Raw genomic sequence first — 72,089 nt, 5'->3', positions numbered from 1 at the left:
TATCTTGCTCTGAGATCTGTTGCCACTGAGTGGAAGACCATGTGGAGGAGTTGGTATCTTGCTCTGAGATCTGTTGCCACTGAGTGGAAGACCATGTGGAGGAGTTGGTATCTTGCTCTGAGATCTGTTGCCACTGAGTGGACGACTATGTGGAGGAGTTGGTATCTTGCTCTGAGATCTGTTGCCACTGAGTGGAAGACCATGTGGAGGAGTTGGTATCTTGCTCTGAGATCTGTTGCCACTGAGTGGAAGACCATGTGGAGGAGTTGGTATCTTGCTCTGAGATCTGTTGCCACTGAGTGGAAGACCATGTGGAGGAGTTGGTATCTTGCTCTGAGATCTGTTGCCACTGAGTGGAAGACCATGTGGAGGAGTTGGTATCTTGCTCTGAGATCTGTTGCCACTGAGTGGACGACTATGTGGAGGAGTTGGTATCTTGCTCTGAGATCTGTTGCCACTGAGTGGAAGACTATGTGGAGGAGTTGGTATCTTGCTCTGAGATCTGTTGCCACTGAGTGGACGACTATGTGGAGGAGTTGGTATCTTGCTCTGAGATCTGTTGCCACTGAGTGGAAGACTATGTGGAGGAGTTGGTATCTTGCTCTGAGATCTGTTGCCACTGAGTGGACGACTATGTGGAGGAGTTGGTATCTTGCTCTGAGATCTGTTGCCACTGAGTGGAAGACCATGTGGAGGAGTTGGTATCTTGCTCTGAGATCTGTTGCCACTGAGTGGAAGACTATGTGGAGGAGTTGGTATCTTGCTCTGAGATCTGTTGCCACTGAGTGGACGACTATGTGGAGGAGTTGGTATCTTGCTCTGAGATCTGTTGCCACTGAGTGGAAGACCATGTGGAGGAGTTGGTATCTTGCTCTGAGATCTGTTGCCACTGAGTGGACGACTATGTGGAGGAGTTGGTATCTTGCTCTGAGATCTGTTGCCACTGAGTGGACGACTATGTGGAGGAGTTGGTATCTTGCTCTGAGATCTGTTGCCACTGAGTGGAAGACCATGTGGAGGAGTTGGTATCTTGCTCTGAGATCTGTTGCCACTGAGTGGAAGACCATGTGGAGGAAATGGTATCTTGCTCTGAGATCTGTTGCCACTGAGTGGAAGACCATGTGGAGGAGTTGGCATCACCCCTATAACTTGTTCCATGTTAGTTTTGTCTTCCTTTTCTACCTTCACAATTGTTACCTTTTCCATAGATGTGTTTCTCTTCATCTTCAGTTTGATAGAGCTATGGTCTTCTTTGCCCTTGGTTTCCACTGTGACTACTTCAGTAGCATTGGTTAGAGTTATCTCCATGATTGTGTCCAGAAACGTAGTCTTTTGTCCGTTATCAGTCGCCATAACTGAGCTTGTTGGATGAGAAACGATGTCATCAGAAACAGACGGCTGTGGCTTTTCCGATGTGTTGTCAACTGAGTTCATATCACATCGGGAGTTCATATCAAATGGGGATGCAGAGCATCTCTTTGAGAACCTCTCTGCTTCATCCCTGTGGCTGCTAGATTGGCAGGATGTTCCTATCGGGACAGCTTGCCTATCCGGACCCAAAGGCCTTTCCATATCATTTGTGGCATCTGTGAAGAAAAGACATGAAAAATAGAACATATTTCAGTCAACTCTGCATCTGCATTAAGGCATAAAATAATGTGAAAGTAATTGATTATAACAATTCAAAACCTTATATTCTCATACCTTCAGAAGTATGACTGGACTTGCTGGGACACATCTCATCCCTTGAAAGTTCTGGCTGATGAAGTGACTGAACTGTAGGCCTACACACATGAGTTGGAGGAAGGGGTAGAGAGAGAGAGTGTGATTCATTCAAAAACATAAAACTGTGCTTGGTCCAAAAGCATATATCTAGCAGAGATCAGGGTTCCCACACCTTGTTAAACATAACATTCAATTACTTTTTAAGGACTTTCCAGGCCCATTTCTCTCAAATTCAAGGACCCAACCAAACCCCTTGAGACATGGATCAAGGTGAATTACTGTTACAACACTGTGTTACAACACTGATAATTGTATAGTGAAAACTAGCAGCTTTACAGAAGCTCACAGACAAAGATGACAAACAGAGAGAGGCTTGAATGTGTGAACATGTCTCAACTGTGCTGTGCTACAGTGATGGCAGACCACACGCAGACAGCGGAATGTATCCCATTAATAAACAGAAATGAGATCAAGGTAATATTCGCACTAATACAATCAACAATACTTATAGAAATAGTGACCCACAACATCTGCTGCAGTTAATTTATGGTTGATTTTAAATTCATAAATACAATTGATTTGAATGAGTAAAACATGTGAAGCTTTCAAACTGAAGCAATGAAATCCCCTTTCTTGCGCTTTTCAAAGTTCATCAAATGGACTAGACTAGAGCTAAGCTACATTAAGCTCATACGGTGAAGCAGCCTAAGTAACCAAATTTGAACACAGTCGTCCTGATGGCAAAAACGAGGAAAATTAGATAACATTTAAAGAGAATGTCATAAATTATCAATTGAATTTGCATTCAAATACAGCAGTGTCAATGTCAATAGTCAGGAATTCCAGTAGTCCCTCATCCCCCCACCCCATCTCTCCCCTGGGAAATCCCTCCCCCCCACTCACATAGTTTTCCCCAAACAAAGCAGCCATTAAAAAGCCTTTAGTGAGGCCATTCACTGACAGTCATTCCTATAACCCATAAGGAACGCGTTTAGGGTGCAGATCATTGTGCCTGTGTGTGCGCGCGCGCGTGTGCGTCTATGTGTAGGCCTACCTATGTAAGGCCTACTGTAGGCCTAGACTTTGGCGTACCCTGCATGAGAAGCTTGTCAAATCTAAAATAATCCTATAAAGATGATAATCCTATTCTTTATTCTTCTAAAGGTTTCTCCATGGAGATACAAGAAGGTGCCTCTCCAAAAGTATCATCAATATTTACTAATGTAAAGGGAATCAAAATAGCTTCAATTTCTATCCTTGCATAAAATACATAAATTCAAGCACATTCAATGACCTATGTCTATTTTCAAAAACATTCAAGGCCTTGGGATTTTTTTTAATCAAATTCACAAACTTTCAAGGATTTCAAGGACCTGTGGGAACACAGAGATGTTTACTCACCTTTCCATCTGCATATTGTCATCCTTACGGTCGACAGATTGTCTCTTGTAGTAATCAGACCGCCCATGTAGATCCTTTAGGAAATAATCACAAAGACTTTAGACTCTGGTTCTGTTGTCTGCATTTTCTGACATTTTCAAACTCAGAGAGACTTGACAGACAACTCAAACATGCCACAGAAAAAAGTATATGTTGATACATATTGAGGCATACTCACAAGATCAGGACGAGAGAAAAGGTGAATAATCCTGCCCAAGTGCTGCAGCAGCTGAGTGTTGCTCAGCTGAGTGTTGCTATGCAGGTATTTCAGAACACGGAGCTGTGAGAGAACACATCTGGCCATCTCTGAGCGCAGAGTATTTTCTTGCATCTGCAGGTCGCCCATCTCCAGCTCCCTTCTAATCTCCTCCTGGGTCGGCACGGCAACAGCCTCGTTTTTGGCCTTAGACACATTGAAGGCGGTGCCTGGTGTAGACAAGAAGAAAGACCACAGAATTATTTCACGTTTTGTCTTCTTGCAATCAATCAACAATGTATGAAAAGCATACAGCTATTCTTTGTAGTACAACACAGTTAAAGAATGCAAACCACAACCTCTGCTTTTTCAATCAATTGTGCAGAGTGTTATGCTGTATGGGAGCAGTGCATGGTATAGCTGTCTGTCTGTGCAGCTTAAAACTAGACTAGGCAGGTTAATCTGAATATGCTCAAAAATTGTAGGACAAACACTTGAAACAAACTTCCAAGAAGCACACACAAGAAGAATGTTGTCTCTAGCAGGTAGCATAATGTGACCCAACTCACATTCTGTTTAATGAATTTGAGCTGTTGTCCTCAAACAGAAGATTCAGAGTCCCACAGGCTCGCTTAAACAGACTGAGAAACTATTTTGTGCCCCAGTCTGTCAAACTGTTCAATCAGGTTAGAGGCTCTAGGTCTAAGGACTAAGGAAGCACTGCAGCCACTTTTCTTGTCTCTTGTTTGTTTTTTGTCATCAATTACGTGTATTGAAGTTCCACAGTATGTAGCACTTTGATGATGGTGATGGTGTTGTCGTTTGTATTGTACACCTGTATGTATTTATGAGAAACAAGTGTCTTAGGGATGCAAGACACATTTTGGACTCTGTCTGACAATAAAGTGATATCTTATCTTATCATAATAATGTGTAACTGAATCGAATGGGACACTCACGCTGCTTGGAGGCCTTTGAGCTTGAGGGCAACATATATTTCTTCTTTTTCCCAGCTAACAACATAGTCAGACTGGATTATTCGTGATCGTGTGGGTGGGCAGAACTGAAAGAAAACATAGACGTTACGTTAGACAGAGGTGCTTGTCTGATTGGGTTAGCTAAATTGAAACTTCAATGCATTGATAAGCCGAAAACACGTTTGAATACAGTGTACTGTAGCTTACTTACTATTAACAGGAGAACGACGTCAAAATTCTGCTGTAAAAAAAAGAGAAGCACATAGGAAAATGCATTAATGTTAGCTAACGCTAATGCTAGCAACCGGAAGTAACGTTAACGTTACTTACGGTTAGCAGTAGCTAACGGTAGTAGCTGATATTGTTGACGTTTTAACACAATTTGAGGTCTTAATTATGTAATGTTAACGTTTCATAATATGTGTTAAGACCTTATTCGATTGACATCACTCACGTACGGGCACGCCCACCGCCGCCATACGCCATACGCTCGACACAGCGCTACACAGAGAGCAGCGTTTATAGGAAGCTAGCCGCCGTTAGCATTACCTGTATGTTCCAATTGTGTTGGGATGGTGACCTGCGTTACATGTGGCTGTAGTAATGACAGCAATAAAGTCCCCGTGGTTTGTTTCTATCTCTACCGTCCACAGACGTGAAGGGAGCGAGACTGAGGATACGTCAGCAGCACAGGAGATGTGTGGATAGGAGAGACAGGTGAAACTTTCTGACAGCTCCTCACAGCAAAGTCTGTTCACCTCGTTTTTTCTTTTGTATATTATTACAGGCATTAACGGCAGCATACAAACAACAACTCTGTGGTTTTATTGCCGTCATCACTATCGCTATTTTGCAATGGAACAGAAACGACAATAAGGCCGTTACTATAGTTGTCAGCTGCAGGACGGTATGTCAACAATATGGCGCTGTCCGGGGTTAGCGAATAATAGCAACAGTTTGGTTGCAGAGGTGCAGCGTGAACGCAAATCTGTCCCGGGCCGGAGGTTCCGTGTTGAAACTTACAGCGGTCCGAATTGTCTTGAGTGCGGGATAAAATGTAACCGACGCTACGTTATAAATGAACCCTTACCTGTGAGCTCCATTCAACAACTGATGAATCAATGTACCGCCGAATTGTCCATTTAAACAACAAAACCCCGCCCTTTCCGGTCGCAACTGACAGCCAAGCACCTTCTTCTTCTACTAGTCTTTTATGGCGGTTGGCAAACAACTTATGGTGCATTACCGCCACCTTCTGAAATAGAGTGTGGATCAGTATGGACTTCTAAAACACTACACTATCCTGCCTATATTCTTCCATTTAGTCCAGTTTCCTCTAAAAATGAAAATATATCCCTATACCCCACATTCCCTGAATTCAACTGCAATATTTATTTTAACTCCAGCTTGATACGATTGCTCTCCAATCTGTTGTTGAGGATCTGTCTTTCCTGTTGGTAGTATGGACAATCAATAGCCTACATGTTCTGTTTCCTGCCTATCGCAATATTCACACATACCAGTAAGTCAACAAGCATACATTCAACATCAGTACAGAGTATGCCACTTCGATAGAAATAAAATAAATAAAAAAACAGAACAAACGGGTATCATGTTAGAATAAACTCGGGCATTAATAAAAATATTTAAATCTTTACAAATATTCAGTTTTTAAGGCTTTGCTGTTCTTGAGACTACATAAAGTTTTAATGTAATGTCCGAATCCAATCACGGTGTCGGCGTGACGTAATCAGTGCGCGACAACCATTTGGATTGTTGTTTCATGTCGTGCATTCCTTTATAACTGGGGACTGGTAATCTTACGACTTCAAAGGTCATGAGCTGGGCGGTGACGTCATCAGAGCTGGTATGTCCCATTCCAAACTCGTAGGAGTCTCGTGCGTTCCTTTATCGCAAAAGAACTGGGATGTGGAGGCTAAATGACATCACATCCGTTTTGTTAGCATTCCATTTGCAGAAAAGTTGAGCTGGGAAGTTCACTGTTCACTGGTCAGATCCACTCGCTAGCCAGGCTAGCCATTGTTAGCAATAACAGTTGATAACAAGGCATTTCGTGGCATTCTGCGCATACAAACACTGCAGCCTCATGTCCACACAGATAGAAGTAGGCCGTGCTGTGTGTACAGCTGATTTAATTAGACACAAACAAGACAGAAGTGCTAAATAGCATTTATACGATTATAACTACTGTTGTTGCGCGGATCAGCCATCTTGGATTTTTGAGGTCGGGGCTGCGAGGCTCCTACGAGTTTGGAATGGGAAATACCAGCTCTAGTGACGTCACGTCCCAGCTCATGAACTTTGAACCGGTAAGATTACCAGTTCCCAGTTATAAAGGAATGCACATCAGCAGCCCCAACCTCAAAAATCCAAGATGGCTGCGCCGCGCAACAACAGTAGTAGTATAATCGTAGTAATGTTGTTTAGCACTTCTGTTTTGTTTGTGTCTCATTACATCAGCTGTACACACAGCACTGCCTAACATCTATCTGTGTGGACATGAGGCTGCAGTGTTTGTATGCGCAAATTGCCGCGAAATGCCATGTTGTCAATTTTATTGCTAACAATGGCTAACAATGGCTAGCGACTGGATCTGACCAATGAACAGTGAACTTCCCAGCTCAAGTTTTCTGCAAATGGAACGCTAACAAAACGGATGTGATGTCATTTAGCCTCCACATCCCAGTTATTTTGCGATAAAGGAACGCACCAGAATAAATCGTGGTCACGCTCGTCTTCAGGAGGACCCAGACCCCCAACACATTAAAGAGAAACAGGAGGAAGTTGGAACTCTGGACCAGTCAGGAGAGAGAGCAGCTTCAGGAGGACCCAGAGCCCCCACATGTTAAAGAGCAACATAATTAACTCTGGACCAGTCCGGAGGGAGAGCAGCTTCAAGGGCTGGAGGAGGCTGATATCACCAAGTTCCCATTTACTGCTGTTTCTGTGAAGAGTGAATATGAGGAAGAGAAACCTCAGTACTCACAGCTTCATCAAAGCCAAACTGAGGAGAACACAGAGGCAGAGCCTTTTAGCTTGGGTAAACCCAGCCTCCACCCCTCAATAGTGACTGAGAGCAGGTCATGTGGAGGCTGGGTTTACCTAGCCTGACTCCGCCAGATGGGGGCGGCATTGTTCCACAAATTCACAATCCATCTGGCAGCGTCAGGTTAGGGTTTACCCAGGCTAAGAGCCTTTAGCCAGCAGCTCAACTGAACAGATGAAAACAGAAGCTGGTGGAGAGGACTTAGCTATATCTTATATCCAGCTAGTAAATTCACAACCAACTGATGCCAAGACTTCAGACTCTTCTGAGACTGAAGACAGTGATGATGAATTGATGGAAACTAGTGAACCTCAGTCAGGTTTATACTCACAGAAAAACAGTGAAGTAACTAGGAAGAAACACTTTAGCTGCTCAGTGTGTGTTCAAATATTTGGTAATAAAGACACGAGTCCACAGAGGTGAGAAACCATTTAATTGCTCAGTCTGTGGTAAAGGTTTTGGTCATAAAGGAGACCTGAAGAAACACATGGTAGTCCACACAGGAGATAAACAATTTAATTGCTCAGTCTGTGGTAAAGGTTTTGGTCATAAAGCAAGCTTGAAGACACACAGGGGAGACACAATTTAATTGCTCAGTCTGTGGTAAAGGTTTTGGTTCTAAAATAGACTTGAATAGACACATGATAGTCCACACAGGAGATAAACAATTTAATTGTTCAGTCTGTGTTAAAGGTTTTGTCATCAAGGAAACCTGAAAAAACACATGATAGTCTACATAGGAGATAAACAATTTAATTGCTCAGTCTGTGGTAAAGGTTTTGGTCATAAAGCAAGCTTGAAGACACACATGATAATCCATACAGGATATAAACAATTGAATTGCTCAGTCCATGGTAAAGGTTTTGGTCAAAAAGAGTCCTTGAAAACACACAAGATAATCCACACAGGAGAGACATAATTTAATTGCTCAGTCTGTGGTAAAGGCTTTGGTCGTAAAGGAGACTTGAAAACACACATGATAGTCCACACAGGTGAGAAACAATTTAATTGCTCAGTCTGTGGTAAAGGTTTTGGTCATAAAGGAAACCTGAAGAAACACATGATAGTCCACACAAGACAAACAATTTAATTGCTCAGCCTGTGGTAAAGGTTTTGGTTCTAAAAGAGACTTGAATAGACACATGATAGTCCACACAGGTGAGAAAAAAAATTCATTGTTCAGTCTGTGGCAAAGGTTTCGGTCAAAAAGGGTCCTTGAAAACACACATGATAATCCACACAGGAGATAAACAATTGAATTGCTCCGTCTGTGGTAAAGGTTTTGGTCATAAAGCATGCTTGAAAATCCACATAGGAGAGTAACCATTTAATTCAGGGTTCCCACGGCCATGGAAAGAAAAGTCATGGAATTAGTAAAATCCGTGAAAGTTTAGGAAGTCATGAAATGTGTGTAATGAAATTGTTACAGTAATCTTCCCGTGGATAACCTTCTATAATGTAACATCACAGCAAATTTATTCTCTGTAGCTCTTGATGTAACGTAGCTCTAATATGTGTCGATTTTAGTGCTTCTTGTATTTTATATGATTTTTTTATGGAAAATTCCTGTTTTAGTTTAGCTTCTACAATGCAGTGACACTAAAGCACTGAAAACCCATATAAATAGCAGCTATGTCCGATTTGTCCTATAGGTAATCATACCAGTATTGATCCAGAGTCAGAGTCACTGCCTCACATTACATGGAAATTCTATTAATCGGTCCTGAAAAGTTTTGAAATTTGAATTTCTTTGAAAATGAGCATATGTGGGAACTCTGTTAATTGTTATCTGTGATGGAGGGGGAATTTGAGTGTTTATCTATGTATAATGTGATTGTTATTGTGCTTTGTTGTGCTGTCCTGTGTTTATTGTACAGGGTTCGTACAAAGTCTTGAAAGTTTGGAAAATCTTTTCATGTTTTCAAGGTTAGGAACATGCTTGAATTTGAATATGCTCCTTGAAAAGTGTTTGATTGTCATAATCTGGTGTTCCATCTACACAGTGAACAAAAAATCTTTTAATATCTGAAATGAGAGGATCCCCTCGTAATTGATATTGTCTCTAGTGTCTCACACAGGATGCAGAGTATAGACAGCTAGTGGACCAGAGCTGGATTGACTGACATGTTAATCTGGCCCTTTTCAGTTCAGAGTCCATATCAGGGACATGCAGCTGAACAATCAGATCTATACAATATATAAGATCAGAACAGTGTAGAAATAAACAGCCCACGCCATTAGTCAATGATATAATTCCTACAAATATAATTCCTACACTGGTAGATGTAGGAAGACAACTAGTGAAGGCATGAGGACTATACAATACTAAGTGTAGATATAAAATTCAGTGACTGCTCTCAAATTGAGTGCGTCACAACTAGAGAGAGAAGTGCTGGAGATCAGCGTCTCAACTGTCTAGTACAGTACTCTCCTCTCGGTCGTCACTTTGAAAAACGATCAGAAAACATTGGCACATTTTAAGCTCTGATTCTTCTCTCAATGATCTTTTTTCAGTTCCCCCTCATGTCGTTTACAAAAGACCCCCGAATTTGAGTAATTTACTTGTCAGGTCACACCTGCGACAACCTGTACCATCTCATTTTCTAAGTGACATTCCTGATGGTAATTACAAATGTGGCAGATGTGCCCAATGTAATTTCACATATAAATGCCACACTTTTAATCATCCTGTCACTGGCAAACGTTTTAAAATCAAAGGAATTATCAGCTGTTCCACCTCTAATATCATTTATATGATCAAGTGTATTTGTGGTTTAGCATACATAGGTAAGTCATCTAGACCTCAAGACTAGGATTTGTGAACACAGAAGCGATATTAGAACTCAGGATTTTAGAAACCCTGTAGCTGTTCACTTTTTCCAGGCCCAACACTATTTCTTCATTAAAATATATTGGTATTGAACATGTGAAGGTTCCGCCTAGAGGTGGCGACATTAACTCCCTCCTACTCAGGAGGGAGGCCTACTGGATCTCTACTCTAGACACAGTCAACAGGGGCATGAATGAGTCTTTTGACTTCAGAGCATTTTCATAGATCTTTTGTCCATCATGTGTGGAATGTGTACACTCAACCTATGTCCTCTTGTCTTGTACAGGTCAATTTGCCTACTTCCCCTGGAGCTCCGCTCCCTTTAAATACCCCCCCCCCCCCTTTTTTTTCAAATTTCAAATTATTCATTTTATATCTACACTTAGTATTGTATAGTCCTCGTGCCTTCACTAGTTGTCTTCCTACATCTACCAGTGTAGGAATTCTATTTGTAGGAATTATATCATTGACTAATAGAGTGGGCTGTTTATTTCTACACTGTTCTGATCTTATATATTGTATAGATCTGATTGTTCTTGGGTTTGTACTTCTGAATTGTGTATATGGTCAGCTTTTTGCACTCTGTACTTATATATATAGACAGATAATGTTTATATTGGTCTCTGTTTCTTGATTGGCATCAGTGTTTTCACCTGCCCTCGGTTCCCTCCACCAATGGGATCGAGTCTTTTGTTGTATATGAGTGTCCCTCCTACTTCCTGCTTCTATTCTGATGAAGATCCTTTGATCAAAACGTCAATAAACTGACCAGGAGCCTGTACATTTCAGTGTGCGGACTCTACTTATTTTTCTAGTTATTTGCTTTATTTGTCCAGCACCTGCCTTATTGTAGGCATGCTCTACCTTTTCTTCATGTCCCTGGTTGAGCCCCACATTACACGGGCTCAGACCCAAATGTAGTCAAACCTTGGCGACCCTGCTTGAAACCCATGCACACATTCACCACTAGAGAGCAATGTTGCATTGCATCGTGGAGAAACCTGCTGAGGTGCTAAGGTGAATCCATTTAGGCTATACAAACTAAATCAATCCAGACACTGGCAAAAACAATTGGTGCAGTGAATTGGAATTGGTTGGTTGCCCCTAAAATTGTGGCCTAACTGCTAGTTGACAAGACCACTGTAGCAGATGTGTTTTGGCATTGTAAGGTTTTTGATGATCAAAGAACGAAGAATGCCAGCACTCAATGAATGTCCTTTCAGGGGTTTTATTCCATCAAGACCAGTTACAACGAACGTTTCAGCCAGCAGGCCTTCTTCAGCGTTGAAGAAGGCCTGAGAGATGCTCACAAGTCATTTTTTGCAAGTCCAAGTCAAGTCTCAAGTCTCTTATGGATGAGCGTTTTATCATCTGCTGGATGCCATCCTGTCTGCTTAAAACACTGCAGAGCTAAAGCTAAGGGAATCAAAGCATGTACTGTATTATCCTTAAAGCTGAAATATACTTCTGCGTCTGCCTTGACTTGGAGCCTTGCCGGCGGCAGCTGGTCCTATACACTCAAACATCAGCTTGACGAGGGGTCGCAGGGGAGTCGGTCCCCAGCAAAATGAGTCAATTGTGTGATTTCACTAGGATTTCAATGACTAGAAGTTAGCCCATGGAGAGAATGTAGTGCATATACTTGGTAATAAGCTTTCACTCTCTCCTGTTATCTCCCCTATTATATTATACTCGCGCTGTTCGCGTCAGCTGGGTCAAGTCACATTTTCAAGGAGTTGCATGCAGGCTCACCGGCCGCGGCGCACCCCTCGGCGCATTCGGCGAGGGGTTTGACGCGGAAGCATATCAAGGCTTTTACTCCTTTATCTATTAGCATACAGTACCAACATTGATTAGTTGAAATGATTATTAGTAACCCTTGCCTTAATGCCAATACACACAAAAATAGATTGTTCACAAGTCCCAAATCTCAAGCCCCAAATCTCCCAAGTCTCAAGGCCAAGTCCCCATCTCTGCTCTATAGATATTAGGAAACAATGAGGGGTTTAATCTAGAATTAAAATCTACCATTTGGAAGAAGATAAAAGTGATCCAGTACCTACGATACTCTCTATAGATATTATGAAACAATAACACTAGATGGATATACAGTATTTTAGAAATACTGAATAATGATCCCCTTCACCCCAAAATAGAGTACTGCAGATCCCTGTACAGATTATTGTAGGCTTACCCAGAAGTCCCGGCACTTCCTGGTTCCTATGTGTAAAAGTCAATGGGATTTTTGTATGGGGATCTCGGTTAAAGACGACATGAAGTGACATCTCACGGTCTGTGATGACGTATCCGAGTGAAAACAAACATTACTTTGACTGGAACAGGGTGGAGAGGCGGGACATGGCGTGTGGATGATTTGGTTTGATGGTTCTGGGGACTAGAGTTGACATTGGCCAATCCTCCTCCTGGCCTCCTGGCGCTTGGGGGCAGAACAAGCCTGCACTGCTCCGCACAGTCTGCACTGCAAAATAATGTATTTTACCGGACAAATCTGAAACCTACCGGTCACGTTTCAATAAGTTAAGTTAAGTTAAGTTATCCTTTATTTATCCCCTTGGGGAAATTCATCCTCTGCATTTGACCCATCCTCTACTAGGAACCTTCCTAGAACTAGGAGCAGTGGGCAGCCACTGTGCAGTCTATGTACGGTACAAACAATATATACAATATAATGTGAATACGGCGCTGTTACTGGCTGGCTCACTGCGCGAGCCCCCAGGGCAGATAGGACCGGCTGTTTGCCTCCGGGCAGACTGCAGTTTCCAAGCCGAGGCAGAGTGCTGCCTGCTGCCTTGAAATGTCCAAGAGGCCGGGGTAAGAGCCCGTTACGTTAACGTTATTCCTGGAATGCAAGTTAACGAGCCACTTACATGTCTTTGCATTCTACATTAAATGAAGACATCACCATTTGTTTTATTTTGTATGTTACATACTTATAGAGAGCTAAAGTGGAACGCCACTTCCTGCTTCAGCACTGTACCAGACATTTTCATCCACAATTTATTTTCCCATAGACATTTCGTAAAATGCTTATAAAAATAGTTTTACTTGTTCAAACCAAACGGTACAGATATATTTAGAAACAGGAGAGACCGCATAACCTTTCACTCAGACCAAAACCTAAAAATGCGGGTTTAAAGAAAATATTTGTTCAATGTTTGTTTAAGTTTTGGTCCGAGTGACATGTTCTATGGTCTCTCCCGATTCTAAATATACCTGAACCGTTTGGTTTGACCAAGTAAAACTATTTTTATAGGCATTTTACGAAATGTCAATGGGAAAATAAATTGCGGAAGAAAATCTCTGGTACAGTGCTGAAGCAGAAAGTGACGTTCACTTTGCCTCTCTATTGGCCAAGTATGTTAACATTTATGGGCCAGAAAAGTCTGCCCAGGTTACAGGTACTAGGTGGCCATCTTGCCTGCTCAGAATTTTCTCCTCGAAATAAAGATTGATTGACAGATGTCATGTCATGGTATGATTGGTTGAAATGGGGTAGAAATTTGATAGTACTGACGTCAGCATACTATGGATTACAGTTATGAATGAAATCCTGAAAAAGGAACTTTTGATGTTAAAAAAAAAAGTGAAAAACTTTTTGCATACATTATTAAATAGATGCACTGCATACACAGGGCTGTGATCTAAAATAGAAAAGTCATTTTTCATTTCAGCTTGACTTTAAATGCATGAAATAAGTTCTGTGGTTAACAAAAGTTTATGAAACATAAGTTTGTGTTCAGCAAGATAATCTTCACAAATGAAGAACACTTTTATGACTTTTAAAGCGTTTCCTTTGAAAATCATAAAAAGTCCTTTTGTGAAGATGATCTCGTTAAACACAAAGGTTGTTGTTTCATAAACATTTGTTAACGACAGACCATTTAACCAAATCCCCATACAACAATCCTATTGACTTTTACACATAGGAACCAGAAGTGCGAACATCCATCTCCTAGCAGGGAATGAGAAAGAGCTGCAGATTATGTTAAATGTTGTTCATCTTTGGAGTAGGAAATGGAGATTATTAGTTAATAGAGAAAAAACTCAAATTGTACACATGTCCGGAAATCAGGTACAAGGAGAAGCATTTTTGATTTTCATGTTGGAGCTATGTCATTGGCATATATACCAGTTCATATAAATATCTGGGTTTTACTTTTGATGAATTTTCTACGTTTGAAGAGGGCGTCAGTGTGTTGGCCGACACTGCTGGTAGAGCCCTGGGTTCAGTAATAAGTAAAGTGAAAACTTGTAAAAATCTTGGTTATGCTACATTTTCAAAGCTTTATGATGCATGTGTGTCACCAGTTTTGTTTTATGCAGCTGGAGTTTGGGGAAGTAAGGAATTTTCCAAGGTGAATGCCATCCAAAACCGTGCAATCCGATGTTTTCTGGGCGTACATACATTTACACCTGTGTTGGCTTTTCAAGGGGATATGGGTTGGGAGCCTTGTTTGATCAAAAAAAAAGGTGAAATGTTGAGATTGTGGAACCGTCTATCTAATATGCCAGAGAGTAGAGTAGCAAAACAAGTGTTTAACTGGGATAAAGCACATAACTATCCATGGTGTAATGATATGAATGCTGTGTTCAGGGAAGCTGACCAGCAATTTATTTTCAGAAAGTTTACGTTGTAGTGTTCGCTATATTAAACATAGGCTATTTCTTGATTATAAAGAAAAATGGGCCAATGACATCTGGCTCAAACCAAAACTTAGAACATATGTTCAAATTAAAAATATGTTCACTCCAGAACCCTATGTTACTTTACCCCTGGATAGATCCAGAAGATCTTTATGTGCCCAGTTGAGAACGGGTACCCTCCCTTTGGCTATTGAGGTTGGCAGATTCAATTCTATTGCTGAGGAGGAGATACTTTGTACTGTATGTGAATTAGGTGTTGTGGAAGATGAATTTCATTTTGTGTTTCATTGTACGCTATATGAGGAACCAAGATTGTCTCTATTTCAGTTAATGCAAAATAAGAAACCGGAACTATTTTGGTCAGGAGATGATGCGAAGTTGGAATGGTTGTTCAGAGATGAAGTCTTCAGTTTGGCCAGGTTTATTGGGAGGGCTTGGAAACTCAGAATGGAGAAGCTGTTCATCTGAATATATAATTCTGTCTTGTTTATGTTTGAGCGTTTTGTAGCTTGTTTGTTGATTTGTTTGTATTGTTGAACTTGAATGATTTGTGTCTTGTAAGCCCAGACGGGCTGGGCACCTTGAATATGGTGCATGACACAGAAATAAAAATCTATCTATCTATCTATCCAGATCTTCTGGACTCATTCCTGAAGTACTCCATCGTGAAGACGTCTACTGCTGCATTGCAACGGCCAACTGCCTACTTTCACAGCATCTGAATCTTGTTTTTTTTAGGTGCCATATACTTCCCATTAACAGCACTGTTTATCAGAGTGGGTGGGGCCATCACAGTTACCATAAATTCCGGACTATAAGCCGCGGCTTTTTTCCCATTTTTTGGACTTTTTTGGCCCCTGCGGCTTATATAACGGTGCGGCTTATCTATGGATTTTTTCAGAAAAAAAAAAAAAAAAAAAAACGTAATTCTCTCTTCTTTAGCACTCTTTCTAACTATAAATCCACTTCTGTTTTAATTTCCTCTCTTGCCCTCTTTTCACCACACTGTATGACACTGTATGACACTGTGTGCACTGTAAAAAAGAAACACAGGTGGTGTTGTGTTATGTTGTTTTGTTGAAATGTTAATAAATGGGAGCTTCCTCAAACAGCCATCTCTTTCCCGACAATCCCCTCTGTGCATGAACCCTTACATATGGTAATTAAACATTAAAACACAATAATAAAAAAAAAAAAAAAAAAAACATTAAAACACCCGCAGCTTATAGTCCGGTGCGGCTTATATATGTAAAAAACAGTCAACTTTGCAGGTGCGGCTTATACACCGGTGCGGCTTATAGTCCGGAATTTACGGTAGTACAAAAGAAACAATGTGAAACTGTAATGGAGGATTTCAGGACCAAAGGTTAGTCAGTTAGTTTTGTAACCCATCCAATCTGAATCTCTATTTTCAGGAAAACCAGTGAGTCAACCAGTATGAATACCTCATAGCTCTGCCACCAGTTGGGCACGTTGGGCCTCAGCCTCTGGTCACGCACCACCTTCCCCATCTCTTCTCTGGAGGGGTCAGATCTTCCTCATCTCTTCTCTGGAGGGGTCAGAGGTTGAAGTAGGGCAGCTGGTATTCCTCGTGGATACCTGCAGCGCACAGCGGGGGAAGCCTGCTCAGTCACTGCTTTGACGCTTTGGTCCAGTGCTACGTTACGACCACATCAACAGTATTCAGGGTTCCCACCCTTTTTCACAGCCAAAATTCAAAAATTTCTCCATGACTTTTCAAGGATGCAGAATATAATTTCCATGACCATTCGCGACCATTAAGTCAGAGATGCAAACTCATGTAGAGTGAAAAAGGTGACAGATCTACCAGGGCAGACACAAAACCACAAAAAATCATTAATTTAAGGATCCTATGTTGGGATGAAAAAGGTGATGTTGACTAATTTGCATCCCTGATTAAGTACATGAAATGTACATTGTAGCACCATGCCCTTCACCCCAAAGTCCTTTTCCCTACAGCCACTGCAACGCCGACTAAGTGGCTGTACGCGATATACAAGCTATCAATCACAATACAACTGGACCCACCTCCGAGACAATGTTGTTATCCATGGTGTGGGTGCCCTGGCACTCCCAAATAGTGTGTACTTTCCAAAACCGAGCTGTTTTTCACATGCCAGTGCCAAAGTTTTTAGGTGCTCCACAGCGCCAGATCTATCGGTTCGGTGCTCAGTGGTTGGGAGGGTGTACTGCAGTTTACCATTATGAGCATCGGCTCCGCCATGTGAAAAAGTACTCGGTATTGGAAAGTATGCACTATTTGCGTACTTTCCAATACTGTCCAATATATTTTTTTAACGCCAAAATGTCTCTGGAAAGAGACATTGCTGTTGAGTTTTTCAAATGTATTTCTTTGGCACTTTGAGCACCACAAGCTGAGTGCCATCCAGTTCCATTGTATTGGAGAGAAGGCAGAAACTCTGCGGCCGATATCTCCAAAACTCAGGCAACTAACACAAAACTATATAGATGGATAAATAGCACTACAGGTGAGAGGGAATATATGTATTTTGGATTTTAGGGTGAGCTGTTCCTTTAAACTGCCCAGCCTCACACAGGATGATCATCTGCAGAGAGAGAGAAATGGAGAGAGAGAGAGAGAGAGAGAGAGAGTGTGTGTGAGAGAGAGATAGGGTGAGAGAGAGAGGAGAGAAGATATTTACCGTAATTTCCGCACTATAAGCCGCACCGGAGTATAAGCCGCAGCAGCAAAATTGCCTGTTTGTTACATATATAAGCCGCAACGGACTATAAGCCGCAGGTGTTTTAATGTTTTTTTTTTATTATTGTGTTTTAATGTTTAATTACCATATGTAAGGGTTCGTGCACAGAGGGGATTGTCATGGCTGTTTGAGGAAGCTCCCATTTATTAACATTTCAACAAAACAACATAACACAACACCACCTGTGTTTTTTTTTACAGTGCACACAGTGTCCGCGGTGTGGTGAAAAGAGGGCAAGAGAGGAAATTAAAACAGAAGTGGATTTATAGTTAGAAAGAGTGCTAAAAAAGAGAGAATTCTGTTTTTTTTTTTTTTTTTTTCCCCCAGAAAAAATCCATAGATAAGCCGCACCGTTATATAAGCCGCAGGGCCAAAAAACGGGGAAAAAGCCGCGGCTTATAGTCCGAAATTTACGGTATATATTTTTTCTTTGTGTGTGGTTGAATAATTAAAATTGAATTATTTGTATTGCTACTTTATTTTTTTCATTTTGGCGACAGATACTGAATGAATGAATAGCAATAAAGCTCATTTGAATGTGAGCTAAAGAGTCTCTGTCAGATTCAGCCTCATGTTGGCAGCTATGCTACAGCAGAGGAACAAGCTCAAAGCCACATGCCAAAAAAAACATCACGTTTGTGATGAGTGGTGTTGAAGCGGTGTCCATGTCAGGGTCAAAGGTCACGATCTCACCCCTCAAAGTACTGTCCCGGAGTGAAGGGGAAGGCGGCGAGCCGTGTCTCCTCCGGCCCCCAGCAGTCAGACAGGAAGGAGTTTCTGAGCAAGAGGCCGCTCTTCAGCCGCAGGTTCAGGTGCAGCGCGATGTCTCCACTGTTTAACACTGAGGTTCACAGACAAACTACACACACGGACACGCGCGCACACACACACACACACACACACACACACACACACACACACACACACACACACACACACACACACACACACGAGAAACACTGTTCAACAATGAGGTTCACACAGAAACTGACAACACACAGGAGAAATGTTTGACGCGGAGACCCGGGTCCAATTCCCAGCAGCGGTAATTCCGGCTTGGTCAGACAGACAGAATCGGTCGTGTCTGCGGGTGGGAAGCCGGATTAAGGGTATGTGTCCTGGTCGCTGCACTAGCGCCTCCACTGGTCAGTCAGGGCGCCTGTTTGGGGTGGAGGGGAATTGGGGGGGGGGGGGGGGTAGCGTGATCATCCCATGCGCTACATCCTGCTGGTGAAACTCGTCACATGTATCTGAGGAAGCATGTGCTAGTCTGCAACTCTCCCCGGATCGCCAGAGGATCAGGAAACTGTTTTTTAGCGACCTTCCTGCATAACCTGTATATTATATATTATATATATATGTCTATTATACCGGTCTATATTGTATTGTATTATTATACATTATATTATTATATATTGGTTGACTTGAATGAACAGCTAGTCATCCCAGCATATATAGTTAGCACCCGGCTACGTCCGGACTTGTTACTGTGGTCTGAGGTAGAGAAGAGAGTTTATTTTATCGAACTCACAGTCCCGTGGGAAGATCGAGTTGAGGAGGCTTATGAGCGCAAGAAAGCTAGGTATGCTGAAATGGCAGCAGAGGCAGAGCAGCGAGGTTGGAGGGCTCGAGTGCGGCCTGTAGAGGTGGGCTGCCGTGGTTTTGTGGCAAAGTCCGTTATTGCCTTACTAACTGAGTTGGGCATTCGGGGACGGAGCCTGAAACTTGCGGTTAGCAACATGTCTCAGGCAGCAGAACGAGCAAGTGAATGGCTGTGGATAAGGAGGAAACATGCTAGCTGGGGAGCTCGCTAAGGTCAGATTGATTGTTTGTTGTTGGTCATGATTAACGGTCCGCATCAACAGGGCTGAATCATTGACGGTGGTGGTGTAGTTAGGGATTGTTTGTTGTTGGTCATGATTAACGGTCCGCATCAACAGGGCTGAATCATTGACAGTGGTGGTGTAGTTAGGGTTTGTTTGTTGTTGGTCATGATTAACGGTCCGCATCAACAGGGATGAATCATTGACAGTGGTGGTGTAGTCAGGAATGTCATACCGAACCGACCTGGATAGCTAGGCTTAGATAGTGAGGTAATATGCAGTTGTGCGGTGGTAGCATGGAGGGGGGTGTTTCCAGGACGCTGGATTACACCGTTAAGCCTTCTTGAGGTGTCGTGGGCCTAACTTAACGAAACGTCGGTGAAGGAAGGTGCCCACTTGAAAACCCCAATGACATGCTTCATACTGCTGTTGGCTAGGGTAGGTAACTGGTGATTTGTGTCTTGTTTATTAGTTTGTTAGCCTGTTAGCTTGTTTTATTCTGGATTGGGCTTCTAAATGTGTTTTTCCTCGGATTTTGGCACAAGGGATAGTAACATCTTGTCCTGTGTATTAATTAATACTAAAGCTAGCTTAGGCTAGTGACTGTTGTGAATAGTGCAGCTGACAACTAGGGAAAGACCTAGTGACAGCATGGAAAGACAGCTGACAGGAGGGATTAGACCCCATCGGGGCTGCAATGGGTTAGCTGCTCATTGTGGCAGTAGCCAAGGCCAATAAGCCATTGGTTACACCCAAACTTGCTACGAAACAGAATTATGAAAAAACACCCCTAGAGTCTGCGAGAGCGGGGGCGGAAGATGACTCACCTATGGTTGACACGGTTATTGACTCTGGAACGGACTTGACTATGAGTAGGGAAAACATGTCAGTGGAAGCCACTAGTTCAGATGTAGATGGAAAGAAGCGTCAGGTTTGCTTGTGTGGCTGGCAGAAGGTAACAACTTTGAGGGGCCTTAGAATCCATCAAGGCAGGAAGAGGTGCTTGGTAGAGCGAACACAGGGACCCCGCATTGATAATTATTTCTTAAGAAGTTTATCAAGTCAGTCGGGTGAAGTCCAGCGACAGGAAGTAACCCACAGCTCGCAGGACATCAGCACCCCTGATGTTGAGGCAGGTCCTAGCACCGAGGAAAGCAGAGAGGCCAGCCAGCCAAAAAGGGAGAAGATTAGCGGTCAGAAGCCTAGAGTTAAGTGGCCAGGTGCAGCGGAAAGTAGGAAGTGGGAAGATATCAATAGTGATTTGGTTAGGATGTTAGAGAAGCTTAAAGGAACTGCTGAGAGTAAGTTGGAGAAAATGGGAGATTGCATTTATGATTATGGTAAGGAAAGGTTTGGCGTCTTTGAGAAAAGGAAGAAACTAGAGGGTGAGGTAGTTAAATCTAGGCGCCAACAAGAGATAGATAGACTTATCCAGGAAAGAAGACAGCTTAAGAGGCAGTGGAGAAAAGCTACAGAGGTTGAGAAGGAAGGCATTGATTGCTTGCAGTCAGATGTGAGGGATCGGTTGGCAGTTTTAAGAAGAGCAGAGAGCATTAGGAAAAATAGGAAAAAGAAAGAGAGAGCTAGAATAGCATTCTATAAGGATCCATTTAGATTTGTGAAGTCATTGTTTAGTAAGGAAAAGAATGGTAGCCTTATGGTACCTAAGCAGAAGCTTGAGGAATATTTGGAGGAGGTTCACAAAGATAGGGAAAGGTTTAGAGAGATGACAGTCCCAGCTGATATTCCACCTATTGGTGAAATAGAGAGCCAGTGTGATGATAGCCCACCAAGGTGGAAAGAAGTTCAAGAAGTAGTGAGACGTGCAAGGGCCTCTTCAGCCCCGGGTCCTAATGGAGTCCCCTACCGGCTGTATAAGAGTGCTCCAGATGTGTTGCAGTTTCTATGGAAGCTGATGAAGGTAGTCTGGAAGAAGCAGGTTATTCCTAAGGCGTGGCGTAGAGCAGGGGGAATCTTCATTCCTAAAGAAAGGGACTCGTTAGAGATAAGTCAGTTTAGACCTATCAGTCTACTTAATGTTGAAGGGAAGGTTTTCTTTAGTGTTGTGGCACAGAGGCTGTCTAGTTATCTAGAAAAGAATAGGCTAATAGATACTTCGGTGCAAAAGGCTGGAATTCCCGGCTTCTCCGGGTGCTTAGAGCACACCAGCATGATCTGGCACCAAATCCAGTCAGCTAGGCGTGAGAAGAGAGACCTGCATGTAGTATTCTTGGACCTGGCTAATGCTTTCGGGTCAGTGCCGCATAGTCTGTTATGGGAGGCCTTTGATTTCTTTAGAGTGCCAGGTAGTATTAAGAGCTTAGTTAAAGCCTACTTCTTAGATATTCAACTCTGCTTTACCACAGCAGAGTACACTACAGCTTGGCAGCAGCTGGAGATAGGCATTATGGCAGGGTGTACAATTTCCCCATTAGCTTTTACCATGGCAATGGAGATCATTATTAGGGCTTCAAAATGGGTAGTGGGTGGAGAAAGGCTGCAGGGAGGGCTGCGGCTCCCTCCAATTAGGGCATACATGGATGACATGACGACTATGACGTCAACCGCTCCATGTACTAGCAGATTGTTGGATAAGTTAAATAGTAATCTGCAGTGGGCTAGAATGAAAGTGAAGCCAAGTAAGTCCAGGAGTATTTCAATCATTAAAGGGAGGGTAGTAGGTAAGAAGTTTGTTATAAATGATGAGGTGGTGCCTACAGTGTTAGAGAAACCAGTCAAGAGTTTGGGAAGATGGTATGATGCAAGTCTCAGTGATAAGGGACAGTTTGAGGAGGTGAGGCAGGAAATGATTCAAGGTATTTCAAGTATAGACAAGTCAGGGCTCCCAGGAAAGTTAAAGTTGTGGTGTTTGCAGTTTGGATTGTTGCCTCGGTTGATGTGGCCACTGACAGTGTATGAGGTTCCCCTTTCAAAGGTAGAAAAGCTAGAAAGGATGATTAACTCATTCATTAGAAAATGGCTCGGAGTCCCATGCTGCCTAAGCAGTGTAGCCTTATATGGGAAAGGCATATTGGAATTGCCATTATCTAGCCTGACAGAGGAGTTCAAGTGTGCTAAGGTTAGACTGGAAATGACTCTGACTCAGTCAAAGGATCCAGTGGTTAGGAGTGTAGCGCCCACAGTTAAAACAGGGAGGAAGTGGAACCCAAAGGAGGCAGTACAGCAAGCACAGTCAGCTCTTAGACACAGGGATATCATAGGTCAGGTGCAGCATGGGCGTGGAGGCTTAGGGTTGTGCATAGGGAAACCTGTGTGGAACAAGGCATCAGTAATAGAAAAGAGGAAGATGGTAGTTGAAGAAGTACATAGGCAAGAGGAGGCAGTAAGATGTACTAAGGCAGTGTCGCAGGCAAAGCAAGGACAGTGGGTGAACTGGGAGAGTGTAGAGAAGAGAAAGTTGAAGTGGAGAGAGTTGTGGAGCATGGAGGCCAGCAGAATTAGATTTATTCTAGGGGCTACTTATGATGTGCTGCCATCTCCCCAGAACTTAAATCAGTGGTTGGGCGAGGATGGTGCCTGCCCGTTGTGTTCTAGTGTATGTACATTGAGGCATATACTGTCAGGGTGTAAGGTCAGTCTCTCCCAGGGGCGATACACCTGGCGTCACAACCAGGTGTTGAAATGTTTGGCAGCTGCAGTTGAGGAAAAGCGGCTAGAAGTAAATTCTCTAGTTGCTAGCAAAGAGACTAGACAGATCAAATTTGTACGTGAGGGAGAAAAGATTAGACCAATTAAGGTCAGGCACAAGTTAGGGCAGCTAAGTGTAGGTGGAGCCTGGGAAATGAGGGTTGACTTGAATGAACAGCTAGTCATCCCAGCATATATAGTTAGCACCCGGCTACGTCCGGACTTGTTACTGTGGTCTGAGGTAGAGAAGAGAGTTTATTTTATCGAACTCACAGTCCCGTGGGAAGATCGAGTTGAGGAGGCTTATGAGCGCAAGAAAGCTAGGTATGCTGAAATGGCAGCAGAGGCAGAGCAGCGAGGTTGGAGGGCTCGAGTGCGGCCTGTAGAGGTGGGCTGCCGTGGTTTTGTGGCAAAGTCCGTTATTGCCTTACTAACTGAGTTGGGCATTCGGGGACGGAGCCTGAAACTTGCGGTTAGCAACATGTCTCAGGCAGCAGAACGAGCAAGTGAATGGCTGTGGATAAGGAGGAAACATGCTAGCTGGGGAGCTCGCTAAGGTCAGATTGATTGTTTGTTGTTGGTCATGATTAACGGTCCGCATCAACAGGGCTGAATCATTGACGGTGGTGGTGTAGTTAGGGATTGTTTGTTGTTGGTCATGATTAACGGTCCGCATCAACAGGGCTGAATCATTGACAGTGGTGGTGTAGTTAGGGTTTGTTTGTTGTTGGTCATGATTAACGGTCCGCATCAACAGGGATGAATCATTGACAGTGGTGGTGTAGTCAGGAATGTCATACCGAACCGACCTGGATAGCTAGGCTTAGATAGTGAGGTAATATGCAGTTGTGCGGTGGTAGCATGGAGGGGGGTGTTTCCAGGACGCTGGATTACACCGTTAAGCCTTCTTGAGGTGTCGTGGGCCTAACTTAACGAAACGTCGGTGAAGGAAGGTGCCCACTTGAAAACCCCAATGACATGCTTTATACTGCTGTTGGCTAGGGTAGGTAACTGGTGATTTGTGTCTTGTTTATTAGTTTGTTAGCCTGTTAGCTTGTTTTATTCTGGATTGGGCTTCTAAATGTGTTTTTCCTCGGATTTTGGCACAAGGGATAGTAACATCTTGTCCTGTGTATTAATTAATATTCTCAATTGTGATATGTAATGTGATATAACGTGAGTGTTGATTTGCAGATATCTTTCTGTTTCACTTTTTTTAAACTTTGGTTCAAGGATGAACACATTTATGTATTGATATAGGTTTTATTCCTGCTTTAATTCCATTTTTATATTGTAATGCACTTTCAGCAGATGCCTGTCGCCACAGTGGACTCTTGACACAACAGGGACAACGATAGAAATGTCCTGGACCACATTTCGTAAAATGCGTATAAAAATAGTTTTACTGGTTCAAACCAAACGGTACAGATATATTTAGAAACAGGAGAGATCGCATAACATTTCACTGGGACCAAAACTTTAAAAAAAATGTGGGTTTAAAGAAAATATTTTTTTCTATGTTTTTTTTTAACTTTTGGGCCGAGTCAAATGTTCTATGGTCTCTCCTGATCATAGCGTTAGCTGAAGCGTTTGGTTCAACAAAGTAAAACTATTTTATAAGCATTTTACGAAATGTCTATGGGAAAATAAATGGCGGATGAAACTCCCTGGTACAGTGCTGAAGCAGGAAGTGACGTTCCACTTTGCCTCTCTATTTAGTTTGATTGCACATATTAAATTGGGACTTGATCACTGCTCTGTCAGATGTGTCGCTGCACTAATGTGACGATGACAGATTCCTCCACATTAGCAGCACTTGGTGACTGAAGTTATTCTTCATTATGTGTTCTGATTATTCACATGTAATTATCTACTGATTTCTATTCACATATTCCACTTCAAAGTGTGAGGAGTGCCTTCCCTGGGGGGCGCCAGCCAACTTCAGGGGAGGCTCAACGTGACGCGGAAAAATCAGAGAGAAGAAAATGCACAGCCATGTCCAGTGGAGGCCACTAAAACAGTCCAAAAGTAGCCTACGCGGGTTGTCTGCAGAGAGCCTGCGTGCACACCCTCTGATGATGGAATTTACGCGGATAATATTTTTTTTAAAGTACAAAAAGCAAAAGTAGATGTCTGGACATTGTAATTGGTTTGTGTCTTACCCAACCCATGCCAACGGCACACAGCAATTAATTTCACCGACATGCCAACAATGTAGTGACTTACTGGAAAGCCACTATTAGAAGTTTTCAATACAAAGCTGTGATTGAACAACGTTGACCAGCATGCAACGGGAAAAACTCACCAAGTCACCTGATGAAGAGGAGAGAATGGCCTGGAGGTGAACAAACAAGCACAGGGCCAGTTAGATAATCACCTAAACTGAAAAATATTCAGACAAAATTGAAAATCTCACCTACTCAGTCATACAAAATGAGGTAAAGCACAACATTACATTGATTTTGGCATTTAATGAGGATGTAATTTAAACAAGTGATCAAAATGACAACTGAATTTTACTCAGTATCTTCTATCTTATTATAAAAGGGAACAAGTGGGCAATGTTTATTTATTCTGTTTAAAGTTTTTGTCCCGCTGATGTTGTCGTAGGCCGTGTGTCCATCTAGCGTCTTTTTTCAGTTGTTTCCAATGAGGAGCGAGCGTATGCAGGCGCACACAGACGTCTAGAGAAAGTGCGCTGTGCCCAGCATCTATTTTCACAGCGCTTCCAGCTGAAAATATTTTTATTTTTCAGAAAGACGCTGGTGTCGGGTGCTCCTTTTCTGGCAACTAATCATATGGATAAACTATCACAACAGAGACAGAAAGGCTCAATTTTGGGAGCAGATTGGCCAGACACTTAATCTTTCTGGTGAGTGTTGAGCTAAATCACACTGTATGTGTGTTGTTTGCTAATGTTAGCTGTCAGCTATCAAGCTAGCTACCGCACTGAGCTAACATTACTTTCAGACTGCTTCCTTGCATATTGTGCGCCGAGATCAGCTCTCCCCAGCGTACTTCCAGCATTTAACGGTCAGAAAAAGAAGCTAGATGGACACACGGCCATAGGAGGCATTGTGACATCGCTGATGATGTTATCAGTGATGTCATAAGAGAAACATCATCTTATGACATCACTGATGATGTCATAGGCACTGATGTAAACTTAAGGGGCACACACACAATAGTATTTCAATAATGAGAGACTAGAGACAGGTAGAAGGTACAGATAAACCTTTGATAGTAATTAGATTTGGGGAATGGCTCCATGATATGATGACGGATCCTCCTGAGATGAGCGGAAGACGTCAGTGATTTATAGGATAGAGAATTCCCCCAAAGAAAAACTAAAGTTAACCAGATAGAATGATAAGTAAAAGGGAATCATGGAGCTCACCAAAGAAAATATGAAACCCAGCCTGAATTAACCAAGACTAGATTAAAATAAATATGAATGGCAACATGCATACTGGGAGATGTAGGCCAGCTATGCATGTATGCTGGGAGATGTAGGCCAGCTATGCAAATTATTTACTAGGGCATATTTACTATGAGGGGCAAAATGCATGCTGGAAGATGTAGGCCGGCTATGCGTGCATGCTGGGAGATGTAGGCCAGCTATGCTGGGTGTTTACCTATGAGGGATATTCACCATGAAGGGCAAAATGCATGCTGGAAGTTGTAGTCCATCTATGCATGCTGGGAGATGTAGGCCAGCTATGCGGTATATTCAGTATGAGGGGCAAAACGCATGCTGGAAGTTGTAGTCCATCTATGCATGCATGCTGGGAAATGTTGGCCAGCTATGAGGGATATTCACTATGAGGGGCAAAATGCATGCTGGAAGATGTAGGCCAGCTATGCGGATAAACATGGGGAATAAATTGCAAAGGGATTGTGAAGGATCACCACCAAAGATTTGCTTTAAAGCCCCAATCAGTAAGATTTTTGACATTTTTTACTGTAAGAGCTTTCTAGTCATAGGACATGGTAGATTGACTTGTAATAGGGAGACTCTCGACTTTATTTATCCCACACCGCCCTGCATTGGCCAGCCCTGGGACTAAGCAGGTTGTCTGCCACGTCCCATGGCAATAAAAAAAAAAAAAAAAAAAAAGGATGCGCGCATGCGCTGTACAGCGGAAGCGCTGTCTTCATGAAAATAAGGAAGTAACTCGATTCGGATTTGCTACGGAAATGATGTTTCACGGAACTATGGATTATTATTTCATCACGTGGTGAGTACCCGATGTCACAACATGTACATAGAGCTTTCTGCCGCTGTGTTTTGTTGACTTTGAACGGCGATATCGTTATCGATACTATTGCACCCAGAGGGCGCAGTTTCTCCAATAGCAAAACTTGGAAAACTTGCTGAATGGGGCTTTAAAGACTCACCAAATTATGGTAGGAGGGATCTTTGAGCTGACAGGATGGCATCTTACTCAGGACGAACATAGGAAGCATAGGCGGAAGATGTCCATTGCCCCAGTTGTTGAAGGGAGGCTGAGGACACTCCTTGCATAGCAGCCGTTGTAGCTGCACCAATCCTAAATGAATGGTTTGAGTATTTTTCTGCAGGGAGGTTACACCTCTGCAGTCAACTTTAAATGGTGAATGAACCAAGATCTAGTCATATGCTGATGGGGCGTTATTAAGAAAAGAGGTGAAGACGGGCTGGTATGAGGTCTAAGATTTAAATATTGAATCATGGCCAAATATGGGCAAAAAGGGGATTGAACACGAGCGATGATAATGGAACACAGAGTAGCCAGTCAGATTGAAAAAGTAGCCGGATCATGTTCGCGGCGTTTGTTCCAGTGGTCCTTTTCCCAATTAATAAACAAACCTCAAATATGTATCCATGAGTGTGACAATTGAAATAATACAAATAAACATTCTTATAAAGGCCCAATGCTCAATTTAATTATAAATAAAACAATATCCATACTGCAAAACACAAACAGGCAATGTATATTATTAACACATTCACTGCCAGCCGTTTTTTCAATACTGTAGGTAGGTTCTGCCAAGTTTTTTTTTTGAGGATTCTGGCTCATCTTTCAAGAGCCGAGGATTCTTTTCTGCTAAGATTTTGTGAACACAAATGATCTCAAAAGAACTAATAGAATGTGTGCTTTCTCTGTCTAAAAGAGTTAGTTTGTAGAGTTAGTAGTTATGTAGGCATTAGCAGTAGAATACAGCATGGTTTCAGCGTCTGAAAATTTATTCTGAGATAAATGGCTTTTTGTGAAATTCGATAGAACAGTCACTTTAACCATTTATTTTTGGCGTAAGACGTCAGACATCTAAACAATAGTTTTGAACAGTAATTTCCTCCATAGCAGCAGGAAACCCCCCTCTCCTCCAAACTCCTCCCTCCGTGGGTGTGTCTCTAGTGGCTTTGCAGCGTTTGTCACAAGCGAGGCTCTGCCTGTCTGTGCTGCCTGGCTGCTGGCGGCTGCTCTTTGGGCGAGTCTGCATGAGTCGTTTCGGTTGTGAGCTCAGCTGCAATGAAGCTGCGTGCGATTGTGGGCTTTCTGCGGGTGTTTCAAAGTGTGTTGCACGCATAATCTATTATGCAAATTTGCAATCCCCCACCGCCAGCTCCCAGCGCGATAATGCGCGAAAGCGAAAGCGTTTTCGCCAATCCATTTTACAGTATGATAATGGTTTCCTCGCGCGTTCCCCTGCAGTTTTGGCTCGGCTTTTTCTAGTCTGGTATTCAGACTGAAGATCGTTACTGTAACCCATAAACTCATTTCCCCTCTACTCAAGATGACTGGTCTGGATCCAGGCTATAAACTCCTTGTCCATGGATCATTTTGATGTTCTGTTGCATCTGTTTTCTTTTGGAAAAGTAAATGCATGATAGCTGTGGGATATAGGCTATTGGATTTTATTTAATTTTTGTATTCATTGTATTTGCACAAAAAAGCTCTGTCCAGTAACCTGGAACACTTTTATTTTGAGATGTGTTTGAGTGAGATGGTCCTACTTCATGCAAATGATAAGAATTGTTGGATATGAATCTTAATTTTCCAACAAAGTTACAAAAACGTTTGTGTAAGCTGTCAATTGTTGTTCTTAGAAAGAAAATCGGAATCGGCAAAAATCGGTATCGGCAAGTCAGACTATTCAAAAATCGCAAATCGGCCAAGAAAATGGCAATCGGTGCATCTCTAGTTAAAACGTTCTCCTACCAGTCTCCGACGTCCAATCGCAGATATAATAATCTCCTTACGGAAGCCAGTAGTATGGCCGGGGGTGCTAAAATGATATTCCTGAGTGAAACAACCATTTAGAAACAGTCTTTCATCGCAGCCTGTAGCAAATTTACAGCACGGTGTGTTTGATCTCACTATCATGGTGCACCGCTTGCACGCGGCGAGCAAACAACATTGCAGGCACATGGATACGGCGGCAGTTAGCAATTCCAGCGCACCTGGGAAGTAAAACATGTCATGAAATACTGACAAGGTTACATTACATTACATTACGTCATTTGGCAGACGCTTTTATCCAAAGCGACTTACAATTGAGGACCGCAATGGAAATAATTTGGGCCGTTTGAAGCTCAATTTGGGCTGTTTGAAGCCCAATTTGGGCCGTTTGAAGCCCAATTTGGGTCGTTTAAAGCCAGATTTGAGCCGTTTGAAGCCCGATTTGGGCCGTTTGAAGCCCAATTTGGGCCAAGTCCAATTTTACAATGAGATGCACCCACTTTAAACCTGAATAAAGTAATAAAACCACTAGTAAACCAGTAGGCGGCGCCTGGCCTGCTGTTCAGTGAGTGGCCTGGCCTGGCCTGCAAAAAAAATTTTTTTTTTTTTTTGCAGGCCAGGCCAGGCCACCGGGCATTTGCCCGACGTGCCCGATTATGCAGTCCGCCACTGAACCTGACCATAGATTGCAGGTACAGGGGAGCTGACTGGTGTACTGCCCTGTAGGCCAGTACCAGTGTCTTGAATTTGATGCGAGCTGAGATGGGAAGCCAGTGGAGGTCCCGGAAGAGGGGAGTGACATGAGAGAATTTGGGTTGGTTGAATACCAGACGGGCTGCAGCGTTCTGAATGAGCTGAAGCGGTCGGATGTCGGTGGCAGGTAGGCCACCGACATCTTATATATCATTATAAGACCCCCGGCCATACTACTGGCTTCCGTAAGTAGATTATTACATCTTCAGATCTGCAATCGGACGCCAGAGATGGGCAGGAGAGCGTTTTAATCACTTTACCAGAAATGTTGGATACTGATGTTATGTGACGCTGTTTCTGAGGAACAGCGGAACATATGGGGCTGAGCCTAGATGAGAGAACAGCGCAATATCAACAATAGCACAAGCATCACTTCTATGTGAACGTAATGAGCATCTGATTAACAAGTGCAGTTAACAAGTGCAGATAATGTACAGTATTTAAATTGATCTCTTATCTGGATTAATCAAGTGGCATGTTCATATTGCCAGCATATGTAACAATCATAACCATAATCCAACCATAATTTACAGACTGTGTGCAGCAGATATCAAAAGAGAGAGACTGTGGACTTGGGAGAGAGAGGGAGAGACTGTAGCTGCGTTTCCATCCAAAGGTATCGCAACTTTTAATTGAATTTTCAGAAAGTTGGCAAAAGAAAATGCGATATTACGCATGTTTCCACCCACTGCCGTTATGCGTAATATCAGGAATGGTGAAGAGGAGGTTCAATTAATTGATGTGATTAAAACATGGCCAGACACCAGTCAAACCCTCAAACGAGGCAAATTAACCCCCGTTCTGTGAATAAATGTGAGGCAAAGAGAAAACAACCCAGCCTGATATTCAGACTGAAGGGGAGGAAATCATTATGTGGGAAGCTTGGTGACGGAGAGTGCAAGCTGCTGTCTGCCTCTGCTGTTACACGTGCGTGCCGTTGTCACGCTATGAAAAACATCACATTCATTTAACGGTTCTTGATTATACAGAGGTACGTCAAATGTATTACCAGACGCCACTCTTCAATTCGGGATATATATAATCCATGGAGATGTTACTGTAAGTCCTAGTTCCTCATTGCGCGGCTCGCGAGACGCTGGCGGCTCTCGAAGCTTTAGTTGGCGGCTCTAAGAAATTGCAAAAAAAAAATAAGATTTTTTTTTTTTTCCCCCTGCTCTCCCCAAAATGTCAATAAACCTTTATGGCATATTATTACAATACAACAATACTGGTGTTGACAGTAATAGAAGGTGCCAAATCATTCAAAACAATAAGCATTTTGCTTTTAGGAGTATTGTGCCAGCGTGCAGCGCTGTTCCAAAATGTGTCAACGTGTGTCGTTGCCTGGGAAACGCACATCCCATAATACAACTGTTCGCATCGCATCCCATAATAGTATGATGATACTTGGGATGCCATTGCGAACATAGATGTGAACAGGTTAGCTAAAACTTTAGCGTCGCCAGCGACGGCCGCCACCGTTGCGGTCGGGGTGCGTTTCGAAATCCCTCCAGGCCTGAAAGATTTTCTAGGGGAAACTGGTATATATATATGTGTGTGTGTGTGTGTGTGTGTGTGTGTGTGTGTGTGTGTGTGTGTGTGTGTGGAAAACAATAAAACAAAAAAATGGTAGGCAGATGTGCTTGGTTGGGGTGGCTTTTGGTGTTTTGCGGTAAAAGTGGCTCTCCTATTGACTTTGTCCTGCCAGTGCGGCTCTCATCGAAGAAATAGTGAGGATCACTGCTGTAAGTGAATAAAATGTCAATTCTGGATGTGAGTCGCCTGAAATCCCGCTGTCTTACTCCGTTCAAACTGCATGTTATTGAATGGAGTTTAGTTACAGATTCGCTGTTATCATTGCATTTATCACATTTCTTTTTATCGATACACCTCGCCTTCCTCAAGCGTGAAAACTTTTTTGTGATATTTGGAGGTTTTATCAAATTTTCTGGTGTTTCCACTCAGGATTTTAATGCACAATTTTAAATTTGGCATAAAAACAGGTGGATGGAAACCCAACATGTGTGGACTTGGAAGAGAGAGGCAGATAGATAGACTGTGGACTTGGGAGAGAGAGGGAGAGACTGTGTGGACTTGGGAGAGAGAGAGACTTGTGTACTTGGGCAACACAGAGAGAGAGAGAGAGCGAGAGAGAGAGAGAGAGGTATTTTTGATGAGGGGCTCGCAGGCGTTTCCCTCGGCGAGCATGCAGGCCGTTCCATCGAAGACTGGGCCTAAAAAATGTTTTTGTTCGGTTCCGGTTTCCGACCGACCCTGTCAATTTACGTGCGACCCAAATTTATTTTATGAGCTTGTTGATTTGACGGTGGCGCTAAGGGGCGGGGTTTGCAGGGAGCATGACGGACATGTGCTTTGTGTCGCTTCTCTGCCCATGCAGCACTAGCGTGCCAACCAAAATTGTGAGATTGGGGTTAAAATCATTTGAAAACATGCTTCAGGAAGTTAAAACAGTGCCCTTGTATATTCGTATCAGCAGCCGGCAAAGTGGACAGAGCTGACAAATGGATGGATATCGCCAGCGATGTTGTGTCGACCCCCACTCAGCAGCTTGGTTCGCTCGTCAGTGGCGTCATGGCTTTATTTCAATTCAGGTATTTAGCACTGAAGTGCACGACAGAGCTAGAACCTGTGCCCTCGACGGCTCAAAGTACCGCGACTCCGTCCGCCTTCGAGATACTGTTTCGTGCACAGCACGTTTTAATAACATTGAAGCATTCATATTGACTTAAATATTTTGTTCATATAAAACCGTGTGTAGAGCACAGTGGTAGAGTACATGTAGGCTATGTTGTGAAAAAAGTATCCATCGCTGCTGTAATTTTAAGGAAAATAAAAATATATATATATTTCCTATCTATCCCTTGCTGCCACTGGAAAAAAAAAAAAATCCCTACCGACCCATCACCTCAACTGACAACCAACAGGAACCAAACTTTTCCTTTTTTTAGGCCCTAACACTGCGGTGAAAAGAGGGCGCCTCTCCAGGTTGGCTAAAATTGAATGCAAGGACAAACATTTAAATTTGGATTAGAAGAGTTTCAAGAGAACAGCAGTAAGGTAGTGAGTGTAAGGACACATTATAGATTACATTGATAGTAGTAGAGGACCAATTCTCACCTGAAGGATATGCAACACTGCATCACTGGCAATCCTGAGCCGCTTTGGTGGTGGCCTTGGTGAGGGAAAAAGTGACAGGAGTGTTGTCTAGAGCAGAGGTTCTCAAATGTTTTTCAGCCAAGGACCCCTTACAAGATAGAAAATATACCGGGGACCCCCTCATTCTGATTTGTGATTTTGGGCTAAGCTTAATTGTTTCCATGGTCACGTGCTTGACTTTTAAATTGATAGGTTTGTTAGAATAGAATGTAATCCATAAACCATTTTAGATTTAAGTATTAAATATTTTCTTTGAACTATGAAGCTTTTACAAAAAAAAAAAAAAAATCCTGAAAACTTTTCGCGGACATCCTGGCAAAGTGCCACGGACCCCTGGGGGTCCCCGGACCCCCATTTGAGAACCACTGGTCTAGAGGGCAATGGTGACTCCATGATAGGCACTATGGGGGGGGGGGGGGGGGGGGGGGAGGGGGGGTAGGAATGACACATTAGGTCCACTTTAAATAAATCTCAGCTGTCCACTGGAGGACCACTGCCCTGCATGTGTTTCAGCTCTTCCTGCTCTAACATGATTGAATGAAATGAAAACATCATCTGCCTTCATTACCCCAGGTGCACCCTACTGATGATAACCCCACGCCTGATTCAACTGATCAAGGGCAGCGTTTAAAGACAGGTTCAAAGTGCTGTTGGAACAAAAATATAAAATCTAAGGCTTAAATTGGTACGAGAGAGAGAGAGAATGAGAGAATATGTGTGCGCATGTTTTTTTAGGTGTTGGCAAACCTTAGCGAATCTCACCCTTCTTGTCTTACTCTGCCCACATGTGAAAATGAAATGATTTGTCATGTGTGATGAACTATTTGAAGTTTTCTAAGTCTGAATCTTGTTAAATGTTCAATGCCTTTACAATACAACGTTACAATATCAGAACATAACCACATGGTGATAGTGTAGGCATTAGGGCTGGGCGATAAAACGATAGCAATATATATTGCGATAGAGATGTCATCAATACAATAAAAATATGGTTCAATATAGGGGTGGGCGATATGACGATCTCAGATCGTTCACGATCAGAATGGCTCCACGATCTGCCTTTCCAGACAGATCGTTAGAATCGCGCTACATGTAGTGCACATTCTATCAGTTGCTTTTCTATGTGTGAAAGACGCTTCCAAAGTTGTCCTCCCCTCCCCCTTTTCACTTTGCAAAGTGCAGCAGCATGGACGATGACAACACGGAGGGGCAGTGGTTTGACACACACACACACACACACACACACACACACACACACAACCAGGGCTTGCCTTGACACGAAGGACCTCCCATCATCCCGGGGACCTTAAAAATAGCGTCAGGGACGATGAAAATTAATTTGGGGACGGAGCCTGGACGATACGATACGATATACTTTATTGTCAGTTCAGACTGAAATTTGTCTTGCAAGACAGCGGCAGTCCCACACACAAACACATGACAAAAATACAAAGATACATACACACTGGTCACTGCTCCACTGACCCTCGGCCATGTTCTTGATTAAGCCTCAGGATCGACTGATGTATAAAGGACTTTCTTAGTCTGACTTTGAAAGTTGGGATTAAGTATCTCCTGCCAGCCTAAACTGCTAGCCTAAACACACGCTCTGCTCGTTAATGAACGGCGATGAAAATGACACGAACGCAAATGCAACCTTTACAACACACACACGCACACTAAACAAACATGCGGGCACTGGCAGAGAGACAAACAGGCAGATCGAGGGGAACTCATCGCGCAAAAAGTGTCTGAATCTCATCTATGATGGCTGCTTTATCTTTGTGATAGTTTGAGTTTAATTTGCTTCAGTCAGACTTTGGCAGTTATTTTAAATGCGAGGACGCATTGCTCCTAATCTAGCTGCTGCCCTCATCCTGCTGCCACGTATTCTCAGGAGAGCGCGTTTCAGCTCCACCTTTTAGTTTCTTCCCCCCCACCTCTCTCACTGCTTAAAGCTCAACTCAAATCAAATCACGCAACCGACAGTGGACTCAATCGCAGATAGCCCATATATTCGTCCCATCGCCCAGCCCTACTGTATAAATAATAGTGAACCAAGAGATAGATAGATAGATAGATAGATAGTGTTTGCATGCTTGTGAACATTATTTCTTAGCGCATGAATTATTGGAAACTCAGCGCAAATGAACGTCATGAAAATATTTATAAAACAAATTGCATTTTAAATTTCCATGACTTTTCCAGGTTTCTCATGACCATACGTACCCTGAAATTAGTTTGGTTGTACTTGTACTGTTCAGTTAGAGCTGGGTATTGGTTCAAATTTCAAGAATCGATTCGATTCCGATTCACAAGGTTGCGAATCGATTAATTTCAATTCGATTCGATTCCGATTCGATCCATTTCAATATTGGGCAGATGTATAGACCTCAAATCTGTTTGCACTATAATGTTTGTGAACTGGAAATGTTCATGAGCTGTATTTAATTGTATTTTATTTTATTTACAAAGCATTTATACTTTATAAAACAGTTTACTGCATGCTGCTGTTCAATGATTCTGTTGTATAGTGGAAATCTAAATTTGTTTGGCTTCTCACAGAAGACTGTAAAGAAAGAGACAGAAGACTGTAAAGAAAGATAAGGTGTTGAATGACTATGTTGGTCATGTTTAAATAAAAAAGAATGACATGATGTAACTGCTTGCTTTATGGCCAATTCTGAATGTAAATATTAATATTTTTTAATAATGCACCAGGTTAGAGGGTTCCTTCCTTGTACAATTTACAGCATTAGTTCTTTGAGAATTTCTTCCATTATCAAAGCAAAACTGGTATTGTAACTAAAATATCGATATCGAAACGTATCGTATCGGAAATCGTATCGACTTGGGACCTTGTGTATCGGAATTGTATCGTATCGGGAAGTCAGTGGCGATACCCAGCCCTAGCTCTGACCCTCAGCTGCATACAGCTCAACTCAAGCCCCTGTTTGGTCCAAAGTAGAGCTAGATGACCTAACTACATCATGATACATGACCGTATCAATGTGTTTTATTGGGTGGAAGCATTTTTGACTTTCCATGCCACTTCAATAGAACTGGTCCCAATGCAAAATCGTATCGTATCCTTCTCCCCCTCGAGGATCCCTTGGAGGTCCCTGGACCCCACTTTCACTTTCAGAACCACTGAGTTAGAAAACCGGTGTTTGGAAGAGCCTGATAAAAGAAGTGACATTGTGTTGACTTGACAGTATGGCCCTGTCCCTCTCTCGTCTCCTCCTCTGTTTCTCGCTCTGGCTGCGGACGGACGAGTTGGCTCGTGATGAAGAGGCAAGATCTGGAGGGTTGCTGGAGCAGAGTCTGGCTGCTCCTCTCTTTCTGCACCCAGCACAGGACACGAGCTGCCCTCCACATCACACACACAAGTTACTTTCAAAATGTAATATAGTACATAATACATATTACTAATTACTTTAATTTGAAAGTAATAAGTTACTTTACAATATTACTTTCTATGTAGAGTAACTCGTTACTTATTACACTACCTTTGCATTACTTTTACCAAAACAACAGCAGCAGCAGAATGACATCGCCACCCCGGAACCATCCCGAAAAATAATCAATTTGTAACTTCAGTTAACTTAAGTAACTGGTATACTATTACTGAAATCCTATACGTAATAAGTTATATTACTGAGTTACTGCTAAAAGTAATATATTTCATGTAATATGTTACTTTTGTAATGAGTTGCCCCCCTAACACCACACACACACACACACACACAAAACCAAAACAAACTGAATTAATCGTTTCAGGCATTTTGTGAGGAGGAGAAACATTTTAACTTACTGTGCTTTCAAAACCCAGACATGCCGCTACGACCTCTCAGCAACGCACACTGGACCAGTGCTACTCGAACATCCGATACTGTTATAAGGCTACACCCCGCCCCCCCTTCGGCAGATCGGACCACACCTCCATCCTGCTCGTTCCCAGGTACCATCAAAAACTCAAGCAACACCCCCCGGCCTTCCGAACCGCCCACTGCTGGTCAGACCAATCAGAGGACATCCTGAGGGACTGCTTTGACCAAGTAGCATGGGAAGAGTTCAGGGCTGCATGGGACCTGGACGATTATGCAGAAACGGTAACAGGCTTCATAAAAAGATGCACAGAGGATATAATCCCAACAAAAATAATCAAACTAATGCCAAACCAGAAACCCTGGATCAACAGTGATGTTGTTCAGCACCGCCTGAATGCTCTGAGAATCTGATAACAATGTATCTGAATGCTCTGAGAATCTGATAACAATGTATCTGAATGCTCTGAGAATCTGATAACAATGTATCTGAATGCTCTGAGAATCTGATAACAATGTATCTGAATGCTCTGAGAATCTGATAACAATGTATCTGAATGCTCTGAGCATCTGATAACAATGTATCTGAATGCTCTGAGAATCTGATAACAATGTATCTGAATGCTCTGAGAATCTGATAACAATGTATCTGAATGCTCTGAGCATCTGATAACAATGTATCTGAATGCTCTGAGCATCTGATAACAATGTATCTGAATGCTCTGAGCATCTGATAACAATGTATCTGAATGCTCTGAGAATCTGATAACAATGTATCTGAATGCTCTGAGAATCTGATAACAACGTATTATCTGAATGCTCTGAGCATCTGATAACAATGTATCTGAATGCTCTGAGCATCTGATAACAATGTATCTGAATGCTCTGAGCATCTGATAACAATGTATCTGAATGCTCTGAGCATCTGATAACAATGTATCTGAATGCTCTGAGCATCTGATAACAATGTATCTGAATGCTCTGAGCATCTGATAACAATGTATCTGAATGCTCTGAGCATCTGATAACAATGTATCTGAATGCTCTGAGCATCTGATAACAATGTATCTGAATGCTCTGAGAATCTGATAACAATGTATCTGAATGCTCTGAGAATCTGATAACAATGTATCTGAATGCTCTGAGAATCTGATAACAATGTATCTGAATGCTCTGAGAATCTGATAACAATGTATCTGAATGCTCTGAGAATCTGATAACAATGTATCTGAATGCTCTGAGAATCTGATAACAACGTATTATCTGAATGCTCTGAGCATCTGATAACAATGTATCTGAATGCTCTGAGCATCTGATAACAATGTATCTGAATGCTCTGAGCATCTGATAACAATGTATCTGAATGCTCTGAGCATCTGATAACAATGTATCTGAATGCTCTGAGAATCTGATAACAATGTATCTGAATGCTCTGAGAATCTGATAACAATGTATCTGAATGCTCTGAGAATCTGATAACAATGTATCTGAATGCTCTGAGAATCTGATAACAATGTATCTGAATGCTCTGAGAATCTGATAACAATGTATCTGAATGCTCTGAGAATCTGATAACAATGTATCTGAATGCTCTGAGAATCTGATAACAACGTATTATCTGAATGCTCTGAGCATCTGATAACAATGTATCTGAATGCTCTGAGCATCTGATAACAATGTATCTGAATGCTCTGAGCATCTGATAACAATGTATCTGAATGCTCTGAGCATCTGATAACAATGTATCTGAATGCTCTGAGCATCTGATAACAATGTATCTGAATGCTCTGAGCATCTGTTAACAATGTATCTGAATGCTCTGAGCATCTGATAACAATGTATCTGAATGCTCTGAGCATCTGATAACAATGTATCTGAATGCTCTGAGAATCTGATAACAATGTATCTGAATGCTCTGAGAATCTGATAACAACGTATTATCTGAATGCTCTGAGCATCTGATAACAATGTATCTGAATGCTCTGAGCATCTGATAACAATGTATCTGAATGCTCTGAGCATCTGATAACAATGTATCTGAATGCTCTGAGAATCTGATAACAATGTATCTGAATGCTCTGAGAATCTGATTCAATGTATCTGAATGCTCTGAGAATCTGGTAACAATGTATCTGAATGCTCTGAGAATCTGATTCAATCTATCTGAATGCTCTGAGAATCTGGTAACAATGTATCTGAATGCTCTGAGAATCTGATAACAATGTATCTGAATGCTCTGAGAATCTGATAACAATGTATCTGAATGCTCTGAGAATCTGATAACAAGGCATTGACTGACTGAGATCACAGAGCTGAAATGAATACTAGGGCTTTTTTTGTCCCTGCACCTCTCATCTCCTCCTTGATGGTAGAAAAGGAGAGCGCTCACAGAGTGAATGGTGGAGAGTCACCATATTTGGCCATGGTTAAATAGGCCAGGTTGATTACTTTTTCTTTTATTATCCTCGAGAAGCAATTGATCCTCCACATTTGATCCATCCAGAACACACAGAGCAGAGGGCAGCCGCAGCAGTACAACACCTGCACCAACTCTTTAGCCAGTGCCTTGGTCAGAGGGGCACTGAGAGGACTTTAAAAGAGTCTGAACTAGGGATGTAACCATAACCGGTTTTAATGATCACCGTGATCAAATTCCTTACAATAACCGTACCGTTTCAAATTTTCATGATCGTTAAAACCGTGGTACCATGATTACCGTGGTACCATGGTTACTGTGCTTTGAAAAACTTGGTAAATACTGTCCATCATCAACCAAAGTTGTCAACCGTCTCCCAGATGCAAACGTGCAGCCTTGGAGAAATGATTTCAGTGAGCGTATCAATCCTTTTTGGGTCTGAGTTTTCAATATGAAACCAGGTGAAATGATTTCTGTGAGTGTATTAGTACTTTTTGAACATTTTCAGTCACACTTTAACAAACTGTGATAATACTGATATCCGTGATCATTTTGGTCACGATGTGACCAATGATGTGAATTTTTCATACCGTTACATCTCTAGTCTGAACCCTCCTAACTCTGGCTAGTCTACAGGGAGTGAAGCATGGCATATTTGCTGCAGTGTTCACTGTTCACATCAATGCATGATCCATATTCAATGTTTGCTGACAGATGAAGGAGGAGCAAGGCGTGTAGCCGAGCAGATAGATAGCAGCTGAAGAAGCCTGAGGATAGAGTGACAAAAACACCATCTCCTCCCTTCGCCTTCTTCAAGCTGTGCATGCATCTCATACATAGGAAGGAACAAGATTACAGTTTCTTTGAGATGTTGGTACAGACTATCGAAATACATTTGGTGCCGAAGTTGACGACTTCAATGGTAAATTAATTGTACATCATATTTTATCCAATCACCATACCTGTTCTAAAAACAGAAGTGACTGCTGATTGGCTCACAAGGTAACTACTTGAGTTGTCCAAAATCGCAAAATAACTGGGATGTGGAGGCTAAATGACATCACATCCGTTTTGTTAGCGTTCCATTTGCAGAAAACTTGAGCTGGGAAGTTCACTGTTCATTGGTCAGATCCAGTCGCTAGCCAGGCTAGCCATTGTTAGCAATAACAATTGACAACATGGCATTTCGTGGCATTTTGCGCATACAAACACTGCAGCCTCATGTCCACACAGATATAAGTTAGGCAGTGCTGTGTGTACAGCTGATTTAATGAGACAAACAAAACAGAAGTGCTAAACAACATTACTACGATTACTACTACTGTTGTTGTGCGATTTTTGAGGTTGGGGCTGCTGAGGCTCCTACAAGTTTGGAATGGGAAATACCAGCTCGGTGACGTCACCGTCCCAGCTCATGAACTTTGAAGTCGTAAGATTACCAGTTCCCAGTTATAAAGGAATGCACGATTATAATCACAGTAATATTGTTTAGCACTGCTGTTTTGTTTGTGTCTCATTAAATCAGCTGTACACACAGCACTGCATAACTTATATCTGTGTGGACATGAGGCTACAGTGTTTGTATGCGCAAAATGCCATGTTATCAACTGTTATTGCTAACAATGGCTAGCCTGGCTAGGGACTGGATCTGACCAGTGAACTTCCCAGCTCAAGTATTCTGCAAATGGAACGCTAACAAAACGGATGTGACGTCATTTAGCCTCCACATCCCAGTTCTTTTGCGATAAAGGAATTCGCAACATGTGGTCTGTCTTCATGGTGGTCAGGCATTTTACCACTAAATTGGGGTCAACCTCTCACTAATTGCAACAAAACCAATCAGAGTACCAGGCAGCCAGCTGCTTCGTGCGGAGCGAGCGGACAATCCGATGCATGGGTGCTGCCCGCCCGCCTGGAATCTCCGAGGGGCGACCCCTGACTACCACGCTCTCAACCGCGCGCCATTCACGCTATTTCTGTAAATACGATATTCCTGGAATGCGCGTTTTAACGAGCTAGTTACATTTCTTTGCATTCTTAGAGATTATAGTTTTTGTTTTTTGTTCATGTTTCATACAATTGACCAAGTTAGTAGTTAGTTTATGGGATAGGAATTCGGCCAGATGACAGGCACTAGGCACCATTTTCTACTTCATTTGGAAGAGAAAATTATCCTGAAATGAAGATTTGATTGACAGCTGCATGTCGTGATATGATTGGTGGAAATGGGGTAGAAATTTGATAGTACTAGCTGACATCAGCAAACTGTAGATTACCGTTATCAATGAAATCTTGAAAAATGAACTTTTGAAATGAAAAAGTATGAAAAACTAAATAAATTAGATTTGTGATTTTTTTTGGCATACATTATTAACTCATTGAGTGCCAGCCACTTTTGGAGAACGGAAGCTCCCAGTGCCAGAGTTTCAGAGCGTTTTCAGTGATTTCTCGAGGGCAACAGAATATTGTGTGATATTACTATGTAAACACCGAACACGCACAAAGAACGAGGAGACTCTCTTCTATCATCTGCAAAAAAAAGTTTATTGATCCCATTTTCCGTTCTTTAGTTATGAGCCGGAGAAGATAGGCTGTTTTGAGCAAAAAGACAGGTTTCAAATTATAAGCTGAGATATTCAGCCTTTTGTGAAATGCAGCATTTCAAGCACATTCACTGACGCTAGCTAATATTTTCTGATGTAGTGACGTGGTGTAGTTCTGTGGAGCCTGCGTGCCCCACCCCCCTCTCCCCGCCTCAGCTGCAAACTCCTCCCCACACGCACCCAGTCTATTTTCGGAGCCTCCGTTTTTGCGGCGGGCGGCTCCCAGCGCGACAAGGAAATGCCAAACGGGACTGCAGGGATAGGTTTGGCCCTTCGGCTACGGGTGCTGCCTTTCTGGTGGGTAATCGTGTGGAGAAACTATATGCAGACAGACAGACAGAGGCAGAGGAGCTCAGTTGTGTGCGCGGATTGACTGATGTTCGCGGCCCGACGTCAGCTGCAGACAGAGCAATCTATATGGCTCTGGCTGCAGCATGCATCGGCTTCTCTTTGATCACTGCTTTTTGCTGCAGTTTTCCGGACCTTTCTGTAATCTGGAGAGCACTGTCGCCACCTAATGAGTCCGTAAAATAGGTTATACACCTTCAATAGCTCCCATATTTGTACAGGAGATGCCTGATGCTTTGATCCACGTCCCACCGTCAAAAAATGCAATTGACGAACATACTCGTCCTTGGCACTCTACGTTACTAAACGAAATGACGAACATACTCGTCCATGGCACTCAATGAGTTAAACAGGTGCACTGCATACCCAGGTATTTGAACTAAAAGAAAAGAAAAGTCATTTTTGGGTTCAGTTTTGGGTTCAGCAAAAGAGCCAAGTAGTGGTGATTAAATTCTCCAAACGGCTTTTCACTTTTACAGACACAAACACCAACCTGTTGTTTTAGCTCAACGGCGTTCCTTCTTTCCAAGTCAGAGGTAGAACAGTCGTCTGCCTTCCGCTTAAGCCCCTTTTTCATCTGAATATAAAGAAAAAGACCATTGTTTCTGATCCAACCAGCAAATTCCACCACACAGTGTCACTATAGCCCCTTTGCCATTTCATGCTCCCCCCCTAACTCTTGTTACCAGCAACTGCAAAAATGGCCTCACTGTGTGGTGAGCACACCTTGGCCTTCAAGAGACAAGGTCAGGCCAACAGCAAAGAGTGAGACACTTCATGACTCTATATACCTTCACTATCTACTGTATATCATTTGTCATGGTGTGGATGTTTCAAATCAAGGTTGTTCTTTATTGAGCGCTATAATGGGTTACATTTACTGAAGTAGCAAACATCCAACCACGTTTCAGAGGAAAATTCAAAATGTTTCCTTCTTTGAAATGGCAGAGGTGTTAAGCTGCGTTCACACTGACCTACACTGTATTGTGTTTTTCGCAGGCATCGAGTTTACATACAAAGTCAATGCAAACGAGCGATTGAGCGTATATTCGCCCGGGAGAAAAATCGCTGGGCGTCCGAGCGACAGAGACAGAGCGATAGGGAGAAAATACGCTCGTCGCCCGAGATGAAATATCCCAACTCGAGCGAAATTACGCTGGCATCAGTCGCTCGCTGTTCAACGCTGATTGGCTGCCGTGTTGAGAATGAGTCAAGGATCACACTGGCTTGGAACAAAGCGCTGGTTTATTGTGTGGCAACAAACCGCATTGACAGCTGATTGACAGGCTGACAGTTGACATGAAGTGAAGTCTGTACTAAAAACACGATTTCAGACGGCAGCCCGTCTTTATTGTCACACGAACACACTACAACACATGCATGCGGCCACTACACACACTCATGCTGACGGTGGCCGGTGAAATATGTCTTCTGCATTTGACCCATCCAGGCTTGTCCTTTCCTCCAGGGGGCAGGCAAGGAGCAGTGGTCGCTATTTCTTTCCAGCGCCCGGGGACCTTCATTGGACCATCATTGGACCAACTTCAGATGTTGTCGTCACTGGTCGAATGACGATCTTCTGCATGTTTTTAGTGGGGGGGTTATGTACAGAGGAACCCCCTGGGGGGTGCGGGGAGAACATGCAAACTCCACACAGAAAGGCCCTTTCGACGAGATAGCCCACCTGGGCAGTAGGCACTGAAGATATGGGGGGGTCACAACTCCAGCGCCCACAGTGTCCCAGGTGAGAATCAAACCCAGGACCTTCGAGCTGTGAGGCGACAGCGCTTACCACTGCACCACTGTACCCCTGGTATATACCTACCGGTATATAACTCACGTTAGGAGCACGCTGATAGGCTTAGCTTGTAAACAACTATGGTGGCTCGTAGTGGACAAACATCATGACATTGCGTAACGTTATAGCCCCCAGATGTCCGTCAATTCGTGTGCCTGTTGATGAGTGATTTAAACACAGCGACAGAGCGATTCCAAAGGGTTGAATCAAGCGACAGAGCAAAAAATAAATATCTCGGGTGTGAACACAGCTTTAGGAACACCCTTTCTGTATGTGTGCACTCTCAAAACTAAATTTTCATAATTTAAATCACTTCTTGTCATGACTTTACTATGTGTACAAGCCACTCAGGAACCATTAACACATTCACTGCCAGCCGTTTTTTTTTTTTACTGTAGGTAGCTTCTGCCAAGGTTTTTTTTTGAGGATTCTGGCTCATCTTTCAACAGCCGAGGATTATTTTCTGCTAAGATTTTGTGAACACAAAATATCTCAAAATAACTAATATAATGTGTGCTTTCTCTGTCTAAAAGAGTTAGTTTGTAGAGTTAGTAGTTATGTAGGCATTAGCACTTGAATACAGCATGGTTTCAGCATCTGAAAATTTAAGCTGAGATAAATGGCTTTTTGTGAAATTCGATAGAACAGTCACTTTAACCATTCATTTTTGGCATCAGTAAGACGTCAGACATCTAAACAATAGTTTTGAACAGTAATTTCCTCCATAACAGCAGGAAACCCCCCTCTCCTTCAAACTCCTCCCTCCGTGTGTGTTCTCCTCCTGCCTCCCTGGCCTGCAGCGGGCGTGTCACAAGCGAGTTGCTGCTGCTGCTGCTGCCTGTCTGCTGGCGGCCACTCTTTGGGCGAGTCTGGATGGGCTCGCTCATTTCTTGGGGTTTCGGTTGAGAGCTTTGATGAAGCTTTTGCGATTCTGGTCTTATTTATGCTGCGTGTTTCAAAGTGTGTTGCACCCATAATCTATTATGCAAATTTGCAATCCCCCACCGCCAGCTCCCTGCGCGAAAGCGAAAGCGTTTTCGCCAATCCATTTTCATGAGAATGGCTTCCTCACGCGGCTGTTTTTGCTTGGCTTTCTCTCGTCTGGAGAGCACTGTCGCCACTTAGTGGGTCGGTAAAATAGATTATACACATTCAATACCTCCCATATTTTAATAGGAGATGTAAAAGGGGTTGATCGACGTCCCACCGTCAAAAATTTTTTTTTTTTTTTTTGGACGAGATATCTCGTCATTGGCAGTCAACCGTTGGTTTCTGCTTGACGAGATATCTCGTCCACGGCAGTGAACGTGTTAACAACACCTACTGTTTGTTAATGTGGTTGGCTGGGATGGACCGGAGCACATGAGGAGGAGGAATGCCCAACACTGCCGGCTGGAACACGACCTCTGACCCAGGGGAGTGGCTTCTCTTCACTGCACCTGCATTAAAGGATATGTTCACCCAAACATTTACATTCTGTCATCCTACTCCATGACATATATATATATATATATATATATATATATATATATATATATATATATATATATATATATATATACGGTATATATATATATATGTGTGTGTGTGTGTGTATAAACATTTCTCTTTTCTCTATATATCTCTGTTTGCTCTCTGTAGAAAAAAGGGGGTCATGTAGCCTATAATTCCATTATCATCCATGCACATTAAAATCTAATATACATGGTTATCTTAGAGAATACCATGGGGTTTTAGGTGGATTTTTTAAATTAATTTATGAAATAGAAAAATACATTGGGCCAACGTGGCCAACTTTTACAAATGCTTAAAAGGGTCTTTAATAAAATGTTGCCCGACAACGCCACCTAGGCTTGCAGCAGAGCCTAGGAACTCTAGTTCTGAAAGATTAAAAGCTGCACAGGTTTGTTTAAAATCAGGAGTAAGCAGAGATAAAAACTACAACCAAGGTAAAAAGGGAATAACAATGTTTATTTATAAAAATAGGTGACCCAGCCCAGCTCCACTGACTGAAGATCCAGGTCCACTTGTCTCAGTCCTCCCGCTTGCTCTCCGGTATCCTTTAAAGATCAAACACAGCGTCAGCCACCACTGCCACTCAAGTTAACTTTAAGGCAAATATCCACTGCAAAACGTCCACTGCGAATTAATAGCCACTCTGCATGCTAATCACTCGTGATAGGAACCCGTAGGTATTAAGCTCGACAAATCTCACAGTAATTGGGTCGAGGCTAGGGGGATGTGCTGCAATAGCAGTCAAAAGTCCCAGTGGTCCTGGTGACAGCAGGTGGAACTACGGAATATTTTAAAAGTGGCTGGGGGTAAAAGGGCCCATTAAGATCAACACTATAAATAAAAATGTCCCAGATAAAACGCTAAAAACAGGTCTAAAATATGGCAATCGCCGTGTTCTTATAAAATGCTGGACAGGAGGAAGGGAGCAAGGGGTACTTAAAGGGGGACTAACCCCCCAGATATGTATCAGAACAGTGATTTGAAAATACCTATGGAAAAAACCAAGAAATGACATATGCTCTTGTCTATACTAAACTCTTTGGCTGTGTTCAAGTCAAGATTTTTTTTCGGAAATGGACGCCATTACAGTTTGCCTACCGCCTCAAAAATATTTTTTTTGAGAGGGGCAATATCTTTATAAATATCAACAACTAGCCAACGCTGGTGGCATGTATGGAAAGAGTGTTGCTCAAAATTGTTGATAGTTATATCAATTTGGCCATTCAGTGGCGAACTAGAAATTTAATTATTTTTGTCCCATTTTGTCCCATGTGTGTGTGCGTGGCTTGTCTAAACTTCTGTTTAAAGAGCCTCGCTGCTCTCAGCACACAGCACAGTGAGGACAAACCTCTCGCTCTGGGGTAACACAATGCGAGATTTCTCCACGTAATTCCCTCGTCTAACTAGAGATAAACCGCGCAATGAAATCCGTTTTTAATTTGCGTTTTGGGGCTTTTCGTGATTCTTGTTGAAAGTTACAGCACCTCTGATTTTCCTCTCAGGGCGCAGGAGGCAGCGCAGAGCTCTTCTCCTCCTCACAGACTGTTCCTATGCAAATCCCCCCGATGAGCACACACACACAGACAGAGCCAGTCGCTCTGCTCTGCTGACTTGATTTCCTGAGAAGTTGGCGTTGCTTGTACACAGTGATGATATTATATTAGCTGATATGTTTAGAGAAGCTTTGTCACGTTGTCACGTCGTAGTATAGCGTTATATTTTACATGTCCGCTAAACTGCGACGAGATTTGTTTGCTGAAATGTCAGACTGTTGAAAGCCCCCACCTCTCACTGCTGCTGTGTGCTGCTGCTGCTGCGCGCCCCCGCGGGTGCATGAGAGAGCAGACTCTCCCGTTTGACTGGCCGAGAGAAAGTGCTTCCAAGTCGGACTGATAGCCGCGGAAATGTCAGACTGTGCTCTCTCTGCTCTCAGAGCACAGAGAGCCCAGCTGCTGCTGCGCGCGCTCCCGGAGCTTGGGGCTCGTCCATGAGGTTTACAGTACGACTCTCTCCCGCCTGCCTGGGCTGGAGACAGTGCTTTCAACTCGGACTGATAATATAAACATCATCATTCGAGCTTATCCAGGTAAGATATTAATAAAGTAATGACACATTCAGCGGGAAACTAACTATAATTAAGACATGTGCCAACTTTGACGACGTTTGGTTCAGTATTTTAAGAGCAAACTTCAATAGGAATAGGCTTGGAGTTGTGAGGAGCCGAAAGGGTACAGGGGGAGTAGTGGAGTAACTATCTTGAAATCCCATAGTCTTTGGGAACACTGTGACGTCAGTGTGTTCCTAATCTCCCATTCATTTGAGAAAAGAAAAAAAAGCAGTGTTACACCCTTAGAGGGCGCTTATGCCAGATATGCTGCTGAAAAATGATACAAATGGTCAAATGGCAACAGTTTGGTGTCAAATGAAAAAAAGTGTTTTGGGGGTTAGTTACACTTTAACTCGAGAGAGGGGCATGTCGCAACACCACCCCTCTGCTGCGGTCCAATGGCTTCCCCCTTGCTTTCACAGATGACTCTTGCTTCTCCGACGTAGCTCGCCCAATCACAGGCCGTCGTCCCAGTGCCACACACCTTGTTCTGTTGGAGGACAGGAAACCCACAGCTAATCTTCTGTACACAAGCACAATGCTCTCCCCACCCTGCCTGGCCCCGCAGCCGGCCTCAATTGGCCCATTTCCACCACAGGTAGTAGCGCGATCCCGCTCCGCTCGACTCGATAAATTGTCTCATTCCACCGGTTAAAACCGTCCCAGCCCGGGTTGTATTGGGGTTGAGTCGTGCTACTTTTCGTACCTGCCTCGTCGGGGTTCTATTCTGTCAACCCGGTACCATACAGTGACATGAAAACATTGTTGACGACTGATTGGTCAGGCAGAATCGTGTTTACTCTATCTACTGACTGTCAATGCAATGCTGCATACCAGTTTAGTGGGCTTACCTTCTCTTCTGTTATGTATATTTCCATCAGTCTTTTGTGTTGCTGCCTTCGCCTCTGGTGAAATAAAATCTTGGCGGTGGTTTCAATTGTTTTGAGTGTGAAAAAAGTCCGCTGCTCAGGAAGCTCCTGTGCAGCGCTCCGCTGGGCCGCAGGCGGGTCTTGCTGAAGCCGCGGTCTTGCCCGGTGAGAGGCCGCCGGGGTACAGGCTTCACACTCTGTCTGTAGCGCCTCTCCCGTCCCCGCGCAGCGCAGCGCATGCATCTCCTGGCCGATTGTCACATTTGCCCATGTACACTGTAGGTCATTTAGAGGCACCAGTATTTCATAAACAGTTTAAAAGTTCTGTGGATGGATTTAATTGTAACGTGATGTTATAGCCTACTTCGGCTATAAGCGAAGGACAGATATGCGGTCGCTATGACGACCAGCTGTGGGCGGGGGCAGATGATCTGCGGTCGAAGCAGAACATCCATCGGGCCGAAACGAGTAGAGCCGACTGGTGACGAGCTGTGCAGGGCAGTAAAATGTGGTGGAAATGAGCCAAATGTGTCCGCCGCAATTCGGTAGGCTCTTTCACACCGGCCTTGAAAGCCGAAAAATGCACGGAAAATAGGATTTGCGCCTCCGATGTGAAAGTCGTGAACGCGCGTTGGTGGATAATTGTTTTACGCCTTTTGTCCCGCGACGGGAGGTAGTAACAGTGCCGGGTTACCTGGCAACCCGCCTCCATTTGAAAGCGTGTCGCAGCAAGCCGGAAAAGGTGCGAATGGTCAGCTCATTCATAAAAAAATTACAGGGGAAATCACCTCATGTAGCAAGAAAGTGCACGAGTGAAAGTAAAAAAAAGTAGCCTATACAATCATGACTGCAGGGACGCCAGGAGGAATGCTCCGTGCGGTTAGGCTTTATGCTCAAACGATGTTGACATTAGTACGGTAGGTAAAATTAACGGATATAATAATAAGCTTCAGAGGGCTATTCACCTTATTCACCACACCCACTTTTTCTCTCTTCCACGTTCAACGCAAACATATTTGTTCTTCCGGTTCAGCGCTAGTTGCCTTATGTGGCTAATATTAGCCGCTAGTTAGTTATGTTATATGGCAGTAAAGTGCCACTGAATGACCAAATTGATATAACTTTTTTTTTTCCCCCCCCCGATTTTTTTATCCCATTTTATCCCCCATTAGTGCTCACTTGAGCTGCTTTCACACATGTCTGGAATTCAGGAGTTATCTAGAGGCTATCCGGATGGCTGTCATGTGTGAATGTGTGCATGTGGCTCATGCGCGCTCCCGCGGATCCTCGTCCTATCCGGAGGGAAGTGTAGCCCCAGCCGTAGGAGTGGATCCCCCCCCCCCCCCCCCCTCCAGAGCTCCGTGAAGTAGTCAGCTCGTGAGTGCATGAGGACAGAGACGATCGTGACAGATTATTATTATATAAATAGTCGATGTGAATGAGCGAGCAAAAAACACATGCCATTTGGTTTCCAAATGAAGCTCAAAACTGCTCCGTGTGCGACAGCCAACAGCAATCCAGCTGGATTGAAAGGCTCATGGCTCTGATCTGATTTCATGTCTGCTTCGCACAGCACACACATTTAATAAGCATTTTTGGACGCGAGGGTCGTCCCGCTTCCCAGTATTGGACATCGCTAGGTAGGGTATCTCGATCTGGTTGCGTTCATGTCTTTGATTTAACGTGTACACAGCGTTTGTGAAGATTCAATGGCAGAACCGCAAATTCCAAGTAGCGTCAAGTCAGGCAGTATATAACGAAAACTTCCGGGTATAACCTTCGCAATAATGGCAATTAAATAAAGTAAATGCACGTGTAATGTTTTTTGTGTGTGTTTCGAAAGATACAGAACGGAGATAAACTGGAAGAATATCTGCTCCCTTCGAAAAGTCAATTTTAACCCGTAGTGAGTCGACATTCTGATTTTTTGTTACTAAGTAATACAACATTTATTTTATTTTGAAGGTAAAAACGTCTAGCTTCCTGTATTCTGTATAATTCTAGTAGGTTGGATGCATTTTAGGACTGAACATAGCAAAGACCTGTTTTGTTTGTAGTGCTTGCGACTCGATGAAATCGATGCATCTGGGCGTGAGTTGTAGGGTTGTTTAATTAATTACTTACTAACGTTATGCGCAAACGATTATATGCCGTGAACGTTAGGCAGTTATCGCCCATTATGTATTTTTCGTTTTCACAACTCGTGTGGTCATGCCCAAATTCCCCCACCCCCGCTGCCCGCCCCCTCTCTACTTTACAAACTCTGCGGAGGTGCTACTCATGTGTGAAAGCAACATGCCTCATGTGTGAAAGGGTACACTTCACATATCATCCGGGGCAGGCTCAGTGGGGAGCAACCCTCACCTGATCCGGAGTTCATGTGTGAAAATAGCTTTGATTTCTCAATCCTGGTTGCTACTCCATCCTCTGCCGATCTGGGGAGAGCCGAGACTGGCTCACTGCTTCCTCCGAGACATGGGCAGTCAGCCAGCCGCTTCTTTTCACCTGATAGAGGAAGCTTCACCGGTAGGACATAGCACGTGGGAGGTTCACGCTATTCCAACCAGTTCCCCTCCCTCTGAACAGGCGCCCTTAACGACCAGAGGAGGAACCACATTAGCAACCAGGATATTGCATGTTTTTGTGAAGGGGGTTCCTATGTGAAGGAAACCCCCGGGAGGCACGGGGAGAACATGCAAACTCCACACAGAAAGGCCCTTTTGCCGACCCCACCCGGGCGGTGGGCACTCGAGGACATGCGGACGGGCACGCATTCCTTCAGCGTTCACCTCGTCCCAGGTGGGAATCGAACCCACGACCTTCGAGCTGTGAGGCGATAGTGCTTACCACTGCACCACCGTACCTCCCAAATTTATATAACTTTTAACCATTTTGAGTAACACTGTTTCCATACGGATCACCAGCGTTAGTTTGTTGTTTGTAACGTGGCTATATTCATAACGTTTCTATCTCGCACATACGTAGGTTACGCCAAACCACACATTAGGTTATGTGGGTTTCAGGACGCAACAGCCTCGACTCCACTAACGTCATCTTTAGAGCACAATATTCCTGGAATGCAAGTTTAACTAAACAGTTACATGTCCTCTGCATTCTACATAAAATTAAGATATTACGGGTTGTTTTATTTTGTATGTTACATACGTATTGGCCAAGATATGTTAGTTTATGGGGGAGTAATTTTGCCACTTTAGGAGGGGAGTGTGCGCGGCCATTTTGCCTGCGGGGTTTTTGGCAAGTCAAAACGGAAATACTATTACGAAATGACGTAATGCGGAAGCGTCCATGTGTGAGCAAAGAATAAGGTGAATAGCCGTCTGTGGCGAGTTGGTCTGAGGAGCAGATGCATGCGTTTTGATATTAAGGCGAGTCCGCCCACCATGCGAGTGGTGCTTGCCTTTCAATCCGGGAGCAGGGGATTTCACCTGAAAGTACACTGCAGCACGGGAATGTGGCCGTGCTTCTTGGCTCTGTGTGAAAGCAATTTCTGTGGCGAGGCTGCGGGCTTTGCGGGACTCCTAAACTGCTTTTTTGCCACGATCTGTGTGTGAAAGAGCCTAGTGAGTACTTACTCTTGTCCCGGGCAATAACAGGTCCTGTTATTGGCCCAGGCTGGAGTAGTAAAGCAGAACGGACACTGGCTGCTGCGCTTCAGGTTCCAGAGTGGTCCTAGGCTCGTCCGGATAGGTGCTGTGTCTTATAGAAAAATAAAGTTTGTCTCCCGCAAGAAAAAACCTTTTGTGGAGAGTGGAAGCGAGCAAACCTTAAAAAAATCCCACAGCAACACTGGTCTTTTTAGTAGAAAATGTTAAAAAGCCTTTATCTTAAACATGGCTATAGATTAAAAAACACACCAACATGTTTCTGCTCACACAGGAGCCTTCATCAGGGAGTAAGAGGACATGTGAATCTAAAGCTGCGTTCACACCGACCTATTAAAGTTTTTTGCTGGCGTCGAGTTTACATAAAAAGTCAATGCAAACGAACGATTGAGCGTATATTCGCCTGGGAGAAATATCGCTGGGCGTCCGAGCAACAGAGACAGAGCGATAGGGAGAAAATACGCTCGTCGCTCGAGATGAAATATCCCAACTCGAGCGAAATTACGCTGGCATCAGTCGCTCGCTGTTCAACGCTGATTGGCTGCCGTGTGAGAGCGAGTCAAGGATCACTCTGGCTTGGAACAAACCGCTGGTTTATTCTGTGGCAACAAACCGCATTGACAGCTGATTGACAGGCTGACAGCTGACATGAAGTGAAGTCTGTCCTACCGGTATGGAGCTCGCATTAGGAGCACACTGATAGGCTTTAGCTTGTAAACAATGATGGTGGCTCGTAGTGGACAAATATCATGACATTGCGTAACGTTATAGCCCCCACATCTCCGTCAATTCATGTGCCTGTTGACGAGCGATTTAAACAGAGCGACAGAGCGATTCCAAAGGGTTGAATCAAGCGACAGAGCGAAAAATAAATATCTTGGTGTGAACACAGCTTAAGTCTGCTGTTTTAATTTCTATATGCTTGAGTGACATAATGTTTCAGTTTGTGGGCATTGTTGCTGTTGGCAATTAAACGATCTAACGTTCTCTTTCTCGAGACAATATGTCTGGATTTTGATAGGCCACGGTAGCGTGTGTGAGAGGGGGAGAGAGAGACAGAGAGAAAGCTGCAGTGGTTGTCTTTATAGGCAACACAGTCTAGCAACGTTTTGGACCAACGAGTTCAGCAGCACGGCAGCATGCACAGAGAGGGAGAGAGAGAGATGTGTTGTCATATCGTGATATTGATGTCGGGCTTCGCAACGGGCTCGGGCCAATTACTTTCATGACTCATCCAGGCCGGGTCGGGCACGGGCCTGCATGTCACGGGCCGGGGGGGGCTCGGGCCGAGATTTCAGGCCCGCGCAGCTCTCTAGTTCCTACACGGTTTTCCATTTTAAAAGTTCCATATTTTTCCAGGCGTGTGTTCTAACCATGTTCTTGACTGGTTTTGATTTTGGTGAATTGATTTGATATAATGCAGTGGCTGGGTAAATACGAGCATCCCTCTGAGCATTATTCTTCACATCAACATCAACTGTGGACTCAAAGTGGCTCTACAACAACCTCAACGCTGTGGAGCGGCTGTGGCTCAGGAGGTAGAGCGGGCCGTTGTTACAGGGCGTCTTGGAATAGCTGGTTAGTCAACAGCGCCGCACTTCCGGGGTTAAACTCTGATATTAGAACTGATCACAGGGCGGCGCTGTTGACTAACCAGCTATTCCAAGACGCCCTGTAACAGCCGTCCACTAACGAGGAGGTCGGTCCGCCGATCATCGGTGGTTCGATTCCCGGTTCCTCCAGTCCACTTGTCAAAGTGACCTTAGGCAAGATACTGAACCCCAAATTGCTCCCGATGGTTGCGCAGCACCCTGCGTCGTAGCTTGCCGTCATGGGTGTGTGTGTGAATGTCAGCACTAAAGCGCTTTGAGTGGTTGGTAGACTACAGCAGTGGTTCTCCCCTCCCTCCCAGGGGGTCACAAGATTATTTTGGGGGGTCGCAGGATGATTGTCAAAAGAGAAAAAAGAAAATAAATTATTTTTCTCCCATGATGATGAAATCTCCCATACCAATGGTTTAATGTATTATAAAGCTATATAAACTATAAAAACGAGTTCAGTGAGCGAGTGAAATCAGTGTGTAAATGCGTGCGCAATGTCATTGGGTTGGGTTGTGGCGGGAGGGGGGGTCGCGAACCCCAGCCTAAAGTTTTTTGGGAGTCACGGTTCAAAAAGGTTGAGAACCATTGGACTAGAGAAGCCCGATTTTACCATAATTATCTGAGTATCAGACGTGAACCACAAGCTTTTGCAGACTTTTTTTTTCTTCAAATCACCAATCTATTCAATAGTTGGAAATGATCAAATTCATCTTGAATAGTTTTCCAGACTTTCCAGACCTGCGTAGGAACCCTGTGACATGTACTGCAGCATTCACATTGGAGCCAATGTCTTTCCTTGCTGAGGTGACATCGACCAGGTTGCCTTTATAAAACACTAGTGTGTGTGTGTGTGTGTGTGTGTGTGTGTGTGTGTGTATGTGTGTGTGTGTGTGTGTGTGTGTGTGTGTGTGTTTTACCGGTGTGACGAGCAGCTGAGCAGTGAGAGTCTGTTTCACGTTCCTCCTCTGCAGAGAAAAGCCAGAGTTAGATTCTCCCTCCTGTCCTCCCTCCAATCAGAGAACGAGTTGTATTGTTTAGATTCAGTTTCATATTGATTTAGATCATTAGGTGACAGGAGTCCTTCACCTGGCCTGCTGTGATCTCTTTGTCAACCGGCAGCCTCTTGCCATCAATCAGACAAACTCCGTCCTCAATCTGGTGCGCCCACGCTTTCAGTCCCTCCTGAAACAAAAGACCTGACCTGAGAACAGTTCCAGTCAAGCTGCTGAATTGAATGTCTGTATGGGTTCTGTAACTGTGTGCATCTTTGCATGTGTGTAAGAGTAACAGTATGAATGATTAATGAATAATTAATGTATACATTTCACCTTCTGTTTAATTTGAGACCAACAACGATAATTTATCTGAATTCTTATGTTCTAATTAAAGTGCCTACCGAGTGTGGTTGTGTTTGTCCTACTATTACAGGTATGTTAACATGTGTTAAAAGTGCTGTATTATATGCTATGTAAATCACCAGTTAATTGGGTGAAAATCCTTTTGTGAAGACTGCTGAGACTTGCATGTGTTAGTTACAGTACGTGCTTGCATTTTTTGGGAACCAAAAAGGTGGTAGTAAAGCAAAAATATTGTTGTGTAAAACTGAGCATTTAGAGTCAGTGATATGTATGCTTTTGTTTAAATGCAAGAATATATTTGTATATGATAAGAGTGTAGTGGATATTGTTATAAGTTAAGTTATCCTTTATTAATCCCCATGGGGAAATTCATCCTCTGCATTTGACCCATCCTCTACTAGGAAGCTTCCTAGAACTAGGAGCAGCAACCAGGGACCAACTCCAATCAATGTACACTATACGGTCACAATGTAAAAGTAAAAGGGAGCAGAGTAGGAATATCATACTGTGTGTGTGTGTGTGTGTGCGTGCGTGCCTGCTAACCATGAGACATTTCTCCATGCTTTCTGTGCTGGTTCGGTCCTCTGGCAGTGCCAACATCATGTCCAAATCTAGACAACATGACACCATAATCCAGGAAGAACACACACCGGACTGGTACTTCCAATCAGCAGGCTTGGCCGTGCTCTGAAACAGCCAATCACAATCTCGTTAACTTACAGCCAGATGATTACATTACATCTTATTCAGCTATTTGTGTATCATGCATTGGAAATAAACAGATGATCTAAAAGGTATAGATTGGAACAACAGGTGGGCATAACCACTTAAAGCAGCTACGAGCAACTTTTTCGATTGTTATTAAACAGTATAAATTTAATATCAATGCATCACATCTTACCTCTAATAGTCGACGAGACCAAAGCCGTGTGTATCTGAGATTGCTCCCTTAGGTGATTATTAAGTCTATAGTCTGTCTAAACTCGCGCCAACAGGGGGCTCTCTAGAGCGACCGGACCGGGTAACCCGGAAGTGAAACGCGGAAGTGAAACAAGGAAGTGAAACGCAGCTGCCTTCCAACGCCGTTTGCGCTGCCTAGCAACATAACATAAACAATGTGAACGCCACGCATACTCGCGGGAACATCTCTCGTTATATTCTAACAGGTTTTTGGAAGTTATTTTGTGGTTATGGCCGAAGTGGCTGCTGCAAACCGTTTCATTTCACTTCCTGATCTGCCCTGGCTACAGACACACTAACACTGGCCGATTCACTCAGGGTTCAAGCGAGACTACTCTGCGTTGCTCTCGTCGACTATTAGAGGTAAGATGTGATGCATTGATATTAAATTTATACTGTTTAATAACAATCGAAAAAGTTGCTCGTAGCTGCTTTAATTACACTTAATTGGAGAAATCTTAAGGACATTCAAAACCTTAACCTGATTTGGAGTGTCACTGAAAAGAGGTTGAATACTTTCTGACAGCATGCTATGTAAACTAACCTTGGGGTCTCTGACATCAAAGGTTCTGCAGATGGTTCTGACATGGTGAGTTAAGGAACAGCCACAAAAACTCATCATTTCCTGTGTATTCTGTACCATGTATAATACTTTGATGCTAGAGCATATCGGTCGTATCCCTTCATCTCTATCCATCCATCTATTGGGGGCTATCTGATCCAATCAGATGGCTGTGGAGAAGGATACTTCCTGGTTTTGGGGTTGACGTGCAGCGTGATGTGATCTGTGACGTCGTCGTCCGCGGGGCTCCACAGGCGATCCCCGGAGATCAGTTGTTCCACTGCAAAAACCAGCTACACACACACACACACACACAGGCTGCCACCTCCTGATTACGCTGCCACCTCCTGGTATAATAGTACACCGCAGCGCCTTAAAAACAAACTACAGACTGCCCAAAACAAATTAATTAGGGTGGTGTTAAAGATACCTCCACGCACTCACTTAGTGCCAGCTTTCTTTCAGCAACTAAATTGGCTGCCAGTTGAGAAAAGAGTCATTCAAATCAAATTGGGTCTGACTCATAAGATTGTGCATAATAAGGTTCCCAAATACCTCTCTAATTACTTTAATTGTTTCAGAGATATTCACAATTATGTTACTAGAAGAAGCTCTACTGATTTTGTTCTTTTTAGATTTAAGACCCTAATGGGAAAAAACACATGTGAGAATGTGTCTAGGGGTGTAGTCTTGTTTATTGTATTAATCAATTAATTTAGCATAGCCCTTAGACCTGCATGTAGCCTATAAATGTCCAAAACTTTAACCAATATGATGAAAGTATCCTCCAAGCGTTTGTGTCCTTGTATGAATCTGACCTTTCGGAGTGTGTTCAGTGTGTCTTTGGCATCGGTATCAGTGATGATAAAGACTCCTAGTACACACAGACCTCCAGGCAGCATCCTGGACACGTAGAAGCACACAGCAACTCATCATCACACCGTGCTGGGAGAATGACTTTGTTATTATTGACCTGTCCCTATGTGGCTACGTGCCGGGCGTGCTCAGTGACCCAGTCCTTGTCCAATGAGCTTCCAGCTGCTGCAGTAGACTCATCCATTTGGGGGGTCCGGGTTGCCATGACAACAAAATCCCTCTGGGCAGAGCTCTGTTGTGGAGACAGAGTTTGGGGGGGTGGCAGTGATTAGCATCAAATAATGTGACTCCACAAGATCACATGATATATCAGATTATAATGTGACTCCACCAGATCACATGATATATCAGATTATAATGTGACTCCACCAGATCACATGATATATCAGATTATAATGTGACTCCACCAGATCACATGATATATCAGATTATAATGTGACTCCACCAGATCACATGATATATCAGATTCAGCAGTGCATGATATCACATGACATGAAGGCTAGACACAACTCAACAGACACGTTTAGCCAATTTGGGGGCAGAGCATAAGAAGGTTAACAGTATTGTGTTATTTTGTGTGTTAGGTGTCCAGGATGCAGCCTGGTTATAAATTACAACCTGCTGCTGTTTGACTGTTTGTCTGATAGCTGTGAATCTCATCCAGAATGGCCTAATGAACACGCCCAAGAGAGCAAAAGATAGTTTACAAAAAAGGATGTTAGATTAGCCTCTGTGTTGATGAAGGAGCCTTATACCTGACCGATGAGCAGGCCTGTGACTGGAACTACTCCTGGTGCACAGTTTGGACAGATAGCCCTCCACAGCATCTTCTGCTATGTAACCATGACCCATACTGACTGAAGAGAGAGAGACAGAGAGAGAGAGAGAGAGATAGCCCTCCCCCCCCCCCCACAGGCACATGCACAGGTCCCAACAACACCCCCCCCACCCACACAGACACACACACACACAGACACACACACACGACTTAGCTTACTGTGTCCTCTCTATATACAGTAGACACTGCAGAAGTAGCCTATGACATTTCCAGGGTGTATTCACACCTCTGGGTCGTTTGCCAAATCAAACGGTTCAAATTGTATTGCCAAGCCTCCTGGACACTCTGGTAGGCTAATAGCCTCCCGGGATGGAAAACAATTCCCAGAGGTTTTATAGGCTATATGATTCTAAGAATGTGTTTTGTTAGACCTACATTGTAGGCTACCTCGGGTGTGCGCCGTGCGAGGAGAGAGAGAGAAAGTAAGAGGGAGGGATCAGGAGAGAGAAGGAGAATGTTATTCATTTATTTAGGCTATCTATCAGGAATTTGGAGATAGAAGATCAAAGACCGTCACAACTTGCTATTACTATCACAGAGACTTCAGATGATACGCATATGAACTTCACCTGTCCTGTCAGGAATACAATTAATACATCATTTAATAATAGCCTACGGACATTTCGAGGAAGACATGCAATCAGTCTGATTGTATGATTGAACGAGACAAAGAAGGCTGGCTCTGATTACCATGACTTGTTTTCATTTATTTAATGGAGACCCAAAAACCCAGAATTGTGATTACTGTGAATTTTTGTCCATTTTAATCCATTATGTGGCTTAAAACCTTTTAAGAGAGGGCCTCAACAGCACCCTCTGTCAAAAGAAGCAGGGAAGTGCAATGCAGTAGTGAAGGAAGAAGCTATTTCCTGCTCACAGTCAACATTGCCCAAGTCCATTGCCTCCAAATGTAAAAGCATGCATCATGACCATGACATTGAGTCAAACCAAGCACTGTGTGGAGACATTACAAAAGCACATGATGAAGTACTGAGGAGTAGTGCTGGCTGGGGCCTCCATGATTGAAGAGTTTGTTAGTCAACAATGGTGCCAGATAGCGTCAGCATGCATGAAGCCATTAGATGATAACTACCTGCTTGGACATGGCAGGTTCCACCTGGTCACACAATGACAACAGGTGCATTAAGACAATGCACGTGATGACAAATTAAAAAATAAATGAAGTGTAACATAGAGTCAACAGTGGCTTGTGACATACATCAACAGGTCTTTATTGGCCTATTAAACCAATGGTTTAATAAATAGGCCAATAAAGACCTGTAATCAGAAGGTGATGGGCAATATGGTTACCATATTAAAGGCAGCAGAAAATCAGAAACACACTGTCCCAGTAGCTCAGCTTTTGACGGTATCTCACTGGTTCATAGAAAACATACACTCAACGAAAAACAAGATATATCCTGTTTTCAATGACACCAATCATACTTTCAAATGCACTGTGCACAAAAACACTATAATAATAAAGACACCTTGCTCGGGGTGCCATCGGCGCAGGTGACCCGCCGGGCTGAGGCACGACGGGGGGCCCCAGTGCACCCTGGGAGGACAAGCCCGCCTCGCTGACATCACCGCTGGACAGAGAGGGGGAGAGGCTGAGCCGGAGTGTCTGCTGACAGAGGCAGGAATGTGTGGGAATGGAGAGGAGAGGAGGGTGGAGAGGAAAGAAAAAAGAGGAATAAACAAGTGAACAGCCTACAGCTTACTATAGATAATCAGACAGGCGTTTTCATTATGGACTGGAGTACTACCAAACATTGTGAATGCCAATGCCAACATACAACCAACACCAGAAGAAGAACTGTGATGAAACCAGAAGAAGAGTGAAGATCCCATTCTAGGCAGATTAAAATCTTGTGAATTTGTGCTAGTTTTTATGTGGTAAAAATACAATAATCCTCATAACTTCATGTGCCTTTCAGGACCAAACATCACCCCAGTGACCGGTTTTCAGTGAGCAAACGTTTCACCACTCCCAGTGACGACAGGACAGGTGAAGTACTGTGAGCTGACGGAGCGTACCATGTGCAGCGAGGGGGAGCGGCCGGAGGAACGTAGCAAGAGGGAGGGGAGGGAGGTGGCCGAGATGAGACGACCTGGCGTGTTCCACTGTTATCGTCATAAGAAGATATTCATACAATTTAACAGTAGGGTTAGCTGGACATTACAGAATGGAACTGAGTGTTTTCATATACTCATAAATGTGAATTCCCTGCCTGGTCAGTTTCACCCGCCATCATCCGCTGATCATTTGCATATTAATTCATAAAAAGCACACACAAAATACCACCTGCTCACATGTAGATTTTCAAGGAGAACAACGAGAATGTATCTCAGAATATGGCAATAATGTGTCTCCCATCGCAGTTATTACATTCATGGTATATTCATGAATATGTTCAAAGTTCAGCTCAGCCGCTGAGCTTGTGCACCACAATGCTACAACCACTGAGATTTATGAATAAAGGTTGTATGCTGCTAATGACATCATACTAATATAAATACTGCTCATGCATCCTAATCACTCGCATTCTGTAAATAAACAAGGTTTCATATTTATTGCAACTTTTTCTTGACTTTGCATTGTGTGGGCTAGCATCATTTAAAGCAGTGCTGACCAATTTGGGGCCCGCGGGCCAAGTTTGGCTCTGTTTTGGCCCGCCACGAATTTGGATTTTTTTTTTTTTTTGTTCCCTCCCGACTTTTTTTATTATCCAGAATGCAACTCGGGCAAGTTATCAGATATCTGCACTGACTGCAAAGGGTGGACGAGCTTTTTCATGTGGTGACTTTGTGAAACAGTGTCTGAATGTGGCTGCGGATACTGTGTTCACTCCTGAGATTGCATCCCTGCAAATTGTCATGGCAAATTGTTTACAAAAGATGGACAATAAAACAAAAGATGGACAATAAAGCTGATTTTCAAAGTACCTTGAGGATTTTCCAAGTTGTGAATTAAGTCAAATTTCTCTCTTGATTAGAAAAGGTGGAAAATAAAACTGTTTTTAACTGGGTGTTTACTGATTAAATGTTTAAGCTCCCCACAAATGCAGATGTTTTTTTAAATATATATAACCAATTGCAAATTATTACAATTACCAAACAGATAAAAAGTAGATTATTATATTGAAATGTTATTTTAGATTTAGAATGTTAATTTTCTATAAAACACAATACATTTTAATGTAATTCCACAACGTTTATTTTTGGCCCTCGGCCCTCCACCCAGATTGAGTTTTGGCCCTTCATGGGAAAGAATTTGGGCACCCCTGATTTAAAGCTTTGAAACATGACTGCATGGTTCATATGAATATATATATATCAACTTAAAAGCAAGGCAATTAATATGAAAACAATATAGTACATTGGAAAGCCATGTTGTTGGCAACTTTTGGTAATTTACTACACCAACTTGACACATTCCACAATCTACAAATTGACTGTATCGACACTAGGTTCTTGTCCTGTCATACTCGTGTTATGTCTAGTATCCAATAATCTATCTTCCCTGGCCCTGTCTACTGGAGTTAGACGTTTGAGAGATGATTGAAGGGCGATCTGCTGAGTTGACAGGCGAGCATTTCAAGTATGTGCTTCTTATCCTACTGAGAGAGAAAACATAATACAACCTTTGAAAAGACTTGTAATATTTGGAGAGGTGCTCTTGATTTAACTTGCCAAGTACTTCAACACCCTCAAAATAGGAGAGTAACACAGAATGTATTGCAGGTAAGTAAAGCTGATTTTCTGTCATAATAATTGGAAACATTTCATGTTAACTGGGGTTTTGAGTCTGGTTGGCATGTAGCTCTTTGAGCTCCCTGCAGGTCTGTCTGCTGTAGACGAGCTCACCTTGCCAGAGTGACTGGAGGAGAGGGGATGAGTTGCAGAAAGGACAGGACAGGCGCACACACACAGGCACGCACGCACATGCGCACGCACGCACATGCGCACACACACACACACACACACGTCCAGTGGAGAAGCAAGGGAACAGGTTAGCAGCACACAAGAAACATCCTCATTGTTAGTCTCTACTCTCTACAGCCACTATCACAGCTTTGAAGCCATTTGAATTCATAGTATTAAACAATCCCTGGAGACTCTAGTACTGTACTAGCTATTGAGAGAAACAGATCCAGGATGTGTTCCCTTGATCTGGATTGACTTAACCAGACAATGGCAATCGCGCTAAACGATCACACGACGGTGGTTATCTGTCAATTTAGGACTTCCCTATCCAGCTCTGAGCTTGTGCCCACGAAAGAGGAGGTGTTTGTAACAACTAGCCAATCACAATGCAATATGGACAGATCCACTGTCACTTATGGTCAATAAGTAGCCTACATGCTTATAATGGGGGGGAGGGGGTATGTGATACTACTGGTCTGTAAACATTGCCCTGCGAACAACACTTCTTAGGAGTCGTCGTTAATGGTTTAAAAAAATCTTTTGTGATTCTCATTTGAATGCAATCTACTTTTCATATGTGGATCTTATTATGAATGGTGACTCGCTCTTTCCAGAGAGCTAATTGGTCAGAAGGTGGGTCTTTCATGCATTTTGATCCGACCCGCTGAACTTAACCTGCTCCGGAGAAGGTTAGCCGTAAGAAGTGAACTAGCGTCGTAGGATGGAAAACCCAGGGTTAAAGCTGAAGTTACCATGCTAAGCCACTAATCTGGCGTCGTAGCACAGGCCCCCGATGGTGAAATGACATTTATCTGTGAAACACGAGTGATGTCTTCACGTCCCGTGCAAAAGTAATCACATCAATCTGCCGCTTAAAATACGAAAGATATGTTTCAACTCAAGTGCGATGAACATTGACAAAGGCAAATGTGCTGAATTTGAGTACTTCTACCTTCTTAATGTTCACAGGTGTCTGCAAAGAGGTTCAGAAGAAAAGAGCAGACAAATCAACAGGTGAGAAGCTAAAGAGAAAAATAATGTCAGTCTGCCACCTACTGGAGGGGAGAAAGAGGGACAAAGTTGAGAAGTGGAGATATAATGAGAAATCTGAAACCCAGCACCTCGGCTCAGAAACACAGAGCGAAGGAGAAACAACGGGAAATATTGATGGAAACAAGTCCAGGGTCACATGACTTCTATTTGAAATGGATTTAGCCTAGTTACTGCTGTTGGATTGATTGGCCTCGCCTCAACTGCCCTAGAAAGAGCAAACATTTACCATTACTCACTAAATTAAAGAGTGTCAGTAATTTACCTAACCAGGTCTAAATATATGGACATGCAAACAGTGAAGTAGTGCACTGCAAACCATAAATCACAAATCTATACATCCACAGATCCACAGAAATCCAACCATCTTCAAATACAAAGAACAGGAGATTACTAGATTCTCAGAGGACGAAAAATTAAAAGCAAAAACTATTTATGCTTGCTTACCTGTTTGGATGTTTTTAGAGTCTCGTGAATGTCTGAGGGGAAATTAAGTATTATTAGTATTATTATTATTATTATTAGAAAATCACATTATCTCTTTTGAGTGAGATCTGATCTGAGAGCCTATTCATTGTTCACACAGAGTAAGGTTACCATTCAAACATCAGTCTTTTAATTCATACATCATTCATTATGCATATATGGTTCAAAATAGGGGTGAACCGATCGATCGATCGGCAAGCAATCTGTATCGGCCGATATTGACCTCAAATATGCGATCGGCAATTTTTTCATTACTTTTTTTTTTTTTTAAAGCCCTATCACTAATCAGGCTTTCCAACGATATAAAATACAATGTCAATTGGTATTATTAAAAGGGAGAAATAATCCACCTAAAATAACGTTTCCAAACTTTTTTTGAGGAGTTTATATATCGGTGATCGGTAATCGGTCATCGGTCGATGATCGGTTGGGCAGATATTTCCCATAGGCGATCGGCAATCGGTGATCGGTGGCAAAAAACGTGATCGGTGCACCCCTAGTTCAAAAGCAGGAGTTCCAGACAATCAGAACAAAATCCAATCTGTTTGATCCAATCTGCCCCACAGCTGTGTGTTCTTTGCCCACCTTTCTGCTTGGGTATCTTGGATGTGGTGGAGTCAGGAGTGTCTGGTGAGGTGGCACTGGAGCCTTCTCCCACCACCTGGATGTGTAGAGACAGAGAGAGGCAGGGTGTGGTCAGGACAACACACAGACAAGAGGAGAAAACATGGAACTTAGCAGGAACAAGGAAATATTCATCATGTGATTCTATTTGTTTGGAGCAGTTGAACTGACTGTGCTGTCAGGGGACAGAAAACAACATGGTCTGACATGACATGCTACAACAGCATTCACTTTTTTCATAAGAATGACAGTATGTATGTTTGATTATTGGTGACTGGACAAACAGAAAGGAGGTGACCATTCCATCCTTTGCTGGTGGAAATTCCCTTGCCATTTTTTTTGCAGATTTAAATTGCCTTGATATTGGGTGATTTAAAATGTAGGCTACTGCAAGACACTATGGCTACATTCACACAGCCATCCTTAGTGCTTGAATCTGACTTGATGCTCACATGTGATTTTTATGTGTGGCTGTTCACACAGACTTTTTAAAAGTGGCCCATATCAGACTCCAGTGTGAACAGATCACGGACATGAAGTGACCCGCATGCACAGAACAACAGCAATAACGTCACACGCAGCGCACTGCTGTTCTACATAAACCCGGAAGAAGACAGCAGTAAACATGGCGGTAGCTGACGATGTTGTTTCATCTGTTGTTCACGGTTTAATTTCAATGCCCGCGTGTTGGTCCTCCCCCTCCCTCCTCCCGCCAGCGCAGAATAGTGACGAATGTCGCTCTGGAATGACGTAAAAGTCACATTGAAGTGGTGGACGCTGCCAGGAAATCTTTGGATATTGAAGACATTTCGGGAGATGACTTGACGAAAACGCTGAAGGAAGCGTTCGCTTCGGCCTAGACGACTGGTCTGGGCCACAGTATGGATATTGGTGTGAATGGGCGCATTTTGGGTGGACAGTTTTTATTGATATTGTATTTGCACTATAGTTTTAGCAATACAGTAGGTGGCGGTAATGCACCATGTAAGGATGCCAACTGCCATAAAACTCAACAGAAGAAGAAGAAGTCACATTGACGCATTAAGTCAGATATGGGCCAGATGTCTGTTCACACCGGAGTCACTTTCAAAAACATCAGATTCGAATCTGATGTTTTACCACGTTTGAAAGTAGCCCAGGTCGTCTTTAAAAAAGTCACTTTCAATGTTACTTGTACTGTTCACACAGTCATGAAAAAGACTGATCTGAGTCACTTAGGGGGGAAAAGATTAGATTCAAGCACTAAGGATGGCTGTGTGAACATAGCCTAAGGGTTTTTACTGTGGTGTAGGACAAGTATAGATAGCTGCCCTGGTAAAAGAACACCCACTACTGTATAAAGCCCTAAAAAGTCCTGCTTTGATCACAGGGTGGAACTGCATCATCTACAAAGCAACATTGCCAACAATGTGGATCACAATATTTTGCGAGTAAGCTCCAAATCATGCGACAAAAGTTAACCAACTGTTAGAACTTAAACTAACATTAACTCATTGAGTGCCAAGGACGAGTATGTTCGTCAATTGGTTTAGTAACGTAGAGTGCCAAGGACGAGTATGTTCGTCAATTGCGTTTTTTGACGGTGGGACGTGGAGAGCCAGATCCATCTCCTGTAAAATTTTGGGGCATGTTGAATCTGTATAACCTATTTTACTGACCCAATAGGTGGCGACAGTGCTCTCCAGATTACAGAAAGGTCCGGAAAACAGCAGGAAAAACCCCCGTGATCAAAGAGAAACCGCTCATGCTGCAGCCAGAGCCATATAGATGGCTCTGACTGCAGCTGACGTTGGCTGCGAACAGCAGTCAATCCGCGCACACAACTGAGCCCCTCTGCCTCTGTCTGTCTGTCTGCATAGTTTCTTCACACGATTAGCCGCCAGAAAGGCAGCACCCGACGCCGAAGGGCCAAACCTTTCCCTGCAGTCCGGTTTGGCATTTCCGTGACCCGCTGGGAGCCGGCGCAAAAAAACGGAGCGTTCCGAAAATAGACTGGTTTAGGCTGTGTTAGTGTGGGGAGGAGTTTGCGCTGAGGGGGGTGGGGCACGCAGGCACCACACAACTACACCACGTCACTACATCAGAAAATATTATCTTCAGACTCAGTGAATGTGCTTGAAATGCTGCATTTCACAAAAGGCGGAATAACTCAGCTTCTAATTTGAAAAGTGTCGTTTTGCTCAAAACAGCCTATCTTCTCCGGCTCATAACTAAAGAACGGAAAATGGGATCAATAAACTTTTTTTTGCAGATGATAGAAGAGAGTCTCATCGTTCTTTGTGCGTGTTCGGTGTTTACATAGTAATATCACACAATATTCTGTGGGCCTCGAGAAATCACTGAAAACGCTCTGAAACTCTGGCACTGGGAGCGTCCGTTCTCCAAAAGTGGCTGGCACTCAATGAGTTAAAGACATTATCAGCACACCGGGCTCTAAAATGTTGATAGTTTAGCTCTGTTAAGTCCAATAAGTAAGTCAGGACAAGTCATTCTTACTAGAAATATCGCACTCTCCTGAGCTTATAGCGCTTATAGCGTGCCTCGCTCGCGCCCGCTCACATCGCCCGCTCACATCGCCCACTCCCCGCATGCGCAATTGTGGAGCCCTCGCCTTATTATAGTAATGAGATTTCTTCTTCTCTGTACTTAGTGGTTTGATAACCTACATAAGCTTATAAATATGCCACTTCTCAAACACAATGCAAACTAATTTAATTTAGGTACTTTTCAATTGAAATCATCAAACTTATCATTAATGTGAAACACTGGGGATCAGTGATATATATATATATGATGGGGGATGTATACTATGTGGCCCAACCATAGTGTGTGTGTATCCATATAAAGCGTTTTCTTTATGCCACAACACATTCACTTCACTTGCCTGGGACTGTCTGACAAAGATCCCGTGGTTCTCCTCGCAGGTGAAGTAGCGTCGGCCCTGCATGGAGCCGTCATTCTTGCCCTTGGCCTCGTCCAGGATGATGCCCACCCATTTGCCCGTGGCAAAGAGGGTGGCACCAACGAAGGCAACGGTGCCGCGCTGCCCCTTCCCTATCACCTTCACTACAGAGCCAACCTTGGAGAGGAGAGGACGGGAGATTGTCAGGAATTAAGCCATCCAACGCATCAAAACTTGTACCTGTATTGAAAAGGTGCCCTACCTTGGCAGGCTTCATGCTCTCCACTGCCCCTCCACTGCTCATTTTGCTGATCAATGGGCTGGTCAGGGGTGGGGGTGGACAGGATACAGATGGAGAGAGAGAGAGTGAGAGAGAGAGAAAGAGGGGGGGGGTGAAAAGGGATAGGAGATAGGTGATGAGGATGTGGGGAAACGGGGGAGAGAGATGGGGTGAGAGAGAGAAATAGGTCATGGAATGCCAAAGAAAATGCAGTTTTGACAGCAAACATTCTTCATTCTTGGTATCTGCTTGATATGTTGATCTTGGTCACTAGACATTTCACTAGACTTAACTAATCAAGTGTTATGATTATAAAATATTTTCAGAAATGACTACCAGGCCCAAACAGCTATTTGTTGAGTTTTACATGACAACCTGTGAGACCTGTGATTTGTTTTAACAGAGTGTACACCACAGAGTGACATGACATCAGTGAACATGGCACGTTCCATAATCCCCCCGCTCTATCTATTGTCATGGAACAAGAAAGGAGTCAATGATAATAAATGATAGCAGGATGAGCCCTCAGGCCACAGCCACACACAGAGCACATAAACACACTCACACAGACTGTCATATGGCTAGATGCTGCTAGAGCCATATGAAATCTGTTTTTCTTTTTTTCAAATTCCATTTTCTTTTTTCACAAATTCCGTTTTTTCCATTTTAATTTTAATTTAGGGGTTAGGAGCGATATTTTTTCTTTTTTTGACGACTTGGCTCTCTCAGACATGTTTCTCAAGGTGAAAACTAAGTTGTGAGGTGCAGTAAGGGTCCCACGCAAGACCAACCGCCCTCTCAAAACACCCCAATCTAAAACTGAATCATTTCTCTAGGCCTATTTTACAATTATGAAATCATTTAGGTTACTACGATAATTAGATCTACTTTTTATTTTGATAATTAGGCCTACTTTTATGAATTTCAGCCAAAATATGGAAAATTCTGCAATATTCCGTGTTTGACAGTTGATTCCATTTTTAATAGCATAATACTTAAAATGTAATGTCCATGCTACTCACCCGGGCGGGGGGTATAAGAATGTCGCCTGTTCATAGCCATAACTACCGTAAATTCCGGACTATAAGGCGCACCGGAGTATAAGCCGCAGCAGCAAAATTGCCTGTTTGTTACATATATAAGCCGCACCGGACTATAAGCCGCAGGTGTTTTAATGTTTTTTTTTTTTGTGTTTTAATGTTTAATTACCATATGTAAGGGTTCGTGCACAGAGGGGATTGTCGGGAAAGAGATGGCTGTTTGAGGAAGCTCCCATTTATTAACATTTCAACAAAACAACATAACACAACACCACCTGTGTTTTTTTTTACAGTGCGCACACAGTGTCCGCGGTGTGGTGAAAAGAGGGCAAGAGAGGAAATTAAAACAGAAGTGGATTTATAGTTAGAAAGAGTGCTAAAGAAGAGAGAATTCCGTTTTTTTTTTTTTTTTTTTAGTTACTCACAGTACTATTGACCAGTCCAACTCAAAAGATATTCGGCAGTTTCACTTTGAGCTCTTGTTCCGCCGCTGTCCATCAATGGTTATGACGAGTCTCGCTGGGTACAGTACGCCAAAGCGATATCCATTGACTTTCGATTTGTTTTTGCATTTTATCCATTTTCGGACTCACTGTGTTGTTTTTGTCCTCCAGTGCGCTGATGCGCTTTTCCGCATTAGAAACTCTGTTCACGGTTGCCTTATTTTCTTTAGTGAGTGAGTGGATGGACTTCTGCACGTTTTCAAACTTGTTTTCAAGCTGCTCAAAACCTCTGAGCGATGTCGGACTTAATCGATAGTGTTTCACGGAGTAAAAGTTAAGCCCAAGCCGTGTATCTCCAGCCTCCAGCAGGTGAGTCATTTCCTCATTCATGGCGGTGATTGCTTCGTCTCTTTTCTTTCTGCTTACTGGTTTTCAGTCTTGTGCTTCTTCCAGCAGACATTCGCCCCACTCTATAAAGTTATTCAGTTGGTTCTGGTCACCTTATTCATTTTAGATCAGATCGCTAAAACATATTGTTTGGTCTGGTGTAGCAGCTGTCTAGCTGAGCGCCATGTTCACCGTGATGCCGGTTGATTTCCGCCAAATGATGTCAAGTCAAGTCAAGTCAAATTTTATTTATATAGCACCTTTCATACACAAAGGCAATTCAAGGTGCTTTACAAAAAAATAATCGAAAAAACAAGCAGCAAAGCAATGCACATAAAATGTGCAGATGAAGCTGTGTAACCTGTAAAATCCATCGATTTTGGAGGTCACCGAGTGGCCGTTTGCTGAAAAAATCCATAGATAAGCCGCACCGTTATATAAGCCGCAGGGGCCAAAAAACGGGGAAAAAGCCGCGGCTTATAGTCCGGAATTTACGGTAGTTAATTTGATTAAACCTCCAGACAGTATAAAGATAGAACCCTAGACGTACTATTTCTCTACTTCCACATCCCTCCTTCTAAGAGAGGAGAGGACAAAACACAAACACAATCTCAGGGAGGGATCCCAGTGATCACGAAACATCATGGACGTTTTGAATGGGGAAAGGGAGGGGCAATATTGCCTATGACTTTCACACGTCCACGTAGGCTCTATGGATTCAATTCAATTCAATGTATTGTTGTCCACAATGTGGAAATTTGTCTTTGGCTTCACAGGTTTGCTTGCACACATGAAAAGTACAGCACACAGACACAGTACACAGCACAGGAAATGATAGGGTACATAATACAACATATAACAAGACAACAGGACAACAGCACATTACAGACAGTGATAACGGACATGGTTCTGATGTGGATGAGTCTGACGTTTATGAATTTAGCACATTTATTGTGTTTGGTATGAAAGATTGTTTGTAGATGTTCTTGGTTGCTGCAGGAACTCTATAGCGTCTTCCCGAGGGCAGTTTTGTGAACTCATTAAAAAGGGGATGTACAGGGTCACACACAATTTGTCTGGCTTTTCGTGCCGCCCGTGTTTTATAAATACATCCAAGTTGTTTTTGTTCTTTCCCAATAATTTTACTTGCCATGTTTGTAATTCGGGACAGTCTATTTCTGTTCTTAGCTCCTAGATTCCCATACCATGTACACATGTCAAAGGTCAAAATACTTTCAATAAGGCTCCTGTAGACAGTCTCCAGAATAGCTTTGCTGATTTTGTATGAATCCAATTTCCTGATTAGATACAAACGCTGCATCGCTTTCTTAAAGATGTATTCTGTGTTGGCTGTGAAACTTAGATTGGAGTCAAAAAAGGTTCCTAAGTATTTAAACTCCTCTAATGTTTCAACAGGCTGGTCATCAATCAAAACAGATGTCAAATCTTGACCTGCGTTGCGGTGACTTGCAATGACCAGCTCCCTAGTTTTAGCTCCATTAATATAAAGGGCACTGTCTTCACACCATTTAATAAGTTCTTCAATGTGGTGGAAGTATGTAGATTCATTAACTGTGTCCCCTGTCTTCATAAGGCCAACTAACACCATATCATCAGCATATTTATACAATTGGCAGATTGCATTCATAATTTGTATTGCATTTGTGTACAAGGAAAATAAAATAGCAGAAAGGACGCAGCCTTGTGGTGCTCCTGTATTCAGGATAACTGTCTCAGAAGTGATGCCACTGAACCTCACTCTCTGTGGTCGATCTGAGAGGAACTCTTTACTCCACTGTGTGATGTGGCAGTTTGTGTTGATGTCACAAAGCCTTCTAATCAAAATGTGTTTCTGCATACAGCTGAATGCAGAACTGAAATCTATAAATAAAAGTCTGGCAAAACTGTTAGGCTGCTGTAGATGCTTGCTGATAGTGTTCTTTAGTGTCAGCGTTGCGTCTCCAGTACTGCGGCCCCTTTTATACGCAAATTGAAATGGGTCGAGCCATGTGGATGTGGATGTGGTTACCTGAGGGGTGTACCACGAAACAAGATTAGTGGCTTAGCGAGGTAACTTCAGGTTTAACCCTAGTTTTGCCGTAACACGACGCTAGTTAACTTCTTATCGAGATAGATCACCATAGCAACTTATGCTCTACGGCTAACCTGCTTTGTAGCAGGTTAAGTTCAGAGGATAAGATCAAAACCCATGAAAGACCAGAAGTGACTTATACCTCCTGAAGATCTTTATGGCAGCTGGAAAGAAAGCCATCACAAAATGTTGGCTCCAGAAACATGACCCCCCGGTGGAGATGTTTATAAATATTGTAAATCAGTTACATCGAATGGAGCAGCTGACTTATAGTCTGAGGCTACA

At 43.1% G+C, this 72,089-nt stretch overlaps 1 long non-coding RNA gene and 1 pseudogene across 2 annotated transcripts; both read right to left on the bottom strand.

Moving 5' to 3' along the window:
* Positions 1 to 33,230: 33,230 nt before the first annotated feature.
* On the bottom strand, positions 33,231 to 45,672 carry LOC310800732. Its single transcript, XR_014553893.1, has 3 exons — positions 45,586 to 45,672; positions 42,957 to 43,040; positions 33,231 to 33,285 (listed from the first exon to the last, which is right to left on the bottom strand). It is a non-coding gene; the product is annotated as an uncharacterized lncRNA (long non-coding RNA).
* Positions 45,673 to 55,032: 9,360 nt separating this feature from the next.
* Positions 55,033 to 58,584, bottom strand: LOC310800735 (protein odr-4 homolog; annotated as a pseudogene). The gene is made up of 7 exons: positions 58,488 to 58,584; positions 57,848 to 57,964; positions 57,675 to 57,767; positions 57,043 to 57,149; positions 56,839 to 56,875; positions 55,878 to 56,021; positions 55,033 to 55,158 (listed from the first exon to the last, which is right to left on the bottom strand). The product of its transcript is annotated as a protein odr-4 homolog (transcript).
* Positions 58,585 to 72,089: the final 13,505 nt, after the last annotated feature.

The sequence above is a fragment of the Poromitra crassiceps genome (genome assembly GCF_964638095.1).
Source record: "Poromitra crassiceps genome assembly, contig: HAP1_SCAFFOLD_57, whole genome shotgun sequence".
NCBI lineage: Eukaryota > Metazoa > Chordata > Actinopteri > Beryciformes > Melamphaidae > Poromitra > Poromitra crassiceps.
Note: the sequence above shows the minus strand (reverse complement) of the source record. Positions and strands in the feature narration are given on the sequence as shown.